This window comes from Pistacia vera, unplaced genomic scaffold (assembly GCF_008641045.1).
Source record: "Pistacia vera cultivar Batoury unplaced genomic scaffold, PisVer_v2 Contig400, whole genome shotgun sequence".
Lineage (NCBI taxonomy): Eukaryota > Viridiplantae > Streptophyta > Magnoliopsida > Sapindales > Anacardiaceae > Pistacia > Pistacia vera.
In genome coordinates, this window is record NW_022196225.1 from 569,510 (window position 1) to 641,598 (window position 72,089).

Consider the following 72,089-nt stretch of genomic DNA (forward strand, 5'->3'; position numbering starts at 1 on the left):
AAAATTGAATTAATATTTGAAATTTAACAAAAAAAAAAAAAATTGAATTGAATTGATTTGATATTTGAAAAGTTAACTAAAAAAAATTATATTTATAATTATTTATTTGAAAAGATAAATTAAAAAACAAAAAAAAATAATAAAATCGGGCTAACCCGGCCCGGACCGTGCCTAACCCGGCGGTTAGGGCTGGCGGGCCGGGCTGGGCCAGCATATTTCCCTTAATTGCGGCCTAACCCGGCCCGCCTTTGTTGCGGCGGGTTGAGCCCACCGCCAAAACAAGTAACCCCGCGGCCGGCCGGGCCGGGCCGGGCGTTTACTTTTCCACTTAATCATATTATATACATGTATAACATACATATGTTATTCATTATACTTATATACCATATATAATGTATAATGTACAACGTATAATGTCGAAAGTATATTTTTGTTTCATAGTATTAACATATTATGTATAATATAATTAATATATATATATAATAATATATATTATAATATTATAATGATTTATATTTACTAATGTATTTATTACTTATTGTACATGATTTCAGAAAATACTTATACAATTATAATTTATTATTGTATAATATATTATGATTTTCAAATATTAAATTAATATAGGTATATATGATTGAGGCCGGCCAGGGCAAGACCTATCCTGGCTCTGGCCCGTCCCCAATTTCGAGACTAATTTTGTGTCCGATCCCAACCCAAATCCTTAATGATTGGGGAAACTATGCCCCGTTCGGGCCGGGGAGGGGCGGTCCTGTTGGGCAGGGTTTTATGTCCACCCTAGATAATTATTATTTAACTACCTTTGGTGGACGGTGGGATGATAGAAATTCTTGAGTATATTACCGAGAGGTTTTGAGTTCGATTTCTCTCGGTTGCTAATAAAGGTAACCATTGGAGGGCTTACTTGGTCGTTGATTTCAAGACCCTGAAGGATTAGTCGAGAGGTGTTTAAATTAGTTCGACATTTTGATAAAAAAAAAAAAAAAAAAAATTTGTTATTTATGATAGTTAAGGACGCCAACTTCATTTATTGATACACAGTGGGTAAATATAGTAATAAATCAACAATAAATTTTTCATGAATAAAAAATAAAGAATTCCGTAGAAAGCAAAAGCACAATAAAAATCTAGGGATGGGTCGCCTTCAAAGGGCCAAAAGGCACGTGGCCATTCAAAGCTAGTTTGTATACAAGAATGGGAGCTGAAGGCTAAGTCCATGTGGCCATCAACCAAAAGTTAATTGCCACTTGTGTAATACTTTTGACATCTTGGAGTCTAAACCATCCGTGACCTTGACACATATTCTAAAACCAATTAAAAATGTACAACTAAATTTTGTGGACCAATTTGTAGAAGTGTCCAAATTTTGGATCTTCATGTAAAACTCACATTAAAAAGCTCTCTTGATCAATTTTTATAAAAAGTGTGATCATTCCTGTAAAACTCACATTAAACATGCTCTCTTTAGATTTTTTGGATTCTTCTAATTTTTTTTTGGTATATGAGATATCTCGCTCTCGTTAGAACTTGTCTAATCCTCAAACTACAAGTATAATAAACCAAGGTAATTATACAAATGTGATAAATACTTCTCATACAACTCAAACACAAGACCTTTAGGTGTAGTTAACCTCAGTAGCTAAAGAATTTGCCATCCATACACGAGACCCCTTATAGGCTATATTATGTATTGTCACATTAATTTTCTATGATTTTATTTTTTTTATGACTACATAGTATATAGTATGTATCTTAAGTAGAGTTACTTATTGTCAAAAAATCATGAATGAGTGGCAATGGGGTCTTTTTTTATACTTAAGTTAGCAATACATAAACAATAACTTGAGTAATGAACTTAAAAGGGTAGGTTAACAAATTTTGATACTTTATTTTCCAGTTAGTGGGCCTTATGCTGGGTCTTAGTCTTACTAGTAATGGTCATACACACTGGCCTTTAATAATTTAAACTAGGGAAGTGATTTTTTTTTTCTTTCGACCCCATTAGTTTTGATCAATAACCCCATATTCAAAATCAAACGGGTAATTCGAATAATAAAGTTGATTTTTAGCCCGTTAGTTTCCCCTTTTGCCCTTGTCTTCAATTTTAAGTGAGGATAATTGTAATAAAAAGTTTATTCTTCTTTTTACATACTTTTACTTCGGAACTTCATATTTTTTGTTATAAAGAATTAACATAAATTTAAATTAATAAATAACACGAAGTATGATCGTTACGAACAATATTTTCTAACTCTATAAATTAAATAATTAATTCTAAATTCCACCTTAATAGAAGAAAAATCAGGTTTCATACCAATTAAACAAACACTCGGTGTCCTAAATTCTTTGCATGCAAATACGAATTAATTGTTTATTGAATCATAACTTCAAAACTCTTATATCAAGTTGACTTATAAATCCCATTTACAAAAAAAATATGTTTTCATATCCGTTAAAAAATAAAATACTCGATATCACAATTCTAATTGAACAAATTTTATATCTTATTGTTTAATTATAATTAATTAATTTAATTTTTCAGAACCGTAAATATAAAGTTTTGAAATGAAAAATTGAAAGAAGAAGAATAATTTTTTTTATTACAATTATAACCTCAGACATGGGAATAAAGAGAAAAATAATGGAGTTCAAAAATCACTTCCCTTAGTATATATATAGTCCTAATTAAATCTACATAAACCAAGAGCTAAGAGGCCCATTGGGCATACATTTTGTTCTAAGTCTTTTCTTCCTCTAAAAAGAAGTAAAAACCCTCGTGCAAAACCCTATCAAATATATTTGTTTTCTTTTATACATTGTTTTCATAAACTAATTAAATTTTCCCTCAAGAATTTGTATCTTTATTAAAATTGAAAATTGTGTTTATGCTGTGTGACTAATAAGTTCAATTTATGAGTAAAAATTGAGAGGGTATTTGGTGGTGGTGGGTGCGGCGGGCTCTGGTGGTGAGTGCTGCGAGGGTGGGCAGTGAGTGCTGCTGGTAGCGGCTGTTGTGGCTACTACGTCGTGGCTGCCGCGGCCCCGAAGTGCAAGCCCAGGCAAGGTCGGCTACCATTTGTGGTTTTCTAGTTTTGTTTTCTTTGCTCGAAATTTATTTGGATTTTTATTTTTTATTTATTTTTAACTCTTAATCGTTGTTTGAGGTTTGGGGTGGTTGTTTGTGATGTTTACGGTGGTGGATAAATTTATAAGCGTTTTATTTCACGCTTCAATCTGACTATTATCAGATTTTTGGATGGATTCTGTATCTTATTAATTATTATTTTTATAAATTTTCAACTTCATGAGTTTTATTTTTTCTTTTTGTCATAAATTATTATTTGTGTTTTTTAATAGGTTGTTTATGGTGGTGAATAATTGACTTAATAGGACACTTCGAAAATTGAACATTCATGCGAAATGAAAATGTGGAAGAAGCAAAACCAATCCGTATTGCTTTTATTACGACGACACTACTCAAGAATCTCTCCGCCGCCCCCGGCAGTGGTCCGAATTACCAAGACTAACATAGCCTACTTGGGCCGACCGAAGCAGGGTCCGAAGCCACGCCAGCTGCTGTCTTTGCCTCCGTTTCCTGGTGATAATCTTCCAGGAAAGAATTGGGGGCAGCAGGATCACGTAACAGCCATCAGTTGGATCAAGTATTACTTTGATGAAGTTCAAGATTCCATCATTCGGGCTCATTTCAACAAGGGTCTTGTAAGTATGCATTTTCTTTTTCTTTCTTTTTCTGGCTTTTTATTTTTTATTTTAATTTTTAATAGGTTTTAGTGATGTTGATTGTTTTGGGTTGTGAGGGGATGTTAAGGTGCCGAGCTGTAAATCCTGGTATGGTTACTTTGCATTGGAGTAGGATTTTTGTTTGAGTAAGGGAAATTTAAATATTCATAAATTAAGATATGGGTTATATATATATATATATATTGAGAATACACAAATTTCCCGATACTTGCTTTGCAAGCCCGGCTTCGAAACTAGAGCCTCCGCCGAACCTTGCAATCTTTGGAAGCAGGAAACAATACATTAAAATTGTTCCCTAGTATATTGGATTGATAAATTTTCATATATTCCAAAAAAATATGTTAATTTTATTCCAGATGTTCTTTTATTTATTTATTTTTTATTATTTATTTTTAAAAAGAAAACTTTTTGCTTCTGTTTTTTTGTAAGGTTTTTGATTATGTTTGTTAAGTGTTGTAAGGAATGCTATGGTAGAGGCTGTAAACCCCTGTACCATTACTGGCATTGGGGGAGAGCAAATTTTGACTTTGGTGTGGCAAAGACATATAAATAAGTTATAATTTTAAGATTGAGGATGAATATTACTGAAATGGATGGGCAATACTATGTCATAGTGTAGCAAATCCCCGTAATTGATTTCTGCTGAATTATATATGGTGACTTCAAAGCAGTAAGGAGGGTGTAATGCATGTTTTGGTAATATAAAACATGTGATTGATTATGATTAATGTTACTAAAACATTATGCTCCTCTAGGGTTATGATTATTTGTGTTTGTTTCATTATCTTTTTTGTTCATGATTAATAGTTGTAGTTGGAAATGTTGTGTTTATATTTTAGTTCTTTTCTTGTTCAGGTTCAAATGGAAGGTCCAAATATGGATGATTCTATAATTGAAAACGAAGGACAAATGAGACCCATGAAAAAGGTACTTATTATTTTGTTTATATTTTAATAATTGTTTGTATTTTCATGTGGGTTTAATTATTCTACAACTATACAGCTTACCTACAGATTAAGCCTAATGAGGTGATGGAAGTGGGAGCAAGAGTCTTCATGCCTGTATCGGTCATGGAGAGTAGGATTTTGAAGAGATTTGATACTATACCAAGTGGAACATTATATCCGAATGCTGATGAGATAAATTATTTGCAAAGACTAGTGAAGTACAAGGCATGTCTCGAGTTTAGCTAGGGGTTGCTATGTAGATGTTCATAGCTGCACTTGTGGGATGACATTTACATTCGTTTTTGTGATTATTTTTCTGTAATATTTTGGAAACTGGTTGCTAGTGTTGATTTCTTTTTTGCTGCTGAAACTTCAGGACTCTTCTATACTTGTGCTAAATAAGCCCCCAAAATTGCCTGTCAAGGTTTGATACTTTAAAGTCTCTGTTGTTGTTGTCTCAATATATCATGTTGCTTTTTTCATTCTTTGTATGCCATTTGTCTTCAGGGTAATCTGCCTGTTCATAACAGCATGGATGCATTGGCAGCTGCAGCTTTGTCTTATGATTATGATGAGGGTCCTAAATTGGTAAGCTCATTGTACTAGAAAAATTAATTATGTTGAAAATGAGAAACAAAACTTATCATTCTTGTACTATGCTACTTATGTTAACTTTTCTATGAAAGTTCTGTTTTATTACCAATTGGTGAGTTTTATTACCAATTGGTGAGTTTTATTGACGTGGTTTTGGATTTATCATTAGATGTCAGTAGATATTTAGTAGTAGTAGTTTATATGAAAGATTTCATGGTAATTGAACGTGACATTACCGAGATTATATGAGTGTGTGTGCATGTGTGCAATTTTTTGCTAAGTTTCTTGATTTAAACCGAGAGCTCTGTAAAGTTGTTTTACAACTTTCATATTTTGAGCTGCTTGATGGGAAAATAGTTTTTTGTTCTACCATAACACATCAACTTATTTAATTCAGAAAATTAATTTAGTAAGTAAAATTAATTAATATACCTGCTGATGCTAGCCTAGTAAAAAAAGGGTTAAGTTAAGTTAGGCATGTGCAGTTGATTAATGTGAATTTTGAACTAATCTTCTTTCTCTTGCTTTTATGTCCTGAAAATCTTCTGATGAACATTTCAAGTCAATGAAAGCTGATGGTCTCTTACTCTCTATATGTAACAATACATTTAATAATATTTCTAATTTATATTTTGCATATTCTTGTTTCCTTGTTTTGATTGATTTTATGCTTTTGTAATCCCTATATAGGCTTTCTTTTGTATTAGTATACACAATATCGTTATACTATTCATCTTAATTTCTCTTAGTCATTGCATATAACATTTTAATTTTATCATGGTGGAGGTATAAGAAGGATATAATTTCTTCTGAAAAGAATATGTATATTGTAAAATTTCAGTCAATCAAGCCTAATGCCCCGTGTCAATAGAGGGGTTTATGTATCCACCCTTATAAAGTTGAAATAACTACTAGTAGTGGTGAATTTTGAGGCTGATCTTCAAGAAAGTACAGTATTATTTGGGAACTTGATCAATCCAATTTTTTTAACTTATGCAAGTCTGTTTACTTCTCTCTAAATGTCACTTTTAACACTCATTCCATGTTCTTGGTGCCCCGTCATGGATGTTAGGAAGTTTCTCTGCTATATCCATATTCCATTGATTTGTCTTGTTTACTTTTTCTTGTTGTTATTTGGATATTTTAGGTACATCGTCTTGATAGAGAGTCCAGTGGCCTACTTCTGATGGGGAGAACTAAAGAAAGCATTTCTCTTTTAAATTGGTTGTTCAGTGACCTGAATAAAGGAAAATCGTCATCTAAGGTACTTATTTCTATTCTGCAACCTACTTGACTATATGAGACGCTGTTAGATGATTTTAGTTGTTTGAAACTATATAATATACTTATTGAGAATTTTAGGCTTGGAATAGTGCCTGCGAAGCAATGTATCAACGGCATTGGGCATTGGTCATTGGATCTCCCAAGGAAAAGCAAGGGTTAATTCGTGCTCCTCTTTCAAAGGTCTTAACTACCTAATTAGATAATGAATAGCTTCTTTAGAGATTTGAGGTCTTCTGCACGAAGCATTGATGTGATTGTATATTATTTGTTACTGATTGTAGGTGCTTCTCGATGATGGTAAGACTGAAAGAATCATATTGGCTCAGCACACAGGTCTTGAGGCTTCCCAAGAAGCCATTACTGAATATCGAGTCCTAGGTCCAATGATTAATGGATGCTCATGGATTGAGTTGCGTCCACTTACTAGTCGGAAGCATCAGGTACCATGAAATATGCATCTCTAATGTATTACAAAGCTACCTAACGGAATAGGAATTCTTTAATTTTTTAAATAGTGGACATGGATTTAACTGTTCATAAATATTTATATTCATATTTTTGTTAGTATTGTAGTGATTATTGTTATTAATTATTAATATCAAAAGAATGAAAAGCGTCAAAGTGCTATGTGGTTTTAAATTATTCACATCATAACATAATTTTGGATGACATCCCCACCTCTACCATTGAGATTAAAGGCCACCTGTCCTTTGTTCCCTAGCTTACACAATGCTATTATTTTACCTTTTCTTTCTCTTTTATGCTTTTCGTTTCGCATTGAAAATTATTGAAATTTCTCTTTTTTCAACTGGCATTTATTGATTAGAAAGGAGCAGTCTTCAATGGAATGTGACCTGTGCATCTATAGTTATTTCTGGTTCAATAATGTGACTTAAGCAAAGGTGCTTTTGAGATATTAGTCCCTTTGTAATTTAATACTTCATAAAAGGTTTTTTTTTTTTTGGCCATTAAGATACGAGAACAAATTAATGTGCTTGATTTTTGTCACAATATCTTCTTTGATAATCTCACCCATGATAGTCTTACCAATGGCATAACTAGAAATTCATATTGGATTAGGATTTGTGTNTTTTTTGGCCCATTAAGAAATGAGAACAAATTAACGTGCTTGATTTTTGTCACAATATCTTCTTTGATAATCTCACCCATGATAGTCTTACCAATGGCATAACTAGAAATTCATATTGGATTAGGATTTGTATTTTTTTTAAATTTTTTATAGGAAAATGTTATTTTAGATTATGTAAATGCATTATAATATCCAAAATACTTCAGCTTGTGGGGTATCTTACTTGTATGGATCTTGAAGTCAACACTCACTCTAGCGTTTGGGGTTTGACTCATATTTGTGAGTTTGAAAATAAATAAATAATGAGTTCCATTGTTTACTCTGTTAATGTGCTAAGTCGTACTGATAATATATTAAATGTTACATATATCAATACGATAATGCTTAATTGTGATTTGATCTTTCTATATTTGTTTTAAAATTAAGTAATTTTCTCTTGTACGGTCAAGGGTAGTCTTTGTCTTAGTCTTTGTGGAAGCAACAACATGAGAGAGGGCTTTACCTAAGATGATAGGGTCTGTGGCTGAGAGATCATACTTTAGAGAGAGGGAAAAGGGAGAGTGAAAGAGGAGAGAATGGAAGAGATCAGAAAGGTGGCAGGAGGGCAAGGCTATGTGCAATTTTTCATGTACCATGTACTTCTTTTCTTTGAAAAGAACAGCCTGCTAAGGGTAAGCTAACCAAAAATATGTCTAGAAAGGTGATGCCAACTATTTTTTTTTTCATGTTAAATTGTCCAACCTTGGGATATAGGGGCAAAATATTGACATGAGGAACAGAAAAAGAAGAGAATAAAACATCAATAATTTTTCAGAAAGTTCGACGGTTTTCTATTGATTTCACTTAATGACCTGTGAGTTTGATTTGAAATGCAGTGGATAGGAAACCAATTGAATTGGGATGACTGACTAGTTTTTACAGCTGTATTAGATACTCTTATATAAAAAATACTTTTATTTTAGTGATGACGTAAACATATTGATTTGAGAGTGGAAGCTTGTTTTCCATGTTTGACTGATGAGAAAACTAATGAAAGGAAAACAAAACTTGAATCTTGAGCTTTGATTCTGACTATTTTACCCTAGGAAAGAAAATCAAGCCTTCTTTTCTCTATGTCTCTTTGCTTAACTGGATTTTATGGTCTTTCAATTTTGAAGGATCTTCAAAGCTTAAATTGCAAACAAAGAAGACAACTGCAGAATATTTTATCTTTTTGGAAAGGCCATTTGTGTTGGTGACTCTTTGCATTTTTATCCTGCAGTGTTGGCTAAACAGTATGATTAGAACCTAGTTCGTTGATAATTTGATTACTTGTTTTTATGCAGCTCCGTGTCCATTGTGCTGAAGCCTTAGGTACTCCTATTGTTGGCGACTATAAGTATGGTTGGTTTGTGCACCGGAGATGGAAGCAAATGCCTCGTGTTGATATTGAGCCTATGACTGGCATGCCATACAAGTTGCGAAGGCCAGAAGGTCTAGACATTCAGAAGGGAAGTGTCTTATCCAAGGTCCCCTTGCTACATCTCCATTGCCGAGAGCTTGTTCTTCCTAATATCTCAAAATTCCTAGATGTTCTGGACCAGAAATCAGAAAATGTGGATTCTGTGCTTAGCTCAAAGCCAGATCTCCTTCGCTTTGTGGCGTCAATGCCCTCACACATGAAAATTAGTTGGAATTTAATGTCATCCTATTTAGTGTAAGATTTAGTTGTTTGTATTGTAGAACCAAGTACTGCTTTTGTGAAGTTTTTGGGGAATCTGTCAACTAGCATTGCTGAGATGGAATTTCTGGAGCCAAATTCTTGGGGCATCAAGTAATGTTAATCGTTATAAATAGAGCCTTGATAATCTTATCAATTTGAGTCCTAGATTAAAGGAGTTTTGATGATCCGAAAATCTAGTCTCGATTGAACTTTTTTAATAGTTTATGTTTAAGTAGGGATATATTGGGGGTTTTTGTATGAAGTTTTACTTGACTAAGAGAGCAATTATGAGAGAGAGTTTGTGAGATTGGGTTGTAAGTGTAGTATTACCCTTTCATTATATAGGTCAACATTGTTTTAATTATTTTCTTTAATGTTAGTTTGCAATATGCTAATAAATAATTAAGAAATTGGAAATGTTGTTTTGATATTTTTCTAGTTTATGTTTGTCAATTTATTGGCTCTTACATTTTCTTAACTAATAAAATTTTAAACATTATTTAAGTAATATAGTTTTTAAAATCATATCAGTTAAAATGATAATTTTCAGATATTTTTATTTGGAATAACAAACAACTTGACACTCATAATCATAGGATAAAAAGCTAAAAAATAAATATACCATTTAGATTCTATGATTCAACTCGAGCTCGAGCTACACTTTCTTTGGCTGCTGCAGCTCCTTTTGGTTGTCGAGAACTTACCTCGATGAGGCATTAAATAGATTGTTCTTCTCATTGAAGCGAAGGCCCCTCTAAACCTTGATTAGGTTTTGAATTGCAGCCAGCTCATTCTTTAACTCTTTGAGCTCCTCCTCTGCCTTCTCAATCTTCTTGTCCGTTTTGCCTTGTCCCAAGATAGAGGAGTATGCCTCTTGAAAGAAAAGAGCCATGCATAAAAAATCTACACCAAAGGAAAAGCAACAGTTGGCACCTGAAGATTAAAAAAAAAACAAAAGAAAGCAAATAGCGACGCCTGCTCCTGTACATAATAGATCGTGTTTACATAACACTCAACCCTTAGCCAATATTTTGTTACTCGTGATCACCGTACACGAGTTCGCGTCATCGTGGTCGCAACATGAGATTGCAATTCCTGTTCACCTTAGAAAGTAACAGTTCGTGATCGCAACCTACAGTGCAATAGCTGTCTAGGCAGAATGGACAAGCGTTTGAAGTCCAGTTTCGAACTCCACCTCCCATGCATGACACAATGATCATCTATAAAGACGCCACACTTGACACTACACGTCAAGCCGAGTTGTTCTAAACTCAAAACTCACACAGCTACTTGCTTCCATACTCTGCCCAACTCCGATTGACCAAGTAAGCTTCCTACACTTGGAATAACATGGGGATTGTCGAACCAAATTCCATGTTCCTCCCCGCGATGGTAACTTAGCCCACACTGAGTTTGCATACTGAGTCGAGGTATACAATCTTAGTCGACTCAACGTACTTGTCTTACTTGAGCCCGCTCGAGACAAGAACGAACAAGGAATTTTGAAATTCCTTCTCTCCCATTCGATATAGATATCGAGTGGCTATACACGACAATGACACAACATTTCAAACAATGGTCCATTTGGTCTCTTAGCTTTTGGATGTCAACTTGTTCAGTTCGCATTCATATTCGACTCGATCTACCCTCTAAGTTAAGAGCTTAACTTAGAGAGTGTGGGACAAACTGTATGGAAAAAAATCATATTGGACTCCTAACAGCCAATAACATTTGACTCCACTTCGGAGAACATCAACAAATGGCCTAATGCCTCAACCTAACTCTAGTTGGTTCTTTATTACAGCCATGACTTAGTGCCACAACCTAACTTTGGTTGGTCTTGTATCTTTACGAGCCAGGCCACTTTATGATCTAAGTCGCTCTATGAGTCGAGTCTCTCTACAACTTTGGCCCAATCATGATTCAGATTACTCAATAGAGCTCACGCTCACTACTCAGGACTTCATGTCCCACATGAATCCTAACTCTCCACAGATTGCGAATCTCATGAGAGTCTAACACTTATAAGACTCCGAGTCTTATGTGAATTCAGGCACTCAACTAATTCCATGTCCCATATAGATTCTGACATCCCAAACACTCTGAGTCCTATAGGAATCCCGATATCCTGGGGTTTTAAGCCTTACATGAATTCTTCATCTTTAAGTACTCCTAGTTCCATGAAAATTAGTACTCTAAATTCTACAAAGACTTGAACCACCTTGGCTCCCTACAAAAAACAGAGTTCAGTCCTCTTGGAGATTGATTCAGAATCCAAATTTAGACTCATCGACTTACATACAGTCAACACACATAATTCCCTTTCTTGTTCTTATTTTCTCCTTAGCTGCTGTCTTCCGTCATTGAGCCAAGTTCCAACCACTCTACGACGATAAGCTGTGCCTTAGCTCCATGGTAACAGTAAATCCTAAACCTAGCCTACTTTATGCTCTTTTCTTGTCACAACCTTGCTGATTTGAGTATCGAAGTGTCTAAGACCCAAACCACATCAATGTCCCTAAGTGCTTCAGGTTCACCATTCCTGACTCTCTACAAATTTAGAAGATTGTCAGTGGCCTCTTCTCCCCAAGATCATTCCCATAAAACTTCTGATAGATTTAACAGTCTACAATAACTCTATGTACTCTCATATTGAGAAAGAAACTAATGCTCATGTGTTGTGGAGACATTTGCAAGATTTATTTGAATTGAAGAATGCACAAAATCAAGCTTTTTTTTTTTAGGAAGCTTATGTTGACGAAATATAAAGACGATACTCTTATGATAGAGCGTCTGAGTTATTTTCAGGGGTTGTTGGATGACAAGGTGCATGCTTTGGTTCGTTGGGGTTCATTGCTAGAATGTTAAAAGAATTTTGTTTTTTCACTTACTAATTATGCTCTTGAAGTTAAAAATCACTTTGAAGATGGTGAAAGACAATGTTTTGAATGAAGAAAATAGAAGAAATGAGCAAGGGTTAATTGCGTCGCATCAAGCTCAAGCATTAGTTATAGAGAAACGGGGGAGAAACAAAATTAGAAATTCGAAAAATCGTGACTACTATAATAGATCACAAGGAAAATCGAAGATCGAAGACAAAGAAAGACATTATTTGTTTTCATTGTCGTAGGCCAGGGCATAAGAAGTTTTAGTGTATAAAATTCAAAAGAGAGCAAAATAATGAAAAAAAAAGTTGAAAAAGAGAAAGATGGGAACAACACTGTTGTAATTGTGATTGATGGTGATGTTAGCATTGTTTTGAATTTGGTAGCATAAATTTGGCATTTCAAAATGCTCATTGGCTAGTTGATTTTGGTGCTTCATATACGTAAAACCCTATATGGGGTGGGAGGGTGATGAGTGACTACGAAACGAATCGATGAAAATAAATGCGGAATAAAAACTTTCACCAACCACACAAGTTAAGAACTTAAAACAACAATAAATGAGAATAATAATAATCAACAAAGATAAACAATGGTGAGTAATAAATGAGAGAGCAATAAATATGAACAAGTAATAATGATTTTCAAGTAAATATGTAAGGAATAATAAATGAGTTGAGAGAGAAGAAATGATCAGAGATTTATAGTGGTTTGGAGCTATATCTAAAAGCCTCTTACATCCATTTCTTCAAGGCAACTTCCTTGAAGTTTTACTAGAATCGGATTTCGCCCTTTAATATAGTTTCACAAGATTTCGCCTCTAGATTTACAGGATTTCACCCTTAATGATTGCCTCTTAACTAGACTTAAACATACAATAAGAATAATACTCTCAAAGGTTTTCAATATGAGTACAAGAGAGTGATAATGATTTGGATTTTTAGCTCAAGGGATTATGTGAGAATATTTTTGATAAGAGTTTTGTTTCTCTGATATTCTATTTGTCTTCTTTGCAACAAAACGCTCTATTTATTTCTTGTCTCTCCCCTTTGAAGTAAAGAGTTGTTGTTGCATTTAATGCAGCTTTGAAAAGTTGCACTACCTAGAGGAACGGACGTTCCACTATCACAAACGGTTATTCCCAACATAACGAATACTTTAGCTCAGTTCTAGGGTTTATGGAATGATCGTTTGACCACCGCGAACGGTTGTTCCACTGTCGCAAATAAATATTCAACCACGAGGAACAATTGGTCCATTGGCTCCTTAAAAATCCAGAAGCATGCATAGCTTATTGGAATGATGACGTTTTGCCAAGAACGATATTTGAGTGGGACCAGTTGTGTGACATGATTGTTTTACTTGAAATACTTGAATTTCAACTTGATCTTCAAGGTTTGTCAAAGCTGTGAAAACATTTGAATTTAGAGTACTTTGACTTTTGACTTGGTTGGAATGGTCGTGTAGCTTGATTGTGACATTGTGACCAACTTGACATCATTTTAGATGGAAGAATGCATGATCATCAAGTACGTGGTTGTGCTATGAGCAACTTTATGAAACTAGGAATAGTCATTCCTTCGTCTTGCACGATCATACCAATTGGGAAAACTGCATCTTTTGTTTTGGTTATGACTTTTGTCATACCTTTGCGTGTTTGTTAAAAACCAATGAACTCTTTGATTAGTTTTGGTATATCAAAACACATGAGGGCTCAACAATATCATGTCACTTCCCACCGTGATTACTTCTCATCATACACCAACGAACAATTTTGTCATGTGAAGATGAGGACTGATGTTGAGTGCAAAATTATTGGCAGAGAAGATGCTTTCCTTGATATAGACTGTTGATGCGTGATTTTGACACCAACGACTCGCATGTGCAAAGTGCTAAGGAAGCCTTAGAAATTACACGTGATTGATTATGAGAGAGCTGATCAATATAATCTAATACAAAGACTGAATAATAAATGAGAAATGATTTTCAAAGTGGTTAGGATAATTAAAGCGAATCCTACATCCACTGTTTCTTTTATATATGAAAGATTAAAGTAGGTAGCGTATATTGAACAACGAGTAGAGGTACAATAACTGAGTATTAAGAGAGAATATCAAGTCAGACTCTTTCTCGTAGGTTATCTTTGCTTTGAAAATAAAGATTACAATTAGAATGAGGGTTTAGTATCAGAATCCCGAAAATGAGAGAAGGAGTCCTCTATTTATAGTAGAGGAATTCAAGGTAATGATTACAAATCTATAAATGGATAGGTGTCGTGCAAGTCCTTCCTTGCCTCCCTTTGGCTGATAACTTAGGAAATATTCTCAAATTATCTAGGGCTTGAACATGTGTGCGGTCCTTAGTCACTCATATACAAAAACTGAATCTGATAAATTGATGACAACCATATTCTCTCTGTCTTGGGTCGAAGTGGCAACACCCGGAAGAAGCAAAGCCTTCCTAAACTATGATTGGTGCTTGCTGATTAAGCTTATGTTAGTCTTGATTTTTTAGACATAACATAAGCTCCCCAGTTCTTAAGGTTCAAGAATTAAATCTTGAGAACTTTATGATTATGCCGCGACTGATTTGTCTCGAGGAATGTATGTTCAAACTAACAATTGAGAACAACCACATTGTTACAGTCGACATGAGGCTGATGGCTTTATTCGACCAGTGAACTGAGTGTAGATCGTGACATGGGTCTCGAGAATTACACAAGCGACCTGACGTGATCATTCTCAAAGGTCTAACTATAAGTAAATCGATGGGTTAGACGCAGCAGAAAACAATCAATTACTCTGATGAACCCAAGATTAGGGTCTGATATGAACATATTTTACATGCTTAAATTAAAATAACACAAAACCAAATAAGGATCGGATCATACCAGCGTTTGGAGGCTTCGTCAATATCTCTAAATGCGATGTCGCTATCGATCCAAGTGTAGGACTGAACTCACATTGTCCACACGAAAATAGTACAACAGAGACCAAAGATTGGTTTTGCTAGAACTAATCCTTGGCTTTAAGGTTTCAAGGTTTGGAAGGATAAAGAGTGAAAAAAGATGAAGAGAAGAAGAGAGAAAAATTCTCTCTAATTTTTCACTTTCCCATGGTAGCAACAAAGAATGAATGAATTCTCTCTATGAAAACCTATTTTGCCTTTCTTTATATAGAAAAGCCAAATATCAATTCCACCCCCAAAGTTTAGCAACTACCCAAACTTAGGTGGAATCGCACATAGATCCATGTTTAATTATTTAATTAAATATTAATATTAACTTCAATAATTAAACTCGTAATTTTGCTAAATTATTCCAATAAAATTGGACACAGGCAACAACTTCAGTAAATTTAATTAAACAGCAAAATTACCAATATGCCCTTTCGTCCAAAAGATGAAAATACCCTTCCATAGTTAACCATCCTTAAACTGTCTTCTTTAGTGTGTGACCTATAGGCTCCTCATCATACCGGCAGTGAGTAGTATCGCAATTGACACCAATCAATCGTCTCACTACACACATACCAAGATTGACCCCTAGTAAGGCCAGCTGATAGATTTGGATTCAACGAAATAGCTACCTGTCAATGATATGGTTACCATGCAATCAAATCCTTTCATCATTTGTTATCTCATTGAGACTGAGGTATAAAAATAGTGTCAATCTCAATTATCCTCGATATATTTATATTTAGTTCCTAGACTAATGACCGAAATAATAAATTAGATTGAGCAACAACTCAATCCCACTATGATAACAGATTTACTATCATTGTCATTAATTGAATTGCGCCTTGAGATAACTCTTCCCGTACCCGAGAGTGATGAATCCTCTGTCGATCCACCATAGTCTTGATACACTCTTTGATGCAGCCAATCACTAACGTATTGACAACTTTGAATAGAACTGCATTGGGCTAGTGTCAAACTATACCAATCGGTGCACAAGGCGCTCCGGTGATCTCAAGTCTAAGGATCACATGCATCACCATTCGTTAGAGGATTTGTTCCATAGACACCGGGGTTACCATCTATATGGAATCCTCTGATGGGTCAGTCCAGTGAACTGGCCTATAGCAAGCCCCCATGTGTTGCACCAGGTTGTCGGCAAACAATCTTGACAAGTGAGATGAGTCACTGCCTTTCGACAAGGTCGTTCAACATTATGATAGCCTTACCGTATTATCTGTGTCCTTGGTTAGAATAATACTGAGGCTACAAACATTTTTAGAATGACCATCATATGTGCTCATAGGGTTCTCACTATCAAGATTTGAAACACTTGATACCCTCGTCGCGGTTCTACCATCCTAAGGACATATATCAATACATACAATTATAATTTACATGATATAGTAGATAATGCCTTTTATTGATTAATAAACATTATTACAAAGAGTCAATTCCACAATAATTGATTGGCTCTAGGGCACCTACTCCAACACTAATGACCTGAGCCAGATCTTGATCAGTGCTATGAAAATGTGTTTTGAACTCTACCTGTCATTCACTAACTGAAAACACTTAGAACACTTTGCTGTCGAAAACTGAGAATCATCTCATTCGGTGTTCGAGCTTGACATGTGGAAAAAATGCCTTATTCGAACAACCTCCTCAGATTTTATCCGTTGCACTTGACAGTTGTCTTGGTCAATAAAATAAACTTTATCTGACAGACGTGTCTCTGCGCAATAAGTGTCAGCCATAAGCATTAAATGCAAGTCATGCTGAAACGACATTCCCTTTTGAAGCATTAAATGCGGATGAGGGTGCATTTAATGTGAAGGAGATAATCACGCTAGCTCTTGGCAATTTCAATAAAGAGAAACACTGGTTAATCTTCATGAAGCGTGATGGTCGCTCTTTGCGCAGATTGGTGATGCGTGGTCACAATCAATGGTTGGAAACGCATTCCCGCCCAAACGTTACTTATAAAAGAAACCAAGCGTCGTCTTCCACCTTATAAAACCCAAAGCCCATTCTAAGTTTTTCACATAACTCAAGTTTTCTAAGAGAAAAACAACTTTTTTGTGCTAAAAAAATCAGTTCATCCTCTTCTTGGTTAACGCGCACTCAACGCTACAACAGAGCATTCATTCCCAGCAATCAAGAGGTAAAGAAATTACTTCTTTTTTCTGTTTTTCATTTCTGTCAAAAAATTAGTTGTTATAGTAATGGTGGGTATGGACGTCTGATAGGCTTAGATGATGAACATTCTTGGGTAGTGTTTGAAAAGAAACACTTTTAAGAGTCGAAACCTAGGGCATAGATCTTTAAAAAATCATTCTTAAGAATTTTTAGGGTTTTTAGGGTTTTGGTGGCTATGGAAGAGAAACCAAGGTTATTTTACTCTTCTGAGTTTTCGTATGAGGTCACTTATGCAAAGTTTGAGTCCCCCCTACATGTCACACCTTTACAGACTCTAAGGGCAATGGACACCTTTGAGACAAGAATAGTTGGAGAGGGAAGTTCATAACAACCGGGCACCTCGACGGGTCTCAGAAGCTCGCAACCACTGGGCACCTTGGCGGGTCCCAGTTAAGTGATACGATCAAAAGTTACAAAGGATGAAATTTGGAAAGCAATAGACCATTATGCGATCAACATAAATGTGTTCCAACACAGGTCGCACACTGCTCATGAGTATTTCTTACACAGAAAAACTCTTAAGTCTTTTTTAGCAAAAGATGACTTTTTTTGCTGATGTATCTATATGTTATGTAGCAACTATGCCACTAAAGGTTGCGAAGATGATGAAGAAGCATGGGGGGTTCACATTCCTGAGGATTAATCCAACTGAACTAGCTAGAGCGACCTCCAGCGATATCCTTGTAAGGTGGATACAAATTAGCGCCAAAAGGCAACCACCCGCTAAGCGACGTGAAGAAGCTCCCCAGTCTGCTACTGCTCGTCCACCAAGGAAGAAGACCATGACTACGAAGAAAAAAAAAAGAAAAATAATACCCATAAAAAAGGAAACTGAATCTGAATCAGATGGCTTCGGGATATTGTCAAATAAGCTACAACCCTATCAACTCTTCTCTACAAGGACAACCTCGAGGGACGCTCTCGGGACCTTGACTACCTTGGGAGCTTGCAAGGGAAAGAGGGAGTGACCACGATTGCTTAAGGGGAAGTAGGCAAGGAATAGGTGTAAGGGGTCCTTACCGCAAAGAGGCTCGACCCATCCGTGTTGGATCTTTTAAGGCAACTACTAGACCATTTATAGCCAGTGGTTTACACCCTTTTGGAATGCCAACTTGCCACAACCTTTGACAGGTACGTGGCTTCTCAACCTACCAACCTGATGGCCATGACACTTCAGATGCAAAGTCAGATAAAATGACTTGTTCTCTTCAAGAACTCTTTCATATAAGTCGATCCTTTAGCTTTTTAAGAAAAAAAAAAAAAAACTAACTCTTTATTCCTTGCCATGCGGTCTTTGCTCAACTTGAATATGGCCCATAACAAGATAAAAATCAACTCTTTCGGCAACCTCCACGAGATGAAGGAGGAGATTGCTAAGCTGAAGCAAGATCTTACGGCTTTAGACGAAAGGGCAAAGGCTGCCCACATTCAGGCGAATGTGTATCTGACTAAAAGGAATTCTGCTCTGTGAGCAGTAGACTTCCAGAAGACCGAGCTCAAGAAGAAGGATAACGATAATAAGGGGCTCCAACAAACAGTAGCGAGGCTCATTATAGAGTTCAGCCAAAGAGAAAAATAGCTGCAAGCAATCTTAAAGACCAAAAAAGCAATTGAAAAGACTCGAGCTAAGTTATGGAAAAACTCAGAGAAAGAGAAGAGGGTGCTATAGACAGATCTCAAACTTTCTCACGGATGAATCACTTCGCTGATTGGGCAGTTGAAGCAACAGAGCCTTGAAATAGAGAGAAAGGCTGCTCACTGGGCGCTGCAAGCTATTTATAGCTTGCGGCTGAAGAATCTTAACATGGATATCTTCGACCTGCTCGAGGAATGCTAACTTACTCGTGGTTCTATGGTTACAGCCGAAGAGCAAGAAAAACAAGAGCCTGCCCCAGAGGATGATCAACAAGAACAGAGGTCCACGAAAACTAAGCGAACGACCTAGAGGTCGGTGATCAGCCGAACGACCTAGAGGTCATGATGACTGAAGTCAGGGATCCTGGTAATCAAGACCAATGATCGTTCTCTCCTCTGCTCGAATATAGTCTTTTGTACTATCTTTTTGATGTAGCTCTAGGTCGTCCTTTGTAAACATCATTGAAATATATAAAAGAACTTTTGATCACTTGTGATAGCACTTTTATAACTTAAGTACTTCACAAAACAAATATAGCATATATGATCATAAAACTTGTAAAACATTGTAAACAATAAGATTATGCAAAACTTGAGATTACGACACAAGTGATTCTTTGAGAAGAATTGTGATAATCTTATTCATAGCATTTACAACAGTGAAAAATTTACAAGTAAATAACTAATCAAGATATAAATGAGTTCGGAATTACTGATAATAAGGGAGAAGATTTTCAGCATTCCAAGCTCGCGCTACTTCAGAACCATTAAGCCTTTTGAGATGATACGTTCTAGGTCGTATCACCTTAGCAACACGATATGAGCCTTCCCAATTAGGTCCCAATACCCTCACACTTGGTTCTTTTGTACTGAGAAAGACTTCTTTTAACACCAGGTCGCCAACTCGGAAGTCTTTTCTCTTGACTTTAGTGTCAAAGAATCTTTTAGCCCGCTGTTGGGAGGAAGTTATTCTCAACTAAGCCTTATCGCGGTGTTCTTCAACTAAGTCTAGAGTTGCACGCAAGAGTGCTTCATTGTCTGTTTTATGGTAAAATTCTTTCTAAAGTAAACCAGCTCATACTTCCACTAGAACCATCGCCTTGCAGCCATATGCCAATGAGAAGGGTGTTTTTGAAGTAGAGGTTCTTGAAGTCTTTCTATATGCCCATAGAACTTCTGGGAGATCATCGGCCCAATTGTCATTGGCTGCGCCAAGCTTGGCCTTCAATGTGTATTTGATAGTCTTGTTGACAGCTTCAACTTGACCATTAGCTTACGGTCTTGCTACTGAGGCGAATTTCTTATGAATCCCTCGCTCTTCGCAAAACTACTTGAATTCCTCATTATCGAACTATTTCCTGTTATCAGAGATGAGTGTATGAGGAATCCCATAGTGACACATTATATTCTTGAAGGTGAAGTCTTTGAGGTTCTTTGTAGTGATCGCAGCCAAAGGTTCTGCTTTGACCCACTTAGTGAAATAATCCACTAGGAGCACTGCATATTTGATGCCACCTGTACTAGTTGACATGGGTCCAATGAGATCAATTCCCCACATAGAGAATGGCTAAGGACTGGTCATTGTTGTTAACTGGTAGGAAGTAGCTTGTGGGATGTTCGCGAATCTTTGGCACTTATCACACTTTTTCACAAAGTTGAAGGCATCTTCATAAAGTAGAAGCCAATAATATCCCCAAAGGATAATATTATTTGCGAGAGATCATGTGGCAGTGTGATTACCACAGATCTCTTCATGTATTTCTCTCATGATATAATCTGCTTTATCATCTATTACACATCGGAGGAGGAGAGTGCTAAACTCTCATTTATACAACTGATCTCCAATGAGAGTGTAACGAGCAACTCTAGTTCACAGGAGCCTGCCTCAGTCTTGTTGTTAAGAAGCATGGTTTTAAAACTTGGCCCTGCCCGGCCAGTTCAACCGATTGAACTGAGAACCAGTGATCGAGTCCGGTTGGTTTGACTAAAAAATCAGAATTTTTAAATGACCCAGTTTGAACCGCAGTTGGACTAGATTTTTTGTTATGAATCGCCACTCCAACCGGTTGACCTAGTGGTTGAATTGCTTTTTTTATTATTTTATTATTTTTATACAGCATGTTGTGTTATTTTTTTATGTCATGTTGATGTCAGAATGACGTTATCACACTGACATCAGCATGATGACATCACGATTCGACTCGACGATTGAACTAGTTCGACTGGCCAACCTGGTGACCTGACCAGGTCACTTTCCGAGTTGGGTTTTAAAACCTTGTTAGGAAGAACCCCATCTCTGAGATACTGAATAGTCAGAGTCATCCAGGAAACGAATTCAATTGCGGCTACGACCTGATCAGGTGAGCTAATGCTGGGAACTTCGATGTACTTGATTAGAATACTATCTGGAGCCTCAGAATCAAGCAATGATGCTATCTTTTCCAAAGCATCTACAATAGAATTACTATCTCTCGGGATTTGTCTGATCGTATAATGCTTGAAGGGCTCAAGTACGGCCTTGGCTTTCTTCAAATAACTTTACTAGCTAGCTGTTCGGATTCTCGATTAGGCTGATAAGAGAACTCTGAAATAAAATCAGCAACAGCCTGCCCTTTGATTGTTGTTTTCGGTCTATAATGTAGATCGAACTGACTTAGTTCCATAACCCACTTGAGCAATTTAGCCGAGGCCTCTAGCTTCTGAAAGACCTACTTAAGTGGGTAGTTGGTTAATACATGAATGGTGTAGGTATGGAAGTAAGGTCATAGCTTCTTGGAAGTGATCAGCAAGGCCTAATCTAATCATTACATCTCTAGATATCGTGTTTTGGCGTCCAGCAATCGTTTACTCATGTAATACACTGGCCACTAAATTCTACCCTCTTCTTGAATGAGAGCCGTCTTGACCGCATACTAGGAGATGGATAGGTAAAGAAATAAGATTTTCTTGGGAAAAGGCTTGGACAGAAGAGGTGGTTTTCAGAGATGCTCTTTTATGCTTTGAAAGGCTTGCTTACACTCTAGAGTCCATTCAAATCTCTTGTTAGCCCTAAGTATATTAAAGAATGGCAAACAACAATTTGTTACTCTCGATATGAAGTGACTGAAAGCTGTTATTCTCCTATTCAAGCTCTAAACTTGCTTTCGATTGGTGAAACTTTTCATATCTAGGAGAGCTTAGATCTTCTTGGGGTTGACTTCAATTTCTCGGTGGTTAACCATATACCCTAGGAATTTCCCTGAGGATACTCCAAATGAACACCTAAGAAGATTAAGTTTGATTCTATACCTTCGGAGTATATCAAACATTTCCATGAGGTTAGCTATGTGATCTGAACTGACATGCGACTTGGCCAGCATGTCATTGACATAGACCTCCATTGATTTCCTGATTTGCTCAAAAAACATACGGTTAACCAAACACTGGTAGGTCGCCCTACCATTTTTTAGACCGAAGGACATGACTTTGTAGCAATACAGTCCTTGATCTATGATAAATGAGGTATGCTCTTCGTTGAACGTGTACATCGAGATTTGATTATACCCGGAATAGGCATCCATGAAGCTTAACAGCTCGTGCCTGGAAATGGTATCAACGAGCTGATCAATTCTGTGCAAAGGGAAACTATCCTTTGGACAAGCTTTGTTGAGAATTCGTGAAATCAATACAAGTTCGCTACTTGCCATTAGGTTTCTTTACAAAAATAGGATTGGCAACCCAACTTGGGTAATGAGCCTCCCGAATGAACCCGATTGAGAGGAGCTTATCCACCTCAATTTTAAGAGCAGCATAATGCTCTGAGTCCATGGCTCTTCTTTTCTAGCGAATTGGTTTGACCACGCTATTGATGTTGAGGGCATGACATATTATATTCTAGCTAATCCTGACCATGTCAGCATGAGTTCATGCAAAAACATCTATATTCTGCTTGAGGAAGCTTGTTAATGAGCCGAGGGCTAAGATTGCTTTCGATTTTCAACACATGAGTCAGCTCATTCTGGTTGACTGATACCACAAATAGAGTCTCAACAAGCCCACTATGGGAATACTCCTCCTGAACATGAGGATCTATGTTGTCTTCCACTGGACCTAGCTATAGTTTGATCTTGCTGATTGCCATAGCCTACTTGGGAATGCTCACTGGCTTCCCTTTTCCTTTGTATGTCATCTGCAGTACTCTTACATAGCAGTCGCAAGATTCACGCTGAGACTGCTCGACTTTCCCATACCCTGTTGGACAACTTTGAAGTTCCAGAGTAGGGTCGTCCCAATATGTCATTAAAAGTGAACGGACGGTCTACTACAAGAAATTCTGTCATCTTGGTCATTTAATGGGTCTCACCAAAAGTGACTAGAAGTACAATCGTTCCCTTGGGAATCAGATGATCCCAAGTAAAGCCATAGAGGGGGATAAAGGCAGGCTTGAGATCTGCCTCTTCTAATTGCATTTCCTCAAATGCTCACTGAAATAGGATGTTCACGATGCTCCCATTATCTACCAACATTCTATGGACCTTGCATCGACCTATTTTAGCTGGGATGACGAGTGCATCCTCATAAGGGTGATGTAGTCACACCGCGTCTTTCTCTGAGAAGGCAATCTCTTTCTCTTTGCGCACCTTAGCAAGTCGCAGTGCCTTGTTTAATACACTCACGAGATCATGTGGAGCTTCTCAAGCGTACTTTTCCTTAGCACTCGAAAATTCCCCATGAGGTATGGTCTTCCAAATATAATCCCTATGAAATGGAGACACCTACGACCACAACGCTTCTTCCCATCATCCTCTTGATCCTTCTCTCGAATGGGAGTTGGACCATCAACATACTCCTTAAAGTGTCTTTTTTTGATGAGGTCTTTAATAGCCTACTTAAGAGCTCGACATTCATCGGTATGGTGCCCATTATCCCAATGATAACGACAATACTTCTTATTATTTCTTATAGAATGGGGATTTTTTATGGGCTTAGGCTCTCCGAGCAAATTAGCTTTTTCTGATTTATATAGAATAGCTGACACCAATGCATTTAATGGAGTATACTGATTCTTGTCGCGATTGCGATGAGGGACTTGGGCACAGGATTTCTTGGGCTCAAACTGTTGTTTCTTTCCCTTTCTGTGATCGTCATTAGCCCACTTATGATCAGGCCTTCTACTAATCTTTCCTTAGTTTTCCTCCCTTCGATTGGGAGCACTGGTTGAAGGACCGAGGTTGTGGTGATTTAAAGTAGCCACAAAATTTTTAATTCTGAGATATTTCTCAATGAGTTTCTAGACCCGAGTGAGGGAAATATTGTCCTTAGATTGCAGTTTCTTCCATAGGTCAGTTTGCTGGCGAACTCTCACAATAATAAGAGTTCAAACTGAATCTTCTGGTGTATTAGCCACCTTATTCAGCTCCTTGTAGAACCTATCAATGTAGGACTAAAGGGATTCATTCATCTCCTACCATATGTTGTTGAGATAGTTCAACGACATTGAGAACTTCCTATTAGCCTGGAGGTGTCTCAAAATTAACGAACTCATCTACTGCCACGAGATGATAGATCATGGCAGAAGCGATCTAAACCAATGCTTAGCATGGACAGTTAGAGTTACTGCTAAGCAGCAACATTTCACCAAGTTGAAAACTCGGTAAAGCTCCATGAAGTAGTTAAACTCATAGAGATGATCCTACGGATCAAATTCCCATCGAATGCTCACATATCGAGCATTCTAAATCTTGACAAGAGAGGAGCAGTCAAGACTGTTGAAGAAAAGAGAGACGCCTCAGCAACCTGCCCTCGCTCATTCTGCTAAGCTCTAAGTTGATCCAGAGCTCGATGTAATTCCTCAATCTAAGGAAGCAGAGCCACCTAGGGATCACTTTTTGCAATGTGGGTTCGCTCCCCACGATTGCGATTAAGGAAAGACCGCAGATCGGACTCTTCCACGCCTCGGTCGGAGCCTTCGGCATACCTTGGCACATGCTAGCTAGAGCCATGTGAAGGCACTGAATGACTTGGGGAGTGATCCTGACCTCTGCGGTGGTCAAAACTGACCCGTGTATGGTAGGTGTTTCCTTCGTGGTGATGGTCGGAACCATCATTCAGACGATGATGGGAATCTCCGTGTTGTGTAGTCTTGTGGGGTGCCCATGCGATGTGGCATGAGATGGCTCATGTTCTGATATACCGCCATGTTGCAAAGCTACAAATATTCTACCTACTTCACGACCGGTATTCATTGGCCCTTTTGAGCCTGTTGGCTTATTATCAGTCACCTGCTTTCCCTTGTTCTTATGCACTGTAGTGCGTGTGGTATGAGTTTTTGCCCGTTTCGATGCTTTAGTGCAACCTACAAGCATTTTTGGAAATGGCTTCGCCTTATCAGAATAGGACGGTACGGCTTGATCCAAATGATCTAACCTTCGGCTAACTGTTTGCAGAGTATTATTGAACCTTTCCAGGTAATTCATCACAGTTGGATCGAGCTAAGAGGTCGAGGGGATATCCGTTGCGGTACCTTGGTTGACTGGAGGTACTTCGGGAGAAATAACATCTTGTACCTGAGGGATCTCCTCGTTATTGGTGCTAGTTCACTCAGTTTCAAGACCACGAGCCATTTGTTCACAAATAGAACTGACTAATCAAAGATTCTAAATGAAGAGCGGATATAAAATCAAGCACTTCTTCTAGTGCCAAACTATTGATGCGTGATTTTGACACCAACGATTTGCACATGTAAAGTGCTAAGGAAGCCTTAGAAATTACGCGTGAATGATTATGAGAGAGCTGATCAATAAAATCCAATATAAAGACTGAATAATAAATGAGAAATGATTTTTAAAGTGGTTCGGATGCTTAAAGCGAATCCTACATCCACTGCTTCTTTTATATATGAAAGATTACAATAGGTCACGTATAGCGAACAACGAGCAGAGGTACAACAACTGAGTATTCAGAGAGAATATCAAGTCAGACTCTTTCTCATAGGTTATCTTTGCTCTGAAAATAGAGATTACAATCAGAATGAGGGTTCAGTATCAGAACCCCGAAAATGAGAGGGGGAGTCCTCTATTTATAGTAGAGGAATTCAAGGTAATGATTTCAAATCTGCAAGTGGGTAGGTGTCGTGCAAGTCCTTCCTTGCCTCCCATTAGCTGATAACTTAGGAAATATCCTCAAATTATCTGGTGTTTGGATAGGTGTGTGGTCTTTAGTCACTCATAGACAAAACCTAAATCTGAAATAAGTTGATGACAGTCGTATTCTCTCTGTCTTGGGTCAATAAGGCAACACCGGTACGACACAAAGCCTTCCTGAAATCTGATTGGAGCTAACTGATGTAAGCTTACATCAGTCCTGATTTTTTAGGCATAACATAGACATTGGTTATAAGTTGCTTTGAAGAATGTGCAACATGTTCCCGATATCCATCTTGACTTGATCTCCACTAGTATTGTTGAGGATGAAGGATACTAAAATCCCTTTGGTGATGAAAAATGGAAGCTCAATAAAGGATCCTTGATAATGGCTAGAGGGAAGAAACTCAACTCTCTTTACATGACTCATGCCAAATCTTTTAATAGGGAAGTAAACTCAATTGAAGACTCCTTCACAAAGTTATGGTATATGCGACTTGGTCACTTGAGTGAGAAAGGGATGCAAATTCTCACTAAGAAGCAACTTCTCCCTAGCTTGAAAGATGTTGAATTCCAATATTCATTACTTGACTAGTAAAGAACATAGATTTGCATTCAAGAATTATCCTTCCAAAAGATCAAATGTGTTAGATTTAATTCATACTGATATGTTTGTTATATGAATGCTATGAGTCTTGGTGGTGCTCAATACTATATTACTCGAAAGTGTGGGCTTTTACTTCGAAAATTAAATACTAGGTGTTGAGCTACTTTAATGTTGCCATTGAGAGGGAAACATGCATAAAGCTTAAATGTGTATGTGCATATAATGGTGGAGTGTACAAAGGTCCATTTGAGGAATACTACAGAATTCATGGGATCAACCTTGAGAAAATAGCGCCAAAAACACAACATAATGAATTTGCCGAAAAAATAAAACCGTGCTATTATTTACAGAATTCGGTGTATACTTTCACATGCAAAGTTGTCGAAATCCTTTTAGGGTGAAGCAATGAGGACAACTGTGGCTGACCACCTACAGGTATGGGTTTGGCCACAATGGGCATGAAGCCCAAAAGCCCAAAGCAATCAAAACAAAAGAAAAAGAAAGAAAAGTGAAAGGAATTCACTTTTGATAGAAAAAAAAGAAAAAGAAAAAGAAAAAGAAAAAGGCAGCCCGTCATTTTACAAGTAAGAAGAGTGAAAAAGAAGAATAAGGCATAATAGAGAGAACATAGAGAAAAATGGGTTTCTTGGCTTAAAGAGCTCAAACCCAACTGTGAAACTTCCTTTGATTTCTAGGAAATTTCAGTATGTTGTTGATGGTGATTCAATTATCTCTTGGGATGCAAGTGATTTACATTCAATATATTTACAATTTAGCCTTTGGGAAATTCGGGCACTACAACTTCGAACCAAGTTCGAAGATAGATAAAGTGAAAATTCAAAGAGAATAAGATAAACCATGGATAGACAATAATTTCGCAACGATATTTACTCCTCAAAGCTATTAATTTTTTTGACTATATTTGGTTAATTAGTTCCTTTTTTTCATTCACGTACTTGTTAAAGCTCCACCACTAATATATAGTGTTTTGCTTTAATAAATACACACGAAAAAAAGTGCCCAAATTAAGGATAAGTTAGATAATTTAAGCAAAAAATGCAAGTGAACTTTATGCTACTTCTAAGATAAAATGTTCATTTTCTGCTCTGGTTTTATTGTTTTGGAAGATTTGGAATTTCTTCCATTTTTTGTAAGTTTTTTGAAAATTGTACCCTAAAATGATATTACTCATTATTTTAAAATAAATCATAAAAATATTATATATACATGATTATTTTATTTATTATGGGTATGGTGATACAAGGGCAAAGTCGAAAGATACATTCATCAAAATAATTAGTTTGACCATAAAAGACAGCTTTAAATCGAACTTGTGTACACGTGTGGCATTTTTTTTTTTCCTAATAAATGCACTTTAGAACAGAATTGCAAAAAATCGGTTAACCAAATTAGATATATGCTTTTTCAAACCGAACAAGTTTTTCGGTTCAAGCCATATTGTGAACCAAAATCGGTCCGAAATATGACTTAAACCGGTTGCAAACTGATCCAAATTTTCAGTTTGCAAACCAGTTTTACTAAAAAGCTTTCCTTTCTTTAATATTATAATAAAAAAATTTCCTACTTTTAGATGAAGAAATTTCAAGAGACCAAAAAATCAAATGATTCACAACAATTTGACCAATTAATCACCAATTAATGCTATTGATTCTTCTCATCCAAGCATAATAACTAATCATCACTAATTACATTATCATAAAATATAAAGTATTCCTTTAATGGCCAAGTACAAAAGTGATTAAGAAATAAGAACTAAGTGAAAGTTGTAAATTGACCAGTTTCCCCTCCATTTTAAGGCTTAAGCATTCTTCAATTGGTCAAGTGCAGTCACGGAATCACCTACAAGAGGAATGAAAAACTTACATTTACTCTCTCTATTACCTTTCAAAAACTAATAATTTAAACCAATAATTTGAAAAAAGTAGAAATCTCATGGTGTAGAAGTAAACATTTGCAGAAACTTGTGCCATATATTTACAAGTTTTTAACAGAGGTTTGGTGCTTTTCTGGGTAACTTGTACAGGTGGTGATGAAAAGCTCCACCAAACAATGCTCGACCAAGCCCATTGTCATTGTTAATGGGACCCACTATTTATTCAAGTATTCATACATCAATTTTACGGTAAAATTTTAGGATTGTGCAAGCATGTTCATAGATGCATAGACAAATTAAGACACATGAAAGTTTTATCATCAATTAAAAAGTGGCATATGCATGAATGAAGATTGAAGACAAATTAACCCAAAATGAAAACTTACCTCAAACACAGAAGCTCAATCCAGCCACAATAAAGTGTCAATCGTCGGTGAAGATTAAAAATTAAAAAATTGTGAAGACTAAACTGGTCACCGCCAAAGGTCAGTTGTCGAAGCTTGAAAAATGGAGGAAGGTGGCAAGTTTGGGAGGGGCTGTCGTCGGAGAGTGAAGAAGGCGACTGGTCTTGGATAGTGGAAATTATGGAGAATGGAGAGGGAGGCAGCGAGTTTGAGAGGGGCTGGTGACTGGAGTCTTGGAGAGTGGAGACGAAGGTGGCGAGTTTGAGAAGGGCTGTCGTCAGAGAGTCACGATGGTGACTAAAGTCTTAGAGAGTGGAGAGGGCGACGGTGAGTTTGAGAGGAGAGGAGTTGTCGAGTGTGAAGTGTTTGGGTCTCAGTTTAGGGATTCAAAATTCAAAATCAAGATATTAGGATTTAGATAATTAGGGATTTTTAGAATAATATTATTATATTAATAGGAAAACCGGTTTACTAAACCAGTTATAAAAATACTATAAACCATAAACCGAACCGAAAATCCAGTTTAGCCATTTTTTGAAATCGAAATTGAAACTGGTTTACTGAGTAATTGGTTTTTTGGTCTGGTTTTCCAATTAGGTTAGACTTTTTTTTTTTTTTTTTTTTTTTTTTTTTTTTTTTTTTTTTTTTGCAGCCTACTTTGGAATGTTGAGATTCTTGGACTTTGCATGACAACAAGTGACAAGCATGCCCTTGGCTGCCACTTGACAGTCCACCTGGGCATGTATATGAGTTAAGCCGAGCCGAGTATCTCGGTACTCAAGCTCGGCTCGTGATGAACAATATCGAGCTCGAGCTCGAGCTCAATCGAGCTTCAGTATTCGTGTTCGAGCTCGAGCTCGGTACTGTGAAGATGTACTCGAGCCGAGCTCGAGCTCACTTAATCGAGCTCAAACGAGCTCGAGCCTGATCAAGCTCGATCGAGCTCAGTACTAAATATTGTATTTTCTCTTTCTTCCTTTCACCTATCAGGCTATCACCTCATTTTTTTTTATTTTCTCTTTCTCCCTCTTTTTCTCTTTCTTCTTTTCACCTATCACCTCATTGTCACTCATCTTTTTTTTCTCTCTTTCTCCCCGTCCTCTTCTCTTTCTGCCTTATTCCCTTCTCTTTTCTTACTTTTTCAGATACTCCTTCAAATTTTCTCCTTCATTATTTTTCTTTCACATTCTAAGCTTAAATGGAACCGAGGATGAATGAAGTTGAAAGAGAAGATGAATGAAGTTGGATTTTTGAAGCCAAAGAAAAAAATCCCAAATGGGTTTTGAGTTTTTGTTTGAGCTTTGAAATGGTTTATCGTTTTTGTCTGTGAATGGGTCATGGGTGTTGTTTGTAATTTTGACAACTTAAAATAAAACTTTTGAAATCTGCAAATTGGCCCCCAAAGCTCGTTTAAGCTCGCGAGCTCGACGAGCGAGCTCAACTTGGATTGAACTCGGCTCATTACGTCACGAGCTGCTCGAGCTCGAGCTCGAGCTCGACTTGACTGGTTTTGAGTCGAACTCGAGCTTACGAACGAGCGCGACTCATGTCTCATCCCTAGTCCCACCAATCTTAGTTTGGTTTGTGGTATTACACTACACTAAAGGAACATATGACATATTTGAATTAAACTATGTTTGGTTTGATTTGAGGGGAGGGTACTAGATTTTAAAATTTATGCACTATCCACTTAAATTAATCCCCATCCCTCCCATGGGTTTGCTTTGCACAACACAAGAAATTTACATTTTTTTAATTAAAATTTGATATTATGTTAAATACTGTATAATTCCAAAAAAAGAAAAAACTGGTTCGTGGGTTGTCGGCAAACATCCATTGACAGGATCTGGTTGTGGTCTTTGACGAAACATCGGCAACACTACCACGTAGTAAAAAGATCTCTTGGCCATCTATCTAATGATGTGAATTGGATACAGCCGACAAAATTTAGTTGAAATATTTTTGGCTTTTCTAGCGAACGTTTCGCCAGCAACTCCCCATTTGCACCGTCAGGTAGATCGTCAACAATCTATCGAACAATGCCAACAGTATCGTTAGACTTAGAGCTGGGCACTTGGGATCGGGCCCAAAAGCCCAGCTCGAAACATGGTCCTAGGACCGGTCCTTGAGAGGACCGGACCTAGGAGGCTTGGTCAAAATGGGACCAGGCCTAAGGAGGGGGCCCGGGCCCTCCCATGGGCCCTCCTCCAAGGCCCGGGCCTGGGCCCAAAAAAAATGGTTATTTTTATTGTAGTCCCTACCAAAACATAAAACCCCCTATTAATTTTAAATAAATATAAATTACGAGGTTAAAATGAAATTTTACAAAATTTATAAAAAAAAAATTCTTCCAGGTCTAAAAAAATTATAAAAATTATAAATTTTACCCCTAAAAAATACTAAACCCCCTATAAAATTTCGTTTTGCCAAAATATAAAAAATTGAGGGAGAAAAATGAAATTATCCAAGGCCCATGGGATCGGTCCTGGGCCCATGGGCCAGTCCCGACCAGGCCCAGGGCCTGGTCCGGGTCCTGGTTTTTCTCATGGGTCTGGGACCGATCCCAGGCCCATGAGGACTGGTCCCATTTGGGCCAGTCCCAAAGGGCCAGGCCTGGGCCCGCAAGGGACCGGTCCCTTGCCCACCTCTAGTTAGAATTCTTGCTGAAGACAGTGCTTATAACCCGCCAATGACAATTAGTCGGTAATCTATCTGCCAGTTTTAAAAATTTTTATTTTTATTTTAATTGTTTATTATTACTTTTTAAAAATTTTAAAATATTTCAATGATTTAAAATTTAAAATAATTATATAATTTTTAAATTTAAAATATGATTTTTTATTATTTAAAATATATTTTTTATTATTACTTTTAAAAAATTTTAAAATAATTCAATGATTTAAAATTTTAAATAATTATATAAATTTTAAACAATCATTAATATCTTTAGTCCGAAGTTCACCCATCCAACAATGTTAAATTTAATCTACTGCAATTCATTCAAATGCACTCTAATCGAATACGAAATAATCAGTCCAATTCAATGCAACGCTCCAAACGTACCTTATAAGAACCCTTTAGAAGCATAGAGCGGTAGAATAAATGGTATCCAACTGAGAACATCTCTAATGGTGCTCTTTATTTTAAAGAGCATATTTCACATAATTAAAGAGCATCTTCAATTTCTAAATATAAGAAACAAAATTTATATTAAAATCCAATAAACTCTTTAAATTAAACTTAATAAATAGGAGATAGACATAATATGAGAGAAAATTACTAATAAAATGCATAGAAACTTGTAATTTATTAAATAAAATTGTGATAGAGAGTGAAATTTGACTATTTATATATAAGAGCATCTCCAAAGGTACTATTTATTTTAAAGAGCATATTTCACACAAATAAAGAATATCTTCATTAATTTTCAAATATAAATAACAAAATTTGTATTCAAGTCCAATAGACTCTTTAAATTAGACTTAATATGAGAGAGAATTAATAATAAAATGTATAGAAGCTTGTAATTTATTAAATAAAATTGAGATAGAAAGTGAAATTTGACTCTCTAGATATAGAGAGTCAAACTCAATAAAGGTTCGGTAGCACAACTTAGGTTTCCAACATTTGTCTCTGACAATCCAATACCATGCTTGCACAAAGGAAGGTCAAGGGTTCCCCAATGAGGTTGGCGACATAGGTGCTCTAATGCACAAGTTAAGATTTCCATCACAATGAGATATGTGTTTAGTTTACAAGGTGAGAGAGAAACTTCATAAATTTCGCCTTTGTGTGTGTCGTCCCTTCTATAATTAGGCTTAGGATAAAAATGTGTCACAATGATATAGTTTCCTTTTTTTTTTTGGTAACCAGGGTATTTGGGCTAGCTTGTGCGGACCTCAACTAATCCTTGAAGTTTATTGAACACCCTACAAACCTAAAGAATCATGTAAGTACAATATTATTATGGTAGGTAGCTCCAAGTTTGAATCCAGGAACTTAAGAAAGGGAGCAAACCTCCTTGACCACTAGGCTAACCCTTTACCAAAAAAAAAAAAAAAAAAAATGACATGGTTTCCTCTTCATAGAAGATCTTTGGTTTTGGTAAGGATTCTAAGGGTAAGGCCAATCAGAGGTATTATTTTCCTTTTAGATTGGATAGAATCTAGGAAATTATGATCTTATTAATGCTACAAATTTCCAAATCCTTTTTACCAAGATACCCCTTAATACAAGATCTTATGAATTTAGGAAAGCATATATCCTTAATAATAAAATATTAGATATTCCATGGACAATAATGTTTTGCTTACAATTGAGTCATATAAACAGACAAAAATTGTACAAAATTTATGTAAAATGACTACTTTGTCCTTTGCTTTTTGTCTATTTGTATAACGCAATTGTACAACTCAGTTATAAGCATAGTATTACTCATTCCATGAGAAATATAAACATATTTGCCATTACCAAACTTGGAAACTACATAGGCCCCCTGGTTTGTAAAGTTTACAAAGTGACTCCAAGCTGAGACTAGATGAGGTTTCATTCTAACTTGCTTGAGGGGTTAACTACCATGTACGCCTACAATATGGAAGCAAAGGCTCAGGTTGCCCATTATAAAATTTCACACTGTAACAATTAAGGGCATTGTTGGGATGTTTTATAATATCCCAAACAAATGGCAGTGGAAGAATCTTGATTTGTAAAAATTAAATTAATTAGAGAACAAGATTATACCTTTGAAGCTTTTTCTAAAGAGTAATGTTACAGTTATTGAAAAACATACACCGAATTCATGCATCGACAGACGTGGTATCATCCTATTTTTTTTTTAAAAAAATTCATAATTAATAGACGGTCATGATGGTGTCACATATGTCGGTGGTGCATGAATTCAGTATATATTTTTTTGGTAACTATATCATTTTTCTTTTCCAAATAGCCTTCTGTGTATGGCTTTGATTTTCGAAGACAACGTGTAGGCGTTGCTCTTAATACCAAATCACCAGCTTCCTGACACTCAAAATTTTCTCAATACCGTATATTGAAATTTTGGAGAATGTGGCACCAAAAACCAAGTTTGTACTCTGTGATTAGAATTCAAAAATCCTGTAATAATTATTTGAAACCATAAATTAAAATCCATGGCTTATGTTTAAAGGGTTCGAAACCTGCAACCATAATTGTATCTTACTTTAATTTTGTCCTAAAAAATAAAATAAATATTCTTAATAAATTGATACAAAGTTACATAGGGATCTAGAAAGATTGGCTCACAATACAATCTTGCAAATTTTTTCTCACAATTAATAAACTATCGCAATTAATAAACCTATCGCAGTTTTTCTCTCACAATTAGTAAACTTTGCTCTCACATGATAGTTCGTAATTTGTCAGATTGCAATTGGGTTAGCGGAACTTATCGCAAACTTACTAAATGTGAGCTGTCACGTCGGGGTTGTGAGTGAAAGTTTATGAGATTGAGTTGTAAGTGTAATATTGCTCTATAAGAGATTATATGGAGTTACTTAATCAAAGCTCCAATAAAGGGGACTATATGAACATTGATACAAAGTTACAAAAAGGACATATAAGAACATATTTAATTACAAAAAGGACATATAAGAACATATTTAATCAAAGCATTAGTGAAGGGGACCTATATGAATATACAATGTTATCATGATTAACAAGTGAAAATGTAAATTCAACTCATTAAATAAACATAAATTGTACATCAAACGATTATCACTTCGTATAAAATTTTTGTGAGAGTAGTACTATTCATATATTTAAATCTTAAATACAAGCGGCCTTTATTCCTCAATTTTGGATTATATGTTGGCTCATTTATATTTAATATAATACTATCTTGTAAATTTTATTAGGGAGAACAACTTTTCCCACCCAAGGTTTAGCCAAACAACACTTTCCCATCCCTCAAGTTTCAAAATGACACTTTCCCACCCACCGTTATGTTCCGTTAGAAAAATCTGTTGTGAAAAAGGACAGAATGGTCAGGTTACAGAAGCCGTAAAAATCAAAATTATAAATTGAAGTCTCATTAGTTAACTTCACTTGAATGGTTGCCAGTGTTCACTAAAGTTGACTTTAGAGAAAAAAGGAAGAACGAATAGACATTTGCCTTTTCTCACTGTTCTCTGTAACTGAAGCTTAAACAGTTGGGGTTGGCGACTAGCGACTGGGGCTGTGGCCTATGGGTGACACGAGTGGGGTCCTGATAAGGAGGAAGATGGTGGCACCGTGGTCCTGGTAAAGGAAGAGAAGCCCAAAGAAGTGACGGAGATTGATAACTTGAAGAAGGCATTAGTAGATTCGTTCTATGGGACCATTGTGGGTTGAGGCGACTAGCGAAACGAGAGCACAAGTTGTTGAGCTTATTACGTAGCTTGAAGTTAAGATCGACTCCTGCACTGACTGAGGTGTTAACTTTGCTTAACGACAAATAGATTCTTGCATAAGTGTTTGTTTTGTTGTTAGGTTCGTGGGAAAATTATGGTGAAGGGATTGAATTTGGGATTTTTTAAAATTGCGTATTTTTGTGGTTTATTAGTACTTGAGCTAAGTTGAAACTTTGACTAAATTAGGATGATATAATCACATAGCTTATTTTAGTTGAATTCTATTGCTTTGGAAATGAAAATATGAATTTATTTTGAATAAAATTTTAATCCTTTTTGATAATTTGTTTGTTTATTGCTCATAGGCATATTTATCGCTAGAAAATTAGTGATTTCGTTAACAATATATTTGAAGGGTTAGAGACTCTCAAGAACTTGGAGTTGTAAAATTAAGATAAAAACTTTGGATATTCCACTGGTCTATCACGGATATGCTTTGCAACTTTAAATTTTGTTATGTTATTAATTGTAATGAACACCAAAGTCCAGAATTGATATTTCTAAATTGTGACTATGCTTTTTATTTAATTAGTTCTACTTTGATAGTATATATTAGGTGTCTGCAGAACTCTCCAAGAAATTGTGTTAATTCTGATGGCAAAAATTGGTGTTTAATTTGTGCCTAGCAATAGGTTGTAGATTTTCTTGAGTTGGAATAGAGATGCAGTTGTAGCACCAAAAGATAGGTTTACGCCTTTTCATATTGTAGTCTTGTTGATATTGAGTTTAAATTTATGTGTGGCAATGTAGATGGCAATGCAGGTATACATCATTTTCCTGTTTGTTCCCTTTATTGTCAAGGGGTTCATTGCTATTATGCCTGAAAAAGTAGGGCTCACGCCGAGCCTTGTTAGTATAGATGGTCAGAGCTTAGGTAGGGTCTGCAGCCATTCAGACGTAGCCACGTCGCATGCTGATGCGAGCGGCATGCTCTTGCCAGTGCAGTGGGTGTGCGCCAGGCTGGCGAAAGGCTGGAGGCGTTCCACGTGTCCAATCCCTGCACAAGTCGAGTAAATCACTCGAGCAGGTGAGCAACGGGACATAAAGAAGGATTTGCACGGCAATCTGACCCACTCGCAGATTCAGTAATCATTAATCATTACCTTAATTCATCCCACTATAAATAGAGAGCTCCTCTCCCATTTGTAGGATTAGCAAATTTCACTCTATAATAGCATTCTCTCTTTCTCTCTCTCTCGTACTCTCAAAGATACAAGTTAGCTTACTAGTTGTGACATGATCTTACATATAATATAATATCAGCGGACGTAGGATTTGCTTGTTTAAGCATCCGAACCACTTTAAATATTGTTCTTCATCTCTTATTCGACCCAATATCCCATATACGCATGTGTCTTCTGAGTCAACTTAATATTTTCCAAGTATGATTAGTTGGTGTCAAAATCACGCATCAACAGTTTGGCATTAAAAGGAGGGCCTGATTTAGTACTTGTTCTTCATCAGGAGAATCTCTAACTAATCGGTCCCATAACAGCAAATGGCTCACCGATTTGAATCTGAGCGAACCAATCATGGTGATAAGGAGATCCCTCAAGTACAAGAGGACACTTTTCCCGAGGTGCCCTCAGTCCTACAAAATACCATGGGGGATATCCCTTCAAGCTCACGGCTTGACCCAACCGTCATGAGCTACCTGGAGAGGTTCAACAATACTTTCCAAACAGTCAACCTTTCCAAACGGTCAGCCAAAGGCTAGACCGCTTGGATCGGGTCGTGCCACCCAAATTGAATAAGGCGGTGCCACCACCAAAAACGTTTGCAGGTCACATGAAAGCGTGGAAAAGGGCAATAGCCCATGTCGCGCGCACTGCAGCGCATCAAAGAAAGGGAAAACAAGTGGCGCATAGCGGGCCTATAGGCTCTGAGGGGCAAGCGAACATCGACCACACCTCAGGTAGAATACCTGTGGCGTTAAGGCTTGGTGACATGTTGCGACCTGAGCTGTCCCATTCCACGTCATGCGAGCACTCCCACAAAAGTGCAAGACGGGGAGATTCCTATTATCGCCAAAACGACGATTTCGATCGTCATCATGTAGAAAGTTCCCACCGTCTGTGGGTCGATTCGCACCACCGCGGAGGTCAGCGAGCTTTGCCTCAGATTGAGGAGATACAGTAAGCTTTGGATCAGTTAAAGGTTTAGCGAAATGAGCAAGGGAAGGTCGAAGAGGCGTCTCCCTTTTTCCCGGCGGTGTTAGCCGCCCCTCTACCATCCAGATTCAGGATGCCCGATATGCAGGCATTCGATGGAAACTCTAATCCACAAGATCATTTGTATGAATTCAACGACTTGATGGAACTTCACCAAGTTTCTAACCTGGTAAAATGTTGTTGCCAGGCAGTAACTCTGACTTCACATGCCAAGCTATGGTTTACGTTGCTCCCAGAAGGATCGGTCAGCTCGTGGCCTCAAATGAACTTGACATTCCTAAGATACTTCCAAGCAAACAGGAAGTTCTCAATGCATTTGAGCTACCTCAGCAACATAAGGCAAGAGAGGGATGAATCCCTCCAGTCTTACATTGACAGGTTTCATAAGGCGCTCTATAAAGTAGCTCATACTCCCGAAGAGTCCGTTCGGACTCTCATCATAGCAGGAGTTCGTCCACAAACAGATCTGTGGAAAAAGCTGTAGTCAGAGGACGATGTTTCCCTCACCTGCTTCTATAGCCTTACAGAAAAATACCTCCGTATTGAAAACTCCGTGGTAGCACTCAACCGCACGACCCCAGTCTTTCAGGCATTGTGCCAGGTCGAGGGAAAAATAGGAGGGCTGATCGCCGATGGGCTAACGACGACCGGCGAAAAAGAAAGAAGCAGCGATATGAGCCCAAGAAATCTTATGCTCCAGTTCGTCGTCGTGATCACGACAAGAGTCAGTACACCTCTTTGAACGTCTTAGTCTCTGCTATTCTTGATAAGTCAGAAGAGGTCGAACTGCTTGGAGAGCCTGAGCCCATGAAAGGTCCCCCTTTAGCCAGAAATAGTAAAAAAATACTATCACTATCATCGAGATAATGGACATCACACCGATGAATTTCGAGCTCTCAAGCAAGCAATTGAGGACCTCATCAAGCAGGGGCATTTCAAAGAGTATGTTGATGACTCTGCTCCCATGCGGGAGAAAAATCAAAAGGAACCGGGTAAGAAGCGTCGTGCCCACAAGGGTATCTGCAGCGTAGGGATAATCTTTGGGGGACCACACCTCAGAAGGAATTCGCGAGGTGCCCAAGAAAGATATGCTCGTGCAGCCCATCACGACCTTATCTGTGTGATGAACACAACTTCGCGACCATCTAAGATTCACAGAGAGGAGGAAATCACCTTCTCCGAGAAAGATGCAGTCCGATTGTATCATCCTCATGACGATGCTCTCGTCATCACACCCCAAATAGGGCTTTGCGACATCCACAGAATGTTAGTGGATAACGGAATCGCTGTAAACATCCTGTTCCAGCGAGCTTTCGAAAGAATGAAATTGGATGAGGCTAATCTGAAGCCTGCCTCCATCCCGCTATATGGTTTCATCGGAGATCATCTGATCCCCAAAGGGACGATCTCGCTCCCGATCACACTAGGTGACTTTGACGAGGTGACCAAGATCACTGAGTTCTTAGTAGTGGACTGCCCGTCCGCTTTCAATGGCATCCTAGGACGACCTCTACTAAGAGACTTCAAAGCAGTCACCTCGATTTACCATCTCAAGATGAAGTTCCCCACCCCGACGGGGATAGAGGAAGTTAGCGGATCTCAACGCGTGTCTCACGATTGTTATGGAAGGGTAGTGCAGATGGTGTGCAGGGGAAAAGACACTCCACACGATAATCCCGAAAAGGCAATGGCAATCAGCCGGATCGAACCACAGCCTGGTCCAGTCGAGGATAATATGGATCCTTGTATCCAAGAATGCCCTTCCAGTGGGCCGGTTAAGGACTGATCTGAAGTGTTAGTGGACCAGAGCGAGCCGAGCCGAGTGTTGAGGACTGGAAGCAATCTCAACCCCCAGCTCGCCAATGACCTGACCAGCTTTCTTAGAGAAAACATCGATGTGTTCGCATAGACGTATGCCAACATGGTCGGGATTAACCAGAACATCATTTGCCATGCCTTGAACATCGATAGTGAAGCCAGACCAGCCTGCCAGAAGAGAAGAGCGATGGATTTAGACCGATATGCTGTCTTAAAATTGAGGTAGATAATCTCCTTCGGAATGGATCTATTCGAGAAGCGCTCTACTCGAGCTGGGTTGCCAACCCGGTTCTGGTAAAGAAGCCTAATGGCAAATGACAGACCTGGATTGACTTCATCGACCTCAACAAACCATGTCCAAAAGACAGCTTTCCCCTGCCAAGGATTGACCAGCTCGTTGATGCCACCTCTGGGCACGAGCTGTTGAGTTTTATGGATGCATACCCGGGATACAATCAGATTCTGATGTATCCGTTGGACTAAGAGCATACCTCTTTTGTTACAGATCGGGGGCTGTATTGTTACAGGGTTATGTCCTTTGGCGTAAAAAATGCTGGAGAATCTTATCAGCAGCTGGTTAACCGAATGTTTTTCGAGCAGATCGAAAAGTCGATGGAAGTCTATGTTGATGACATGCTGGTCAAATCGCATGTCGTTGCTGATCACATAGCACATCTCGCTGAGATGTTTGACATCCTTCGAAGGTATAGAATGAAGCTCAATCCTTTTAAATGTTCATTCGGAGTCTCCTCAGAAAAGTTTCTGGGGTACATGGTTAACCAGAGGGGAATAGAGATCAACCCCGAGAAAATCCAAGCTCTGCTCGATATGAAGAGCCTGACCAACCGAAAATAGGTTCAGAGCCTCAATGGGCGAATAACGGCACTCAGTCGCTTCATAACGAGGGCAACAGATCGCTGCTTGCCATTCTTCAATATACTCATAGCCAATAAGAAGTTTAAGTGGACTCCCGAGTGCGAACAGGCATTTCAGAGCATTAAAGAGCACATCAGAAAGCCACCTCTTTTGTCCAAGCCTCTCCCACAAGAAATTCTCCTCCTGTATTTGTCTGTCTCTCAGTACGCAGTCAGTGCAACTTTAGTTCGGGAAGAGAACAAGGTTCAATAGCCTGTATATTACGTAAGCAAGCGTTTGCTGGATGCCGAGATGTATTATCCGGAAATGGAGCGATTGGCTTATACCCTACTGATCGCCTCTAGAAAGTTGTGACCTTACTTCCACGCCTACACAATCCATGTAATGACTAGTTACTTGCTCAAACAAGTCCTCCAGAAGCTAGAGGCATCGGGTAAATTGCTCAACTGGGCCATGAAACTAAGTCAGTTAGATTTGCAGTACAAATCGAAAGCAACCATCAAAGGGCAGGCTGTTGTCGATTTCATCTTAGAATTCTCATATCATCCAATGAAGGAATTCGAGCAACAAGCTAGCGAAGTCACCCAGGAAACTATTCAAAACCTATCGACTTGGAGCCTCTATGTCGATGGGTCATCGAATAGGAAAAGGGCCGGGGCAGGCTTTCTTCTTCTAAATCCCGAAGGGACTCGCATTCATAGCATTCTCTGCTTCGGATTCAAACCGACCAACAATGAGACCGAGTATGAAGCTCTACTCGCTGGATTGTGGTTGGCAAGAGAAATGGGATCAATCGCGATCAGCATCCACAGCGATTCCATGTTGGTTGTCAACCAGATTTTGGGGGAGTATCAGGCTAAAGAAGAAAATATGATCAGCTATTTTAAGAAAGCTAAGGCCGCACTCGAGCCGTTTAAGCACTTCACGATCACGTAGATCCCTAGAGATAGTAATTTTGTCGCGGATGCCTTGGCAAAGATGTTAGAGTAGATGCCCTAGAGCCAATCAATTATTGTAGAATTGACTCTTTGTAATAATGTTCATTAGTCAATAAAAGGGCATTTTATTCTATATCGCGTAAATCATTATTATTGCAATATGTATTGATATATGTCCTTAGAATGGTAGAGCCGTGACGAGGGTATCAAGTGTTTCAAATCTTGATAGTGAGAACCCTATGAGCACATATGGTGGCCATTCTAGAAACGTCCGTAGCCCCAGTATTATTCTGAACTAAGGGCACAGATAATACGGTAAGGCTATCATAGTGTTGAACGACCCTGTCGAAAGGCAGTGACTGATCTCACTTGTCAAGGTTGTTTGGTGACAACCTGGTGCAACACATGGGTGTTTGTTGTAGGCGATTACACCACAGCAAGTTCACTGGACTGACCCACCAGAGGATTCCATATGGATGGTAACCCCAGTGTCTATGGAACAAATCCTCTAACGAATGGTGGTGCATGTGATCCTTAGACTTGAGATCACCGGAGCGCCTTGTGCACCGATTGGTGTAGTTTGACACTAGCCTAACGCAGTTCTTTTCAGAGCTGTCAATACGGTGGTGATTGGCTGCATCAAGGAGTGTATCAAGACTATGGTGGATTGACAGAGGATTTATCACTCCCGGGTACGGGAGAAAGTTATCTCACGGCGCAATTCAGTATATGGCAATGACACTAAAACTGTGGCCACAGTGGGATTGAGTTGTTGCTCTATCCAGTTTATAATACGGGTCATTGGTCCAGAAACTGAATAAATAATATCGAGAGTAACCGAAGGTTGACACTATTTCTATGCCTTCGTCTCGTCGAGATAACGTATGATGAAAGGATCGAATTGCACGGTAACCATATCGTTGACAGGTAGCTACTTTGCTGAATCCGAATCTATCGGGTGGCCATGATGCCTTGCTAGGGGCCAATCTTGGTCTGTGTATTAGTGAGACGATTAATTGGTGTTAATCGCAATACTATACACTGCCGATATGATGAGGAGCCTAAGGGTCACACACATAGAAGACAATTTAAGATGCAAGAAGAAAGAAGGGCGTTTTCGTCTTTTAAGGCGAAAGGGTATTTTGGTAATTTCACAGTGCAATTAAATTTGCTGAGGTCGTAGCCTTTATTTAATTTGTTAGAAAAATTAAATAAGTGAAATTACGTTTAAATGTGTGTTCGCACATATTTAAATATATTATCATTATTGTTAAATGTTAATATATATTTAAATATATATATTAATTGATTTTAATTGAGATAATGATGGAAATTAAAATAAATCAAATTGGGAGTGTTTGGCAACATGGGGCGTTTGGGTTGGAGCCCAAGCCTATTCCGTATGGGATTAGGGCAAATTGTTTTTAAATATAAAAGGAAAAGTGTGTGTGATTTTTAATGAGTGAGTTTTTCTTTGTAAAACCAATATACACACAGCAGCCCCAATCTTTGCCTCTCCCACGGCAGTAACACCATTGCCTAAAATCAATTCAATTGATTTTGACTTCTTCTTAATCTTGAAGCCAAAGAGGATCTAGCAAATCCCTCTTTGGTTCTTTTAAGATTGTCTTCGTGTGGACTACGCAGGTTCGATCCTACACTTGGATCGGTAGCAAAACGTTCGTCAACAAATTTCTAGGAGCCTTCAACGTGCGTTTGTTTCTCTTAACTCATGTTGAATATTTATGCAGATTTTATTTAACATAAATTGTAAAATCATACCCTTGATCTTGGCTCATGTAAACGATCCTGTTATATTATATTTTTTGTTTGCGCTGCGTATACGGGACCGTTTACTAACAAAAGATAGCCTTATCACTGGACTCAGATGCGCCAAAGAGCATTCCTGTTTGGTTTATAGAGGCCCTCAGTATCATCTCACCCGAACAGGCCGTGAATGTGGTCGAGTCAGTCTCCTAGATGACCCTTATCATTCAGTATCTCGGAGATGGGACCTTGCCCAACGACAAAGTCGAGGCAAGAACCCTGCGAACCAGAGCTGCTCATTACACACTTATAGGAGATCAGCTGTATAAGCGAGGGTTTAGCGCCCCTCTCCTCCAATGTATAACCAATGAGGAAGTAGACTATATCATGAGGGAGATACATGAAGGGATCTGTGGTAATCACATAGTTGCACGATCCCTAGCCAACAAAGTTGTTCTTCAAGGGTACTACTGGCTCCTGATCCAAGAAGACACCTACAACTTTGTCAAAAAGTGTGATAAGTGCTAGCGGTTCGCGAACATACCGCGAGCTCCTTCCCACCAGCTGATAACCATGACCAGCCCCTGGCCATTCTCCATGTGGGGAATCGATCTCGTCGGATTCATGCCAGTTGGTAAAAGGGGAGTCAAGTATGCAATAGTCGCGGTAGACTACTTCACCAAGTGGGTAAAAGCTGAGCCATTGGCCATGATCACCACCAAAAAGCTCAAGGACTTCGTCTTTAAGAACATTGTGTGCCACTATGGGATTCCTATTAGAGTCATGAAAGTGACTCTATTTTGGTGATAAAAAGACCATATGTGTGATTAAGATAAAATCATATTGAGATAATTAAAGAATTTATGAATTTATTCACGAAAATCTCTTCCTAATTTTTTTCTTACGAATTTAACATGTTTGGAATGATTTTGGAAAGGGTATGAGTTGATATTAGGTTGTGGTTTATGGATTTGGGGTGATTTTGTCTCATTTATGCTGTTTAGGGGGTAAACTGTCATATTTATAAGGGTTGATTTTGTCACTTTTCAATCATGTAGGGACCAAAGTGATTTTTTTACTTTGTGTATAAAAGAAGATGAAGCGTCGAAATCCAAAGCGCCGACACCCATCCACAGTTTTTTCGGTGACTCTTCCTCTCCTATTTCTAGCGATCTCTGACGACCTTTCATCTTCCATTTGCACCGATTTTCATTAGTCGTCAATGCCACCACGATCAAGCTTTTGCCACCGCGACTCTTCGCATTCCAACTATGATTTCGACATTTTTTGGTGAACTCCGGTGACGTTTCATCTCCTCGGTGGCTGATCTTCCTTCCCCATGGTCGGATCTATCTATTCCAAGCTTCAGCTGTCGCCAAAACCGTCGGAATCAGGTAATCTGAACTCCTCATCACCTGAGTTTTCCATTGGTACCTTCGGATCCCATTTCCGCCACCATTTTCCAAAAGACCCACAGGAAAATTAACGTTTTCTGACGAGTGCGACTGTTCATATTCCGGGCTGTCCGTTGGTTTTTTTCGCCCCTTCTTCGCATCATATCGTTGTCGGTTACTTCCTCTTCGCCATGTTCAGCTTCGTTTCCACCGTTTTAGCCTCCATCGACACAACCATAGCGGTTGAGTTCCCGGTTGTCTGTTACGACGTAGGCGAGATCGAGATTGACTGCATGGCTCTCCTCATCAGCTCTCAACTAGTTGGATGAGCCCGATTGTTGGACTTTTGGTAGTGTTGTGTTCCGAATTATATTTGTTTTCGTTTCATGTTTGATTTCGATACTTTAATATGGTTTGGGCATAATTTGTGATGAATATTTTTGTCCATTGTGATTAAATGTTTTCATAAAACTTGCTGAATGATAAACGTTGGTTTGAGATAATTAAATGATGAATATTGCTTTTCATTACTTCACATCGATTGTAATTGAGTTGTGTTCGAATTTAATTTCATTTCTACTGTTGTTGTGTTTATTGTGAAGTTGGTTGATTGGAAGATATGTGTTGACAAATTATATTCGTTAATCGCGTACCAACTAGTAGTATTGTCTTGTAGCGTTTATCGGTATTTAATGATAGTCTTTAACCAATCGAACTTGAGTGATCGGGTGTGACATGATAGATTATACCTAAAGCGCCGGTAAACAATTTCATTGATTTACCTTGCCTTGCAGGTTTAGGGGATTGTAGAGGGTGGAGGAGAATTGTGTGAGTTGGTCTCGTGTCGAACCAAAACCGTAGCGGCAATGTTTTTATTATAAAGTCTTCATTAGTTTTAATTTCACGCTTTTATTATTTACATTTAGTTTGTTTAGTTTAATTAATCAAATTGTTAATTTCATTTCCGTTACTCAAATATACATTAGGTTGTTAGTCTTGCTCTCTGTGGATTCGACCCTACTTACCGCTCACTATGGTGTTTAGGTTTAATTTTGTGATTGTGACAACCGGTTCGACAATTCCTCATACCCTCATCTCTTATAATGGGAAGCAATTCGATAACGAGGAATTCAAGCAGTTTTGCGACGAGCTGGGTATCCATAAAAAATTTGCCTCAGTCGTAAGACCGCAAGCAAATGGTCAGGTTGAAGCTGTCAACAAAACCATTAAGCACACTCTGAAGGCCAAACTTGGCGCAGCCAAGGGAAATGGGGCCGACGACCTCCCTGAAGTTTATGGGCATACAGGACGACTCCGAGAACCTCTACCTCAAAAACCCCATTTTCGCTAGCATATGGTTGTGAAGCAATGATCCTTGTGAAGGTAGGAACCGGTTCACTTTGGAGGGACCTATTCAACGAAGCAAACAATGAAGCGCTCATGCACGCAAGTTTGGATTTAGTTGAAGAACATCGCGGCAAGGCTCAGCTAAGAATGACAGCCTATCAACAACGCATGAAAAGGTTTTTCGACTCTAAAGTTAGAAGAAGAGACTTCTAGGTAGGTGACCTCATCTTGAAGGAAGTTCTTCCCAGTACAAGAGAACCGAGTGCATGAGTTTTGGGGCCGAATTGGGAGGCCCATATGACATTGCCAAAGTGATAAGATCGGGGACTTATCATCTCAAAAGGCTGAACGATTTCGAAGTATCGCGAGCTTGGAATGTTGAACACCTCCGACCATATTATCAATAATTTCGAACTCATTTTTCCCTTGCAAATATTTTACTTTTCTTAATCATTGTGAATAGCAAGTGTATGATTCTATTCTTTTGTAATCATTTTTCCATGTGTATAATTCTGTTCGCATAGACTTGTACCAATGTTATTGTAAACAGTTAGAATGCAATCTCATGTGCAAAAATTGTAAGTACTCAAAAGATTAAGAAAGTGATGTCTTTATTTATTGATAAAAGAGAAAGTACATAAGCGAGCGCGGGAAAGAGTACAAAAGAAGATCACTAATCCTCATTTCCAAGTCCTAGAGGGGCGACCTCAACATCCTCAGGCTGGTCACCAATTACCTGCTCGGGCGCGAGCTCTTTTAGGACATACTCCGGATGCTCTTCTTCCGGGTCAGGTCCCCGAGCTGTTTCCCCATCCTCGGCCCAGGCCGTGGAAGCAAGGGCATCCCAGTACTCATCAGGGAGGTCAGACAGATCGATCCTTGGGTTCTTCGGCAGAAAGGCAAATATGGACTGAATCGTCCACTTAGCAGCCCTCCTCTCTACCTTGAATTCCTGCTGTTGCATCTCTGCAGTCAACGAAGTGACGTGACCTTGGGTGAATTGGAGCTCGGCCTCAAGCGCCCACCGTTGCTTTTCGGTGGTCTCCCATAGCTCTGCCCTTTCCCGCTCTGCTCGTAAGGCCCGCTCGGAGTTCGTTAACAGCTCCTGCTCTTTCTCGCCAGCCTCCCTGGTGATTCTGGCCACTGTCCTCTAGAGCTCCTTTACTTCCTCTTCGCACTTCTCCAGCTCGGCCTTTTGAAAATCCATCGTGAAAAGAGTAACATTCATTTCAGACAAGTACTGGTTCGCCTGAACGGTGGATGAGTCTCTCTCTGCTCGTGAGGTCTCTAAGTCCTATTTAAGCCGCACATTCTCTTCTCTCAGCTCGACCAGCCCTTCAGCAGCCCAGCTGAACCTTTTGCAGGGACAGGTGTATAGAGAGCAGGGCCTGTGTAATGAAGAGAATAAAGAGTTAGTTTCCTTTCCATTAAAAAAGCAAATATAAAAGTCCTCGTCGAGGATAGCTCGTTTTACCTGGCTAAGGTGCTGGAAGGATGTGGACATTAGGTCCATGGGGTTGGAGGCCACAAACTGCTCAAACGCCTCCGTGAACCCACACTCCAGCAAGGTGAAAACCACTGACTGCAGATGATCTGGGAGCTGGCCCATTGAGTTTAGCACGGGCGTGCCCGTGCCCACAGCAGGTGAAGTTTTTCCCTTTGGCTTCTTGCCCGACCTCCTCCTGAGACCTGCAGCCTCCCTTTGCCTCGTCCACAGACTTTCAGGGGTAATAGAGATGCCAGCCGCACCCCTGGATGGCCCTCTTGAGTGGAACGCTTGGTAAGGCTACGACCTCTAAGGCAAAACACCTAGACCCTTAGTCTCAGATTCCAACTCTTCGGCCCGAAGTTGCTTCGGCTTCTTGGACTTTTGGGCCATTGTCTTTTGCTTCGGGTGAGCAGTCGAAAGCTGGGGAGCGCCCGCAGGTCAGATCGAGCACCCGTCGGTGTCCTTCCGACGAGGGGACCACTGGGAGCCGCTCCAACAGGTCTAGTGACACCTAACTGGGGGAAGGAGAACTGCCTTAGTCGTAGAGATCTGGGCACCTTAGGAGGCATGGTCGCTGCATGCGAACATCGTTAGCAAAACAGTTCGCCTTATGAAGAATCAAAAGACAGGTTAAGGTTATGATGCTTACTCGATGTGGTCTCTAAGGTCGCTTCGAGGCTAAAGAAACCGTACTTCCGCAAGTTTGCGGTTGTCATGAGCAATCTTGCGTCGCGACTCTCTTCGGGTAAAAAATCGAAGGCTGTGATTCTGTCTGGATCCTCGAGAGCCGATAACCTAGTCGTCTTGTTAACAGCGAAGAAACAAAGAGCTCGTTAGTAAAGAGTAAATTCATCAACTCAAAAGAAAGGAGAACCTACTCGGCTCTTGAAATTGGCAAATGCCATCATATCGAAAGAAAAAGAACTTCATCTCGTACGCCCCTACATTGCTGGGGTAACTATGTATTCCCGCCTCGATTGTAGGTCACTTCGAGAGGTAGAAGGAGTCCTTATCCTTACTCTTCTTTAGAATGTACGAGCAACCAAGCTCTAGCGCAGTTAGCTCGCCCAATCCGTTTTTGCCGCATGCGATATACATAGCCACGGCTATCATATATGCATTTGGTGTGAGCTGTAGCGGTGCGATCCCAAAAGGATCGAGGACTGACCTAACAAAAAGGTGGAAAGGGATCAGCCCTTCACTCTTAAAGATGTTCTCGGAGATCGCAACCATCCCTTTTGGTAGATTCCGAGCTGTGTGTGTCTTATGTTGGAAGACCTCCACACTGAGAGCGTATTGGTCTACCACCTTTTGAATCTCCTCGGCAGTAATCATCGATAGAATCTCTTGAGAGGGACCCGCAAGAGCATCATGCACCGACAAGCTGGTTCCCTCATCTGTTCTGGTCGTTGGAGAGTCCATTCCTCTACTGTATGAAAAAAGTGACATGAAGGCATCACTTAGTCGTCGTACATTGTTTCGTACGATGACGTGGAGGAAAAAGCAAACGTTTCCTCCCTTAAACCCTAGAAAAAACCCTAACAGAATTCTTAGGAGCCACCCCCAATGGCTCAAACCCTAGGAGAGGATTTCATCTCCGATCAACTACCGGCAAACATTGTCACCGCATGGCAACTATCAAAAACAAAAAATTAAATAAAGTGGCAGAGGAACCATTCTTACCTCTTCAATATGAAGATTGATCCTCTTGCTCCCAGTGTTAAGCACGCACCAGTTTGAAAGACGGAAAATCAGGGCTCACGAAAGTTCCTTGCTCTCTTTGAAGAAGTGAGTATTGTGACATTGCCAGAGGTGAGTATGAGGTTTTATAGTGAAGGAAGTGGCGTTTGAGTTTCTCGAAGTTGAACGACGTTTGAACGGAGATCACTCCTTACCATGGATCACGACCACATGTCGCTAATCAACGAAGAAGAGTGACTATCACGCTTCAAGAAACTAAATCGTCGTTCTTTTTCATTGAAACACTCAAGCGACGGCATGCTTCCCTCCTCCACATTAAATATGCTCACATCCGCATTTAATGCTCTGATAAGGAATGTCGTTTCAGCATAGCTCACATTTAATGCGCATGGCTGGCACTTATTGCGCATAAGACACGTCTGTTAGAGCAAAAGATATTTCATTAAATGTATCAGCTACAAAAGTGCAACGGATAACATCTGAAGAGGTCGATATATAAAACACTCTTCGTCATGTCAGTCGCGAAGCGACATGACTCTTCGCCCTAGTCGCATGTTAGTTGTGAGGCGACGTGATTTTGCTTTCAACAAAAATTCTCAAGTATAATCAGGTCGCGAACTTTGGTCAAAGACTAGAATCATCGTCATGGCACTGAATGGGATCTAGAATAGGTCGCGAACCTTAAAGAAGATCATTTTAGGTCGCCTGCATGGAAATGTTTCCGCGACCTCTTTGCAACTAGGTCGGATCGACCATAGTCCATTCAACGTGAATCAAGTCAAGGCATAATTAAGTAGTTTTCAAGGTTCGATTCTCAAACCTTAAAAACTAGGGGACTTCTGTTATGCCTGAAAAAGTAGGGTTGATGCTAAGCCTTGTCAGCACGGATGGTCAGAGCTTAGGTAGGGTCTGCAGCCATTCAGACACAGCCACGTCACATGCTGACATGAGCGACATGCTCCTGCCAGTGTAGTGGGTGTGTGCCAGACTGGCGAAAGGCTAAAGGTGTTCCACGTGTCCAATCCCTGCACAAGTCGAGTAAATCACTCGAGCAGGTGAGCAACGGGATATAAAGAAGGATTTGCACGACAATTTGACCCACTCGTAGATTCAGTAATCATTACTTTAATTCATCCTACTACAAATAGAGATCTCCTCTCCCGTTTGTGGGATTAGCAAATTTCACTCTGTAATAGCATTCTCTCTCTCTCTCTCTCTCTCTCTCTCTCTCTCTCTCTCTCGTACTCTCAAAGATACAAGTCAGCTCACTAGTCGAGACCTGATCTTACATATAATACAATATCAGTGGACATAGGATTTTCTTGTTTAAGCATCCAAACCACTTTAAACATTGTTCTTCATCTCTTATTCAACCCAATATCTCATATACACGTGTGTATTTTGAGTTAGCTCAACATTTCCCACGTGCGATTATTTGGTGTCAAAATCACGCATCAACAATTGCAATTGGTGGGAGTGGAGGAGATATCTCAGACAATTGACTCATTAATTGGTGAGGGCTCATATGGAAGAGTGTATTTTGGTGTTCTGAGAAGTGGGCAGTTGCAGCCATCCAGAAATCAGATTCCAATAAGCAACCAGACCTGGAATTTCTAGCACAGGTTTGGCTTATTATTGTGCATTATCTTCAGTTCTTCTATTGTATTGAAATAAATATTTTGTCAAATTTAATAGTTCACACATATGATTTTATAGGTTTCCATGGTATCAAGACTTAAACAAGAAAATGTTGTTGAGCTTCTTGGTTATTGCATTGATGGCCCACTACATGCCCTTGTCTATTAACATACTTCTAAAGGATCTCTTCATCACATTATTCATGGTAAGTGGTGTCATAGTATTTTTATGTTTTCAACTCTTAACTACCATGCCAATAAAGATCATTCTGTTGGATTGACTTTATAAATCATTTAAGGTGTTTCTATCTGAGGAGTGATCATTTATATTTTAGAATTCTGGTATTCTTTGCATATCATAATTGGTTTAAGTATAAAGTTTTGTAATTGATGGTTGTGGAAGCCTAGTGTCAAACAAATTCGAGAGATGAAAAGAAGATGATATTCAATTTTCAAAATCAAAAAGTTACCGTCATTCTTCCTTTGCTAATTATTATGCCATTTGCAGCATCTTCAATACTAATATATGTTGATGCTAAGTTAAATGAAGAATACCCTCCTAAGGCAGTTGCAAAGGTACCAAAGATGGTAACTTTGGCTGAAAATAATACATCAAATTNTTGGGGTGGTGGGGGTGTTTTTGTCATTTAACAAACTTTTTATATATGGGGGTGTTTAATTAAATTAGCAAACCTAGGGGGTTTTTTTAGAAATTTTTAAATTTATAAAAAACAAAAATTGAAACTTTGAAGGGCATTTTAGTCTTTTCACTATTAATAAACAAAAATCACTAACAGAATATAACGGAAGGTACCTATTTGTCGTTTCAAAACCTTTTAGGTACCAACTTGTCATTACAGTAAACTTTGGGTATGTACAAGTCGTTCGCCCTTTTCAAAATAAAAAAGTCACCGTCAGTCTTCCTCCACTAATTATTATGCCATTTGCAGCATCTTCAATACTGCCCTGACAATGATTTCATCTCTCCTATCACTATGCATGGTCAATAGAGCCTGGTGACATGGGCATGTACTTCATCTTTGTTCTTTTCTACCACTAACTCGTTTTGGAACATACATAGTTTTTCTATTTTGTTATTCTCACTGATAGCTAGCAAATTCATATATGTGTAAGCTTCATTCAAGCTGATTTTTATGCAATTCTGGATTGTTTTAGGCAACTCCAAAACTTAGCGAAGATCAGGTGAGGCAATATACGTTGATGCTAAGTTAAATGGAGAATGCCCTCCTAAGACAATTGCAAAGATACTGAGGATGGTAACTTCGGCTGAAAATAATACATCAAATTTGAGCTTTTTTGGTGGAAGAGCAAAAGATTGTGAAAAAGGTTTTGAAGATCCAGAAAGCAAAGGAAAAGCAAGCTTCAAGGAGCTAGAAAGTGGGAGGGTGAAAGCAAAAATTTTTGGATTTTAAGAAATGAATGAGAAACTGGAAAAGTTGATTTCTTTGTATATAATTCCCTATTTTTATTGGGTTTGAATTGACAAAATTTCTTTATATATATGCACAATAATTTTACAATTTGGAGTCTTATTTAAGCAAATTGGTAATGCTAATACTGAGTTTCATTTGGGGTTAAATTGACAAAATTTAAATATAAAAGGGTTGCAGAATCACAAGGACAAATTGGTAATTTTAAATGTTTTAAATTTTAAATATCTAACTGTGATTTAAAAAATTATTTTTAATAAAAAATTTGAGGGATAAAAAAGGTATATCAGTAATTTTATATATAAAAAAGGGCATATTGATAATTGAATTTGATGATATGACATAAAATAATAATGAAATTATTAAGTTAAATAATAAAGGATATTTTCGTTCTATAGTCAAATAGTAATGGATTTTCTTAACCGAATATGACAATGGTTGGGAAAACGTCATTTTAAAACTTAATGGATGGGAAAGTGTCTGTTTTGCCAAACCTTAGGTAGGAAAATGTCTGTTCTCCCTTTTTAATTTGATAGACAATGTGGTCGCAGACATTCATACAACGATAATATTTTGTTTACAGGGTATCTTAGAGAAAATTTATTATTGTGTAATAATTCGGGAAATCCTTTTAAATAATTTTATGTCCAAGAAATTATTTGTACACCCGCAGTTAGTATAGTCACAGAATTATTTGTACACCCACAATTTAATATATCACTGAATTATTTGTACCCCGCAATTAGCATAGTCATTTAATCTTTACTCTTTCATCATAATTATACTAACGAGGTACAACGGAAGCCAATTACTAGCATTGAACGCCCTCAAACTTAACATATTTATATTGGTATAACAGAATTTTGAGTATTAAACAAATAATAGGTTGGCAGAGTGGTAAAGGCTTGGGGCGGGTTTGCTCTCCCTGTGGTCTTAGGTTCAAATTAGAAGAACAGTTACTAATATTGTTGATCATAGACCGCAGGGTTTGTCCTATTTTAGAAGCCTTGTTCGGGGTTGAAGGACTAGTCGAAGTACGCGTCTGCGGTTTGCCCTATTTTGGAAGCTTTGTTCGGGACTGAAAGACTAGTCGACGTATGCGTAAGTTGGTTCGGATACTCCCAGTAACAAAAAAATAAAAATAAAAATTTGAGTATTAAAAAAAAAGTAAGTTTAATGGGTGGGTTATCCAAAAGTCTTGTGTTCAAGTCCCACAAAGTGGTCATCTATTATATTGTGACTTACCTACTTTATTAGATTTGTAGGGTATTTAATGGATCCCGATGATTAGTTTAGGTGCCCGTGTGAATTTTTTTTGGGTAAATGATTTGGACCAACCTGATTTTTTTAGTATATAAAAAAATAAATTTTTGTATTCAATAATATATATAAAATAATAATAATAATAATTTTTATGAACGGTGTGCCCTAGGCTCTTGTGTATGGAATAACTAAAACCCCCTCAAAATAAGTAATGTAATTAAATTATTCAATTTATAACATTATATAATTTATTCAAATTTATAATTGTATGAACATTAACTTTATGTTAAAAAAATTTAAATTAAGTAGTTTAGGTTATGAATTATGATTTTGGGTTATTTGGAATCAGATTCATTATAAATTTAATTAATTTTTGAATAAGTTTTGTGATAAAATTATTAAACTTTGAATATAAATTTTATATTAGATAATTAAAAATTATTATTTATCATTTTGACAAATTTATTTAAAAATATAATTTGTATATATTATTTAGATAATACTTCATATACAAACTTGTTATATAAACTCTTTCATACAATCAGATGTGTTTTAAGATAATTGAGTAAATTTAAATTCAAAATAAAATAAAATTATTAAAAAAGATTACAAGGCAAGTATACAATGTTGTCATATCAATTTGTAGAGAATAGTTTGTTCATTATAATTAAAATCTTCCTAAACATTTGCTTGTATCAATGAGTGCTTGCTGTGGTGACTTATTCACGTTTCCTTTATTCCATACAACAACTTAATGGAACCTATTTGCATTAGAGTCAAAGGTGTAGGCAAAGTAGGACCAGCGTGGGCCAGTGACCTCCCTCAAGTTTTCAAGGAAATTTATAGGTTATATACACATTATATTATAGTATATGGATGGCGTTTTCTTTTTATTCTTTTTACGTTTCTCTTTGTTAGGTTTGCTTCTACAGTTGAAATATGCATAATAAAGAAAACAAATTAACATATCAAAATTGAGTGTGCAAATTTTTATTTTTATTTTTTAACTTTTTTCGCTTTGTTAACATTATGCTTATATATATATATATTTTTTTTTTGTCCCCACTTGAATTATTAGTTCTACCACTAACATTGCCTACAGGTATGCAAATAAATTAAATGTGTCCAAGAATTGAAAACACACAAAAAAAAAAAAAAAAAAAAAAAAAAAAAAAAAAAAAAAAAAAAAGGAAAATTCATTTAACTTTGAAAAGTTGTAACAAGTTGCCCAGAAACCATTTGTTACTGCAATGGCACCGAGCATTTTTCAATAACTCAAGCGTACATTACAAGAAACTTTTTACAATTGCAACTACAAAGATGACCCTGTCCACCATATTAATCAATAAATAAATCAACCTTTCACTTGAAAACACTATCAATTTTCTTTTTCAACATCTTCATCTTCGAAGACTAGCAAAATCAAGAACTAATGCCTTTCTCATCTGCTGAGGATTCGAACCAACGTTAAACCCACAGCCACAGAAGAAGAGACCTCACAGGACCTTTGTTAACGTTACGTTGGCGAACGAATCATTTCCAGATCGATTTTCCAAGAATTCCACGGGAGGAGGCAGAAATTCTGACCTTGTTCGCCTGTGGGAATTCGAACCCTCCAAGGACTCACCTCCGCCTAACAAATGGTAGCTTTGGTGGCTGGAACTGTCAGACAAGCTCCGGTAGCCCTTCTGAGGTCTCGGTTCTTCACACGTGAATGAGGTAAGGAATAAGCCCTCCATTGTACTTAATTAAACTTTTTGGCTCTTGTTTCTTCCTTCCTTTTCTTCTTTCGGAGAGTGATTCGCTTCAAGATTTATAACTTTGAATGTAATGTTTCGAATATGTTGTTGGTATAAAGTTAGGACAGCAACCTCTATTTATAGTAAACATGATTTCATTCTAGAAAATTGTGGTGATATATATCCAATATTTGTACTTTTGTGAGAGAGAGTTGGCAAATTTGGTTTTAAATATTGAAAGTATACATATCCATTGCAAGTCTATGAAACGCGGTGGCAGTCAGAAAAAAAAAAAAGTATGCCAAATTATGTATAACCCGCAAAAGCAAAAGCAAATTTTGACTTTCTAATTTTTCAACAAAACAATTTCAGGTTCTATCCAGAGTGGTTTATAATTTATTATACTCCCTGGTTTTTTATAAATTTAATATTAACTTTTTAAATAAATACGTTGATTTCATTCAATGTTTCTTCACCCACATTCCATTCTTTCTTTGCCCTCATCTCCTCTCTCCACTTTTTCCTATGCGCATCTCTTTCTCTCTCTTTATTATCTTTTTATCGCCCACATCTCCTTTCTCTACCTCTGTCTCGTCTTTCTCTCCCTTTTCTATGGCCACATGGCTACATCTCCCTCCTCTTCTCTCTCTTCTCTCTCATCATATTCAACAGTTTAGTGGGAAAAACAAAATTTTTCCACATTAATATAGAGGAAATCAATTTAAGAAGAGATAAAATTGATTCATTAAAAACTGTGCAGAGCAGAGCTTAAAATGAATTATATAGAAAGGAGGGAGTAATAAATAACTAACTACTTTGATCTAAGTTATCTTTCATTATATTATATATGCTAACTAATATTTGGAAGTAAATCATGTAACGTAAAATGATATGTTATATGAAACCACTGCCACCAAGTTGTATAGATGGTAAAAGGCCGAACGACTTACACAACCCAAGGTTTGCGTAACGACAAAGTGATACCCAAAAGGTTTGAAATGACAAAAATAGGTCTCCCCTTCAAAGTTTTATATTTTACTTTTTTATAAATTAAAAATTTCTAAAAACCCCTAGGTTTGCTAATTTAACTAAACACCCCAATATATAAATGAAAAAAAAACACCCCCCCCACCCGCAGTGTCAGATTCGCAACCACATTGGAATCTGACCGGAAAATTGCGTTACGACATAGACCATCGATCGTGTCGTAACCGTGATCTGGCCTTTCGGTCAGATCCATGCGGATCTGCGAAAAGGTCAATCTACGGCCAGATTGGCCGTCCGGTCGCAAAACTCTCGATGGCTAGATCGATGTGAAAGACACAGATATGACGGGTCTGTGTGTAACGCAATTTGCCGCCAGATTCCACGTGGTGCTAATCTGGCACTGCGGGTGGCGGGGTGTTTTTGTTATGTTACAAAATTTTTAATGTTGGGGTGTTTAGTTAAATTAGCAAACTAGGGGGTTTTTTAAATTTTTAAATTTTTAAAAATCTAAAATATCAAACTTTCAAGGGCATTCTAGTCTTTTCACGATTATCAAATGGAAATCACTAACAGACACATGATGGAAGGTATTATTTGTCATTTCAAAACCTTTTGGTACCACTTCGTTGTTACGGCAAACCTTGGGTTCTCCGATGGTAAAAGATAAAAGTTTCCACTAAAAAAAATATGAAATACGGTTTGATTTGATGGGTAGGATTTTGGCTCTAAGAAATTCAAATGATTATCTGTATGTCAAATTAAACAGGTATTGGATGATATTAAGGAAGATTGATTGAGTTGATATTTATCATATGTGTTTTGACCTGTCGCCACAGAAAGTTGGCAAATTTGGTATTGACGTTGAAAGTCATACAAAAGAAAATGTCAACAAAAATTCTAGAGGTTGAATACTTGAACGTATAGCATGGTTATTTCCCATTATTGTATTTTTATCTAATACTTCGCACTTGCAAAGCTCAAACTAAACCTAGAAATTTATAGAGAGAAAAAACAAGAAAAGTCAGAATATGAATTTCATTGATTGAATTAGTTTTACAACCACTTAGAGACTTTACAAAAAACAACGTGTAAAGAGAGTGAAGAGCAAGAACTAAAACGATGTCCCAAAAGCCATCGTTTTTGGACACAAAGGCTACAAGACTTGAAACGCCACCGTTTCACCTATTTACAAAACAGTAAAACAATTTGTGAACTTAACACTCTGGTTCTATGATAAAACATCTTTGGTCAACATTCCCCCTTAAACTCAACTCTCTTTACTTCTTTTGCCAGTTTTTAACAAATCTTTGATCAACTGCTCCCTGTAAACTCAACTTCCTTTATCCCTTTTGCACTCTTTGAATATCATTTGCATTAGCTCAAAATACCATAGTTCAAAATTCAGACAGTCTGCAATTCTACAACTTTGCATTAGCTCAAAATAGCATCACATTCAACATTCGCAAATCTGCAACTTGCACAATAACAATCAACTTCATTCTGCACAACTAAAGCAACTCTGCAACTCTGTAGTAGCTCAACTTGTACAATTAACAACTCAACTTCTGTACAACTAAAATTCAGCAACTCTGCAGTAGCTCAACTTTGCAACTTTGCACAATTAACAACTCAACTTTTTACAACTAAAATTCAGCAACTCTGCAGTAGCTCAAATTTGCACAATTAACAACTCAATTCTGCACAACTTTAAATCAGTTCAACTCTGCACAATACTAAATCCATAACCAATCTTCTGTACTTCATTTAAAAATTTGTACACCATCTATGAAATCAGTTTTGCACAACAGCATCACTTCTGTATAGCATTATCAAACCTGTACAACATTATCAAAACTGCAACTTCAGTGCATAAAATCAAGTCTCCTACAAGAAATTTAAAATTTAGGGACAAAAATTTTCGTCACAAAAAGTTACAAATTCGTCCTAAAAAGTAATGCAGAACGACAGACCAAATCGTCCCCAAAGCGGTGTACCAAAGGGTAATGCCCACAATAAACAAATCGTCCAAAGCCACGCCATTGGAGACGAAATACGGTTTCGTCACTAAAGATTATTTGTTTGTGACGAAATTTTGTCACAAAATAATAATATATCCCAAATGACAATGTGTCTGAAAAAGAAAAAGCACAATTGGTGACAAAAATTGGTTTCATCCCTGATTGGGTCATGATTGGGGACAAATATTTTCGGCATTGTCTTGATTGGGGATGAAAATTGGTGTGGTGAATTAGGGAGGAAAAATCTTCCCTGATTGGGATGATAATATGATGATTAACCGTAACCCCAATTTATGAATCAACCTACTAATTTTCTTCATGATAATACCCAGATTCATTTTCACTTCAACAAAACAAACAAAACAACAAAAGCTGAGTTTCCCAAATCAAAGTGCACTTCTTTATTAATAACAAAGAGTCACATACAATTCCTACTTACCCACTAACACAAAATCTTCTAAGTTTCAAGATTCCAATTCCAAAAGAGTGAAACAAGAAACAAAATTGCAAACATCTTTGTTCTTTCCTATAATCTGGAATCTTCAATGGTTGTCACAGTTTCTTGCTTGCTTCCATCCTACTACTTTGAGCTAAAGTTTATCCCCCTAACACAACTCTTTGTCTTCAACAACATTCTATTTACAATTCAGATTTTCTTGATTAGCTTCAAGAATGATCTACCTATTCCTCATCAGGTTGTTGTTGTCATTGCGACGTTAGTTGCTCTACTAATCTATCCAATGCTTCCTTCATCCACCCATATTGACTTTGACAAGCTTTTCTGGCTTCTGCCACACTCATCTGCACAAAAAATGTGACATAATTATCAAAAAAACTGTTCTTTATAAGATGCTTTTGATTTCGAATGTATACATTTCCTAAGTTAGGAAATAAACAACAAAACTACAGTTTGCAAACTTTTGCAAAACTACAGTTTGCAAAACTGCAGTGGACTGTAGACTGCAGAGTGCAGTTTTGCAAAACATATTAGTTTCCCAGTAATACTCTGAAAGCTTTTTAATAGAAGTTCAATAATTATGATAGCAGATGGAAACGAGGAAAGAGAGAATTCCTTTCAGCTATTAGTAGCCTGTTCATAGCATCGCATGCCTTTTACTTTCTTTTCTTCCATCATTACCCTCTTTCTCATTTTCCAACCCCAAACACTTATCTCTCCCTTCTCAAAATGACACAACTGCAGATGCTTCATAAAGTACACCCAGATGAATATTATTGAAGATGTTCACCTCTTTGCCAAGGAAGCAAATATTGGAGAAGCTACAAGCAGTCCAACCATAAAAGTAGATGATAGCAAACCATCTTGGAAGTTATTCAAGTTAAAATCACCCCTGCAAGACCATCATACCGTAAGACAATAAAAAAATAAAGTAACCAGCAGCCAAAAGATTAAAGGTCAAAAAGACAATCCAGTCAAAAAATTATTAAAAGCAAAGCAGTATATGCTACTTCATTTAGTTTTCCTCACAATTTCTCCTCGGGAAAATAATTTGGATTTTGTAGTGCATCATATGAAGAAGCTAACATCACAAGCAAAACAAAAAGAAATTTACATCAATGCTTAATATTTTGTTTGAACTAATATAAACATTGCAGGGAAATCATTTCAAGACAAACCTGTAAGGACAAATGTGTAGCCCATGCTATTTCTTGCTTCAAAGTAATTTCAGAACCCATCCAGTCTCATCTTCTGAATCCAAGTGAATCCACGAACTAATTTTTCCTGAATAGATTCGAGAATATACTGGGGGAGTTCCACAAGATTGTAATGCAAAAAGAACCTCTTTTATCACTTTTTACCAAACCAAAATTTTTACAGAACATCCGCACCAGAGAAGAACTTTAGCATGAATCATACTATGACTTTGAATTTGTACAGGCCCAAACAAGTCTCTCAACCTGATTTTTTAAAAAGCAAACTCCTAAGCAAAAGACTTTGCTAAAGACAAAATCTTTCAAACAAGACTACAAAATCAAATGAATATATCAATTTCTTCTCCCAACCTCCTAATTATCTTTTAAAATCCGAACTCTTTATGGAAAATGTATGCTAAAAATCAAAAACTTTTTGAAGCAAATTAAAAATGTCATCTGCTTGAGAGAATAATTATTCGCATAAAATAATTCTCCTGATAGAAACTATCACATGCTCCAGCATCAAGATAAACAAGAAACTGAAACACATATAAAATGAAATTATTAGCAACAGTAAATTCAAAATTTTATACCCACAGCATGAACTATCTCTCATACAATCCAGAAAAAATAATTCGCCCAAGTAGAATCTATTACAGGCCCAAAAAGGTTAGCATACATGACATATAATTCAAACAAGACTATAAAATCAAATGAATATATCTAAGTCTTCTCCCAACATCCTAATTTTTTCTTATAATCGGAACTCCTTATGCAAGGAGTATGCTAAAAAAAAATTCAAAGCAAATTAAATATATAAAAAGAAATGATTACTAACTGTGAATGGAAAAGTTCATACCCACAACATGACTACTCCATTGGGAGGGGCTCAAAACCAAGTCAGAAGCAGCAAATGGCAGAACATTTGATCCACCACTAGCGTCTCTTTCTACCAAGCTTGGCCTATAAGCGGGGTCCATCTGTAAGATTTGAAACAGGTGGTGGTTAAAGAGAATGATCAAAACCAAAACCAAAGAATCGAAAAGAAAAACACTAACCAGAGTAGCAACGACAAAATCGAAGCCACGAGAGATTGTAGGACAAAAGATGCGGCATGTCATCGTCGAAGTCAGTCTCCACTCCACAATATCTGGATTCGTTTTTGTCCCATCCTCCTCTCTCACCCAACGGCAATGTTTTGCTTGCAGAGAAGACGAAGACGAAGTCGAAGAAGAAGAATAAAGATGAAAAGAAGGCTTTTGGGTTTATTGATCTTCTTCTGCAAACAATACAAACAAGAGGCCTCAAGGGTTTTGGTTGAGTTAAACGGAGGGTTAATTTTCTGACTTCCCCTGAAAATAGGTTGGGTTTACTTACATTTGTAAACTTCAAAAGACGGACTGGAATCGGACAAGAAGATGGTGGAGAATAATGGACTATGGAAGAAGAAGATTGAATGCATGAACGAAGCCGAGAAGGAGAATGGACAGTGCGTGGAGAAGAGAAGATGCGCTCAATATCCGAGGGGAAACTGGGGAATTAGGTTGGGTTTATATAGGAATGGGTTTTTAGTAATTAACTTAAACAATTTGGTCATTTCCTTAGTTCATTATTTTTTAAAACTAATTTTTATATTTTATAAACCATATTTAGCAACATATATTTTAGGGTGCGTTTAGTTTATTATTTTGGATAAGATTTTAGAAATAGTATTGGATACTTGGATATAGGAGTATTACGAGATAAAATTTAAAAATTTATGAAAAAGCCCACAAGGTTTGCTAATTTAATAAACACCCCAATATATTAAAATATTGTAAAATGATAAAAACACCCCTACCACCCGCAGTGCCAGATTCCGGCCACCACTATCGGAATCTGGGCGGAAAATTGGATAATCACTCATATCGGTTGGATCTGGTGGGTATTCGATCGATATGGCTTTTTCCGGCCATATCCACCACGGATCTGGCCAGAAAAGGCCATATCTAAGGCCGGATGTGGCCTTCGAAGGCCGGAAAAGGCCATCTTTGGCCGTCAGCGATAGCCAAAGATATGGCCGTCGTTGTCTATCAACGATGACCATTTCTTTGGCCGTTAGATCTGGCCATTACTGGCCACTTCTGGTGATCGTGTGACTGTTGTGATAGATTCCGGCTATCACCGGCGGTGGTTGCCAGAATCTGGCAAGTATTGGTGAGTGGGGGTGTTTTTGTTAGTTTTTAAACTTTTTTTCTAGGGGGTATTTAATGAAATTAAGAAACTTATGGGGTCTAAAAGTAATTAAAAAATAGACTAATATTTTGGGAATAACGTGCCAAACAACATTTGAAGAATATGATTGGGAATATGGATAAAAACAATAAGCCAAACGCACCCTTAGTTATCAAACGAGTTAATTTAGAACTAATTTTTTAGTTGTCAGAATAATCATTTTAGTTGTCTATGATTTTTCTCTGGCGGGAACACAAAAATTGGGTGGGAACATGAAAATTTCAATTAATTTTGGCAAGTGAATCTTCTAATTAAGCTTGAAAACTCAAAATAACTTCAGTAATGCACACCATGGCTTTAAACCCGGCCTGGCCTAGTCGGTTGAACCAGTTTGAAACTGGTGGCTACACCGGGTTAGTTCATGTAAAAAATCAGAAATAGCATTTGACTCGCTTCCACCCGCAGTTGAACCGGTTTTTTTTTTTTTTCAATAAACCACCAGTTCAACCGGTATAACCCGGGTTGCTATAGTAAAATATTAAAAAATAATAAAATTAAAAGTAACCATTTTTAGCCTTTTTCTTCTCCCTTCCCCATTTTTATTCAACAAAACCAACACAACAGAAAAGAAGAAAAAAACCCATTAAAAATTAAAATCTGCATTTTGAAATATTTTTTTTTTTTTTTTTTTTTTGTTGATGTCATGGCCTAACCCATCGGTCAGATCGTTTGACCTATAAAACCCGTGACCCAATAGGTTGGCCGGGTTCCCCTCCCCCCCGGGTCGGGTTTTAAAATCTTGACGCACACATTCAAAATTAAAACAACAAACTCAAAATCTTTGCTTAACCGAAGATAACACACACTTCACAAATTGTATGAAAATCATTCAAGAAAGAAAACTCATAATCAAACTAAACTAAAGAGAACGCGTAGTCCACAAATTGTATGAAAATCATTCAGATAAAGAAAACCAATAATCATACTAAATCGAAGAGAGTGCACTTGAAAATTTTGTAACTTTAAATGAAATACAAACAAGAAAATCTGTACTTACCAGAGATTAGGGAGTAATGGTTTTGAAGTTTGTGAACCGTGACTGGATCATAATTTTGCTAAATTACTCTAATAATAAAATTGGACATAGGCTACAATCTCAGTAAATTTAATTACATAAAAAAATTACCAATATGCCCATTCATCTAAAAGACGAATATACCATTTCCAAAGTTTACCATCCTTAAAACGTTTTCTAAGTGTGTGACCCGTAGACTCCTTATCATATCGACAGTGAGTAGTATTGCGATTGACACCAATTAATCGTCTCACTACACACACACACACACACAAAGATTGACCCCTAGCAAGGCATTATGGCCACCCGATAGATTCGAATTCAGCGAAATAGCTACCTATCAACGATATGGTTACTGTGCAATCAAATCCTTTCATCATTTGTTATCTCATCAAGGCCGGGATACATAAATAGTGTTAATCTCAGTTATCCTCGATATCTTTGTATTCAGTTACTAGACCAATGACCGAAATAATAAATTAGATTGAGCAACAACTCAATCCCACTGTGGCCATAACTTTAGTGTCATTGCCATTCACTGAATTGCGCTGTGAAATAACTTTTTTCGTACCTAGGAGTGATGAATCTTTTGTTAATCCACCATAGTCTTGATACACTCCTCGATGTAGTTAATCACTACCATATTGATAGCTCTAAACAGAACTATGTTGGGCTAGTGATCTCAAGTCTAAGGATCACATGCACCACCATTCGTTAAAGGATTTATTATATAGACACTAGGGTTATCATCCATATTGAATCCTTTGGTGGGTCTGTCCAATAAACTTGCCTACAACAAGCACCCATGTATTGCAAGAGGTTGTCGGCAAACAACCTTGACAAGTGAGATCAGTCATTGCCTTTCGACAGGGTCGTTCAACACTATGATAGTCTTATCGTATTATTTGTGTCCTTGGTCAGAATAATACTGGGGCTATGGACATTTCTAGAGTGGTCGCCATATGTGATCATAAGGTTCTCATTATCAAGATTTGAAACACTTGATTCCCTCGTCATGGTTCTACCATCCTAAAGACATATATCAATACATACAATTATGATTTACATGATATAAAATAAAATGTCTTTTATTGAATATTATTATAAATGGTCAATTCTATAATAATTGATTGGCTCTAGGGCACCTACTCTAACAGGTGTGCAAATTGAGTGCTAAGCATTTTTTGATGAAATTACAATTTTGTCCCCTAAAATGACAATTCTAGGAGGAAACTGAATTCATCCCTAAATTAAATATTTGTTGTAGTTCCAAATTTCGTCCCTAAAAATGTATTTTTCACAATCTAGGACAAAATCATATTTTATCCCTAATAAGTTTTCCAGATTTTGTACCTTAGAGACAAAAAAAAAATTTGTCCCAGAAGAAAAAGGTTTTTACCTACAAAATTTTTCATCCAAAAATAATAAATTTTGTCCCTAAAAATTTGTTTTTGCAACAAGGAAAAAATCATATTTCATCTCTAATAAGTTTTCCAAATTTTGTACAATTAGAGACAAAAAATTTCGTCCCAGAAAAAGAAGGTTTTTAGCTACAAAATTTTTCATCCAAAAATAATAAATTTCATCCCAAAATGATTTCCCTCCGCATTCTTTCATCCTTCCCTCCAAATGGCATTGCTGGTGTGGGGTGGAAATTGAGTGCTAAGCATTTTGTGACGAAATTACAATTTCGTCCCCTAAAATGACCATTCTGAGATGAAATTGAATTCGTCCCTATATATTTTGTCCCTAAATTAAAAATTTGTTGTAGTTTCTGCTTCTGCATTATCAAACCAACCTACAACTCGAGTGCATAAAATCAATTCTGCTTTTGCATTATCAAGCCTGTACAACATTATCAAACCTGCAATTCAGTGCATAAAATCAATTATGCTTTTGGACTATATCAGTTGAGAAAGACTGATCCTTAGCCTAATTGATAGCTGCATGAACTCTAACCATAGTTAACTTCTGTTTTAACTATTAAATTGGGAGATTGACAGGGCCTTAGTAAGAATGTCAACAATTTCTTGCTTTGAGGGAACATACTGAACAACTAACTTCTTAGCTAGAACTTGATCCCTAATGTAATGGGCATCAATTTCAATATGTTTGGTGTGAGCATGAAACACATGATTGGCAACCAATGCTCTTGTACTCACATTGTCACACTAAATAACAGGAGAAAAAGCCAAAACAACACCTAATTCTAAAAAAATACTCTATAACCAGGCTATTTCTGTGGTAGTGAGCTAATGCTCTGTACTTAGCCTCAGTAGAAGAAAGTGCCACTACTTTTTGCTTGCAGGAGCTCCATTGTATGAGATTAGGACCTAAGTAAACACAATAGCCACTTGTGGATCTCCTATCATCAAGATTGTTGCCCCAATTAGCATCAACATAGCATTCTACACTAAGAGAAGCTGCGGTTTGAACATTAAACCATGGAACTGAGTACCCTTAATGTATGTCAAGACTCGCTTACAAGCTTTCCATTGTAATTCTATGGGAGCTTGAAGAAACTGACTCAGCTTATTGACAGTAAAGTTGATGTCAGCTCTAGTTAGCGACAAGTATTACAAAGCACCAACAGTGCTCCTATAAAGGGTAGGGTCTTTAAAGGCTTGTAACACCTGCTCTCTAATACTATTCTTATAGTTCATACTATGTAAATTATAGATATACATAGCGTATGAAAGATAGTGGGCTTAAAATTTTCGTTACTCATAAAATATAATTCTTTACAAATGCAAAAGAATATGTATTAAAAACTTTCTAATTAATACAAAATATCATAGCTAGTGGACAGTGGTGCCAATACTCTCCACTCCTCGACGTCCATCCGACCGCTGCTCCTATTTCCTGCAAAACAGAGAAGAACAATGGGGTGAGCACAACAATGCTCAATAAGTAAATCCTCTACTACCTATCCCTGCAACTCACTCTTTGGTTCTTCCTAGTAAATCCTCTACTACCTATCCCTGCAACTCACTCTTTGGTTCTTCTTTACTCTCTCGTTCTTCTATTTCTAATTCTCACTGTTTTTCTCTTTCTTTCTAATACTTTTATTCTCCTTTAACTCTGTTTTTCTCTTTTTATTCTTTCTTTCTCTCTGTTCTTCTTCTTCTCTTATTCTTACTCACCATGAAGAAAAATCATGGTTCTCTCTTGTTCTCATCATACTTACCATGAAGGAAAATCATGGTTCTCTTTCTTATTCTCGTCATACTCTCACTAACCATGGAAGAAATCATGGTACATGCATGTATGAGATGTACATGCAACTAACGCAAAAGAACTGCATGTTTCTTTCTTCTACTCTCTATTCTTACTAGCTTAAACTTTCTCATACTCTCTCTCTCTTTCTATCTCATTCTTTCTCAAGCTTTCTCAAGCTTTCTCATTCTTTAATTCTTTCTATTATCTCATTTTTATTTCTCATAAATCATTTCTACTAACTCGCTCTTTGAATGTCACGGCCTCGTCTTATCGGAGGCACGGCCGGGGCTTCTCCCGCTCTACGTGACTTTTACTGATTCTCTTTCTATCTCTCTTTCTCATAACTCTTTTCTGTTAACTTTCTGTTGTAGGTTAAGACCTCATCTTACCGGAGGCACGGCTGGGTACTCATCCTACTTTTCGTAACCCTACTCATTGACTCTCTTTATTCTTTCTCATGTTTGCTCATCTCTTTCTCAAGCTAGTACTCATAATATAGCTTAACTCTTAGCGTTTCTCATCTCTGTTCTCTTTCTATTTCTGTTTCTCATATTCTTTGCTATACACCTTCTGGTGTATGTCATAACCTCATCTTACCGGAGGCACAGCTGGGCGCTACCACTCTACGTGACTTCTACTTATTTCTCTACCGATCAGATTTGGTCATGCATGGATTCGGAACCTTTGGCCATGTGAGTGTACATGCTTTCTCTCTATCTCTCAAATGTCATGACCCCTTCTTACTGAAGGCACGGCTGGAACCTCATGTTCCACTCTGCGTGGCGGTCATGGCCTCATCTTACTGGAGGCACAGCTAGGGATCACAAAGCACCCACTCTCGTGACTCTACTCATCACTCACAGGTTCCCTATCGCACAACTTACTCTATTCTCTTCTATAACACTTTTCTCTCTTTTAGTGCTCAATCTCTCTTTCATCCTTCTCTCTTTTAGTGCTCAATCTCTCTTTCTCTTTATGATCAGAGTGTTCTCATTCTCTTTACTCTTAAGAGTTGCTATTCTCAACATTCTCTACTCTTTCTCACTCAAACTATTACTCATAGTATAGCTTATACTCAAAATTCTCTACTCTTGCTCAAGCTAATATTCATCTCTTCCTCATTCTCTCTATTCTTTCTCAAGCTACTTCTCGATGCACAATTAATGCATATGGATGGTTCATAGCCATTAGTGCACATGAATGGCTCATGCTCAATAATGCACTTAGGAAATGCCAAAATGCAATGTTGCATCAAAGACAGTTGTTCTGCACATGTTACATTAAAAAGGGCACAACTTGAGTTATACACATCAGATTGCTACGGTTTTGGTCTCGTTTTAAAGCTTAGAGATAGGGCTACAACTTTGATGTTTTGGTCTCAGCCTAGTTCAATCCGTAAGATGCCCAAAATTACAATATGATTATCGGTATGTTCCCAAAAAAAAAAAAAACAATTAAACAAGGTATTGGATGATATTTAAGGAAGATTGGTGAGTGATATTATCATATGTGTTTTGACCTTGTCGCCACAGAAAGTTGGCAAATTTGGTAGACGTTGAAAGTCATACAAAAGAAAATGTCAACAAAACTTCTAGAGGTTGAATACTTGAACGTAATGCATGGTTATTTCCCATTATTTGTATTTTATCTAATACTTCGCACTTGTCAAAGCTCAAACAACAAACCTAGAAATTTATAGAGAGAAAAACAAGAAAAGTCAGAATATGAATTTCATTGATGAATTAGTTTTACAACCACTTAGAGACTTTACAAAAAACACTGTGTAAAGAGAGTGAAGATGCAGAACTAAAACGATGTCCCAAAACGCATCGTTTTGGGACACAAAGGCTACAAGACTGAAACGCCACGTGTTTCACCTATTTACAAAACAGTAAAACAATTGTGAACTTAACACTCTGGTTTATGATAAAAACATCTTGGTGCAACATCCCCCTTAAACTCAACTCTCTTTACTTCTTTTGCCAGCTTTTAACAATTTCTTTGATCAATGCTCCCTGTAAACTCAACTTCCTTTATCCCTTTGCCACTCTTGAATTCATCATTTGCATTAGCTCAAAATACCATCAGTTCAAAATTCAGCAGGTTGCAATTCTAAAATTGCATTACAAAATAGCATCACATTCAACATTCAGCAAATCTGCAACTTTGCACAATTAACAACTCAACTTCACTTCTGCACAACTAAAGCAACTCTGCAACTCTGTAGTAGCTAACTTTGTACAAATAACAACTCAACTTCTGTACAACTAAAATTCAGCAACTCTGCAGTAGCTCAAACTTTGCAACTTTGCACAATTAACAACTCAACTTTGTACAACTAAAATTCAGCAACTCTGCAGTAGCTCAAATTTGCACAATTAACAACTCAATTTCTGCACAACTTTAAATCAGTTCAACTCTGCACAATACTAAACCATAACCAATCTCTGTACTTCATTAAAAAATTTGTACACCATCTATGAAATCAGTTTTGCACAACAGCATCACTTCTGTATGCATTATCAAACCTGTACAACATTATCAAAACTGCAACTTCAGTGCATAAAACAAGTCTCACTACAAGAAATTTAAAATTAGGGACAAAAATTTTCGTCACAAAAAGTTAAAAATTCGTCCTAAAAAGTAATGCAGAACGACAGACCAAACGTCCCCAAAGCCGTGTTACCAAAGGGTAATGCCCACGAATAAACAAATCGTCCCCAAAGCCACGCCATTGGAGACGAAATACGGTTTCGTCACTAAAGATTATTTTTGTGACGAAATTTTTTGTTCACAAAATAATAATTATTTCCCCAATGACACTGTTTTGTCTGAAAAAAAAAAGCACAATTGGTGACGAAAAATTTGGTTTCATCCCTGATTGGGTCATGATTGGGGACAAATATTTTCGGCATTGCTTTGATTGGGGATGAAAATGGTGTGGTGAATTAGGGAGGGAAAATTTCTTCCTGATTGGGATGATAATAGATGATTAACCGTAACCCCAATTATGAATCAACCTACTAATTTTCCTCATGATAATACCCAGATTCATTTTCACTTCACTACATAACAAACAAAACAACAAAAGCTGAGTTTCCCAAATCAAAGTGCACTTCTTTATTAATTAACAAAGATTGTCGACATTACAATTCCTACTTACCCACTAACACAAAATCTTCTAAGTTTCAAGATTCCAATTCCAAAAGATGAAACAAGAAACAAAATTGCAAACATCTTTGTTCTTTCCTATAATCTGGAATCTTCAATGTTGTCACAGTTTCGCTTGCTTCCATCCCTACTACTTTGAGCTAAAGTTTATCCGGCCTAAACACAATCTCTTTGTCTTCAACAACATTCTATTTACAATTCAGATTTTCTGAAGCTCAAAGAATGATTACCAGTTATTCCTCATCAGGTTGTTGTTGTCATTGCGACGTTAGTTGCTACTAATCTATCCAATGCTTCTTCATCCACCCATATTGATTGACAAGCTTTCTGGCTTCTGCCACACTCATCTGCACAAAAAATGTGACATAATTATCAAAAAAAACTGGTCTTTATAAGATGCTTTTGATTTCGAATGTATACATTTCCTAAGTTAGGAAATAAACAATAGAAATTTGCTGCAGTTTTGCAAACTTTTGCAAAACTACAGTTTGCAAAACTGCAGTGGACTGTAGACTGCAGAGTGCGTGTTGCAAAACATATTAGTTTCCCAGTAATACTCTGAAAGCTTTTTAATAGAAGTTCAATATTATGATAGCAGATGGAAACGAGGAAAGAGAGAATTCCTTTCAGCTATTAGTAGCCTGTTCATAGCATGCATGCCTTTTACTTCTTTTCTTCTATATACCTCTTTCTCATTTTCCAACCCCAAACACTTATCTCTCCTTCTCAAAATGACACAACTGCAGATGCTTCATAAAGTACACCCAGATGAATATTATTGAAGATGTTCACCTCTTTGCCAAGGAAGCAAATTTGGAGAAGCCACAAGCAGTTCAACCATAAAGTAGAACGATAGACACACCATCTTGGAAGTTATTCAAGTTAAAAACACCCACATCATACCGTAAGACAATAAAAAAATAAAGTAACCAGCAGCCAAAAGATTAAAGGTCAAAAAGACAATCCAGTCAAAAAATTATTAAAAGCAAAGCAGTATATGCTACTTCATTTGTTTTCTCACAATTTCTCCTCGGGAAAATAATTGGATTTTGAGTGCATCATATGAAGAAGCTAACATCACAAGCAAAACAAAAAGAAATTTACATCAATGCTTAATATTTTTGTTGAACTAATATAAACATTGCAGGGAAATCATTTCAAGACAAAACTGTAAGGACAAATGTGCCCATGCTATTTCTTGCTTCAAAGTAATTTCAGAACCCATCCAGTCTCATCTTCTGAATCCAAGTGAATCCACAAACTAATTTTTCCTGAATAGATTCGAGAATATACGGGGGAGTTCCACAGATGTGAATGCAAAAAGAACCTCTTTTATCACTTTTTACCAAACCAAAATTTTTACAGAACATCCGCACCAGGAAGAACTTTAGCATGAATCATACTATGACTTTGAATTTGTACAGGCCCAAACAAGTCTCTCAACCTGATTTTTTAAAAAGCAAACTCCTAAGCAAAAGACTTTGCTAAAGACAAAATCTTTCAAACAAGACTACAAAATCAAATGAATATATCAATTTCTTCTCCCAACCTCCTTATTATCTTTTAAAATCCGAACTCTTTATGGAAAATGTATGCTAAAAATCAAAAACTTTTTGAAGCAAATTAAAAATGTCATCTGCTGAGAGAATAATTATTCGCATAAAATAATTCTCCTGATAGAAACTATCACATGCTCCCAGCACATAGATAAACAAGAAACTGAAACACATATAAAATGAAATTATTAGCAACAGTAAATTCAAAATTTTATACCCACAGCATGAACATCTCTCATTCAATCCAGAAAAAATAATTCGCCCAGTAGAATCTATTACAGGCCCCAAAAGGTTAGCATACATGACATATAATTCAAACAAGACTATAAAATCAAATGAATATATCTAAGTCTTCTCCCAACATCCTAATTTTTTCTTATAATCGGAACTCCTTATGCAAGGAGTATGCTAAAAAAAAATTCAAAGCAATTAAATATATAAAAAGAAATGATTCTAACTGTGGATGGAAAAGTTCATACCCACAACATGACTACTCCATTGGGAGGGGCTCAAAACCAAGTCAGAAGCAGCAAATGGCCGAACATTTGACCACCACTAGCGTCTTTCTACCAAGCTTGGCCTATAAGGGGGTCCATCGTAAGATTTGAAACAGGTGGTGGTTAAAGAGAATATCAAAACCAAAACCAAAGAATCGAAAAGAAAAACACTAACCAGAGTAGCAACGACAAAATCGAAGCCACGAGAGATTGTAGGACAAAAGATGCGGCATGTCATCGTCGAAGTCAGTCTCCACTCCACAATATCTGGATTCGTTTTTGTCCCATCCTCCTCTCTCACCCAACGGCATGTTTGCTTGCAGAGAAGACGAAGACGAAGTCGAGAAGAAGAATAAAGATGAAAAGAGGCTTTTGGGTTTATTGATCTTCTTCTGCAAACAATACAAACAAGAGGCCTCAAGGGTTTTGGTTGAGTTAAACGGAGGGTTAATTTTCTGACTTCCCCTGAAAATAGGTTGGCTTTACTTACATTTGTAAACTTCAAAAGACGGACTAGAATCGGACAGAAGATGGTGGAGAATAATGGACTATGGAGGAAGAAGATTGAATGCATGAACGAAGCCGA

General features: G+C 37.4%; 2 protein-coding genes across 10 annotated transcripts; one reads left to right on the forward strand and one right to left on the reverse strand.

Moving 5' to 3' along the window:
- The first annotated feature begins 3,381 nt into the window (after nt 1-3,381).
- LOC116141917 (RNA pseudouridine synthase 3, mitochondrial) lies at nt 3,382-9,793 on the forward strand. Its single transcript, XM_031427400.1, has 9 exons — nt 3,382-3,738; nt 4,636-4,707; nt 4,794-4,952; nt 5,104-5,151; nt 5,235-5,315; nt 6,469-6,585; nt 6,684-6,785; nt 6,887-7,045; nt 9,021-9,793. Exons 1-9 carry the CDS (start codon nt 3,439-3,441, stop codon nt 9,393-9,395), a joined length of 1,413 nt encoding a protein of 470 aa, XP_031283260.1. The 5' UTR covers nt 3,382-3,438; the 3' UTR covers nt 9,396-9,793.
- Nucleotides 9,794-58,801: 49,008 nt separating this feature from the next.
- LOC116141880 (protein arginine N-methyltransferase 1.5-like) lies at nt 58,802-61,272 on the reverse strand. Of its 9 annotated transcripts, XR_004129895.1 has the most exons (4): nt 60,830-61,272; nt 60,631-60,751; nt 59,754-59,859; nt 59,494-59,656 (listed from the first exon to the last, which is right to left on the reverse strand). XR_004129895.1 is itself a non-coding variant. In XM_031427353.1 (3 exons), exons 1-3 carry the CDS (start codon nt 60,890-60,892, stop codon nt 58,852-58,854), a joined length of 252 nt encoding a protein of 83 aa, XP_031283213.1. In that variant the 5' UTR covers nt 60,893-61,272; the 3' UTR covers nt 58,808-58,851. The 9 variants fall into 9 exon arrangements, 3 of the variants coding, with proteins under 3 accessions (XP_031283213.1, XP_031283212.1, XP_031283211.1); XR_004129890.1 differs by lacking the exon at nt 59,494-59,656 and adding an exon at nt 58,802-58,919 and having other exon boundaries at nt 59,754-60,751; XM_031427353.1 differs by lacking the exons at nt 59,494-59,656; nt 59,754-59,859 and adding an exon at nt 58,808-58,919.
- Between the last annotated feature and the right edge of the window lie 10,817 nt (nt 61,273-72,089).

Excerpts from the sequence above, each read along its gene's own strand:
- LOC116141917 (XM_031427400.1), top strand. The coding sequence starts at position 3,439 with ATGAAAATGTGGAAGAAGCAAAACCAATCCGTATTGCTTTTATTACGA. Across the intron at positions 3,739-4,635 it reads CTCATTTCAACAAGGGTCTT|GTTCAAATGGAAGGTCCAAA; the intron begins GTAAGTATGCAT and ends TTTCTTGTTCAG. Across the intron at positions 5,152-5,234 it reads CCCCAAAATTGCCTGTCAAG|GGTAATCTGCCTGTTCATAA; the intron begins GTTTGATACTTT and ends ATTTGTCTTCAG.
- LOC116141880 (XM_031427351.1), bottom strand. The coding sequence starts at position 60,892 with ATGACATGCCGCATCTTTTGTCCTACAATCTCTCGTGGCTTCGATTTT. Across the intron at positions 60,752-60,829 it reads ATTTTGTCGTTGCTACTCTG|ATGGACCCCGCTTATAGGCC; the intron begins GTTAGTGTTTTT and ends CAAATCTTACAG. Across the intron at positions 59,881-60,630 it reads ATGGAGTAGTCATGTTGTGG|TATATTCTCGAATCTATTCA; the intron begins GTATGAACTTTT and ends GAACTCCCCCAG.